The sequence below is a fragment of the Quercus lobata genome, chromosome 3, assembly GCF_001633185.2.
Source record: "Quercus lobata isolate SW786 chromosome 3, ValleyOak3.0 Primary Assembly, whole genome shotgun sequence".
Classification (NCBI taxonomy): Eukaryota; Viridiplantae; Streptophyta; class Magnoliopsida; order Fagales; family Fagaceae; genus Quercus; species Quercus lobata.
In genome coordinates, this window is record NC_044906.1 from 45,445,017 (window position 1) to 45,513,062 (window position 68,046).

The 68,046-nt window shown below is 34.8% G+C and overlaps 2 protein-coding genes across 7 annotated transcripts; both read right to left on the reverse strand.

Annotated features, from left to right (window-relative positions):
* Window positions 1–10,426: 10,426 nt before the first annotated feature.
* Window positions 10,427–15,739, reverse strand: LOC115981912 (transmembrane protein 53). Of its 3 annotated transcripts, none has more exons than XM_031104341.1 (5): window positions 15,494–15,739; window positions 12,387–13,542; window positions 12,173–12,278; window positions 11,142–11,347; window positions 10,427–10,771 (listed from the first exon to the last, which is right to left on the reverse strand). In XM_031104341.1, exons 2-5 carry the CDS (start codon window positions 13,136–13,138, stop codon window positions 10,501–10,503), a joined length of 1,335 nt encoding a protein of 444 aa, XP_030960201.1. In that variant the 5' UTR covers window positions 13,139–13,542; window positions 15,494–15,739; the 3' UTR covers window positions 10,427–10,500. The 3 variants fall into 3 exon arrangements, with proteins under 3 accessions (XP_030960201.1, XP_030960203.1, XP_030960202.1); XM_031104343.1 differs by lacking the exon at window positions 15,494–15,739 and adding an exon at window positions 14,038–14,134; XM_031104342.1 differs by lacking the exon at window positions 15,494–15,739 and having other exon boundaries at window positions 12,387–13,629.
* Window positions 15,740–21,154: 5,415 nt separating this feature from the next.
* On the reverse strand, window positions 21,155–52,566 carry LOC115981914 (myosin-1). 4 transcript variants are annotated; one of them, XM_031104347.1, is made up of 24 exons: window positions 52,220–52,566; window positions 51,116–51,495; window positions 49,273–49,374; window positions 49,053–49,196; window positions 48,794–48,944; window positions 48,641–48,668; window positions 46,029–46,194; window positions 45,826–45,889; window positions 45,690–45,703; window positions 45,526–45,610; window positions 44,395–44,498; window positions 44,151–44,289; window positions 39,521–39,639; window positions 37,289–37,441; window positions 37,101–37,190; window positions 31,968–32,045; window positions 30,053–30,211; window positions 29,503–29,709; window positions 28,967–29,172; window positions 28,686–28,821; window positions 24,556–24,685; window positions 24,311–24,457; window positions 23,072–23,139; window positions 21,155–22,228 (listed from the first exon to the last, which is right to left on the reverse strand). In XM_031104347.1, the coding sequence occupies exons 2-24, from the start codon at window positions 51,479–51,481 to the stop codon at window positions 21,575–21,577; spliced, it is 3,510 nt and encodes a 1,169-aa protein (XP_030960207.1). In that variant the 5' UTR covers window positions 51,482–51,495; window positions 52,220–52,566; the 3' UTR covers window positions 21,155–21,574. The 4 variants fall into 4 exon arrangements, with proteins under 4 accessions (XP_030960207.1, XP_030960205.1, XP_030960206.1 ...); XM_031104345.1 differs by having other exon boundaries at window positions 49,273–49,387; window positions 51,099–51,495; XM_031104346.1 differs by having other exon boundaries at window positions 51,116–51,546.
* Window positions 52,567–68,046: the final 15,480 nt, after the last annotated feature.

Below are 68,046 nucleotides of genomic sequence, written 5' to 3' on the forward strand. Positions count from 1 at the left end.
TTGGCATTCTTCATGAACTTTTTGAACTGCCTTGTGATATAGGGTTTCATCTTAGAATCTTCATCATCAGAAGACTCATCGATGTCACTGCTTTTGGCCTTCAGTGACATGCTTTTGCTCTTGCTCTTACTCGATTTCCCAATTCTAGTCAAACCCAATTCATAGGTCTGCAAGTTGCCAACTAGCTCTGTCAAAGGAATTTGATCAATATCCTTTGATTCTTCAATGGCAGTGATCTTGGTATGGAATCTCTTCGGAAGAGATTTGAGCACCTTTCTAACAATCTTGGATTCAGGAATGGTTTCCCCAAGATTAAAAACAGAGTTTACTATGTCCTTGAGCTTGGCATAGAACTCATCGAACGACTTATCCTCCTCCATTTTAATCCCTTCAAAGCTCATGGTAAGCCTCTGAAGCTTTGAATCCTTGATAGCCTTGGTTCCTTCATAGGTTGTCTAGAGGATGGTCCATGCTTCCTTTGCAGTTTCAATGGAGGATATCTTCTTGAATTTCTCATTTGTGACCACACTAAATAAAGCATTCATTGCCCTGCTATTGAAGTTTGTCACTTTGATCTTAGCATCATCCCAATTAGCCAGCACTTCCTTTGGCTTGGTCCAACCTATCTTCACAACCTGCCATGCTTTTTCATCTAATGATTGCAAGAAAGCTCTCATATGTACTTTCCAGTATGCATAGTTAGTGCCATCAAATAAAGGAGGTATAATTAAAGGTTATCCTCTATCCATGACAACAGGGGTCAATGGATCACATAGCAAAGATTAACCCTAATCAAAGTGTGTTTGCTCTGATACCACTTGGTAAGCCAAGAATGTATTGACCCCTTTAGTAACTGAATCAATTAATTTAGCCAAGTTAATTAATTAAGTCAATTAACATACAATAAGCGTGGTAACACAAACAAATCACCAAATAAACTAAATGCAGTGGAAATTAAATTTGACACGAGTGATTTGTTTACGAATGGGAAAAACTACCGTGACAAAACCCCACCGAGTAAATTTAAGATCACCACTCCCGAGAATCCACCATTATCAAAACAAGCGGTTACAAGTAAAGGAATCCCAGTACCTTATACCAACCTACAATTAAACCCTTAGCCTAATACACAATTGGACTTGTAATGTAATGACATTCTCTCCTTTTCAATGCATGGCTCCAAGTACGTGACTAACCAATTGATGCACGGATCCAAGTACGTGACTAACACACCAACTTGAGAACGATGTTGGCTACAAAGTTTTTCAGTTCATTCACACGATGAAGATCAAGAAGCTCCTTGGTTACAAAACCCTACGACGTACAAACACAGCAGCTTCTTCAAGAGAAAAATGTCTAGGGCAAATTGTCTCCAATCACAATATGTTTGCAACAACAAGTGCAACAACCTTATGACGGCCCTTAAAATAATCCTTATATATGTCTAGGGTTGTGAAAAAAGAAAACCTAAACACATCGCTTGGATATGAGTGAAAAACAGTTCTGAAAAACTGATTTTCATAATTCTCGATAGATACAGCTATCAAGCTTATCTATCGAGCTTCACCTTTTAAATCTCGATAGATACATCTGTCAAGATATATGTCAAACTTTAAAGAACAGCACTTCTTCCCTTGATTCTTAGACAGATTTGCATGGCTTCAATACTTGGACTTGAACTCTTATTCCTTGAAATATTAAACACATTCAAAGTCTACCCAATTACAAGTAAAGTGCGTTTGGTCAAAGGATTAGCCAATTCTAAATGACATATGTTCTTAACATGTTCCACATATGTGGTCCTCTGGAAAGCATAACCAAAATCCCCATTTTCTCTTGACCTTTGGTAAGCAAGTCTTGTACCCATTTTTTTAATCAAAAAAAAAGCTGCATGCATGAACTACATTTGGACCTGATCCTCTCACCAAGAAGTACGTAGGCAATCTCCCCAGAGATTCTGTTCACATTTTGATCCACTACTTGTCGGTCTACATTTTGATCTGCATTCATCATACATTCACCACGGTTAAATACTAATTGCAAAGTATGGTGTCTTTTTCAGACATTGATATTCGCTTTTCAAGCTCTGTTAATGATGAGCATTCTATTGACACCTCATTTTGAAACCCGCATTTTACCTCACATGGAGGGTAAAAGGGTAATTTCACCTTAGAAATAGGCATCTTAATTGTGGCCATTAGATCCTTAATTTCATTTCATCAAAATGATTTTGATGTTGTAATGACCAAATCGACTGGTCATAAGCCCTAATCAGACCATCAGATTGAAAGTTATCATCAAATCAAGATTTAATGGCCGAGATGCACTATCACAAATTGAGTCCTACTATATGTGATTGTGAACAATTGATTCCAATTAGTTATAATTATAATTAATTTGAAATTAATGATGTGTCCTAATTTGATTAGTTAGGAATACATCTTATGGTAAGGTTGCACACACATTAAATTCAACATGCAAATTGATTAATGAAATATTGGATGATATGATATGAATGTTGGCCACCATAGTCTAGAAGACCGATTTCACCGGGCAAGGTGCGTGCCTAACACCTTTCCACCTTATAACATAGCCTCCGAGATTAGATCAAGGATTGATAGATCAATGTTTATCCTTGTAATTTTCAATTTCTAGATTGTAACTAGGAAATAAAGCCGTGTATTTTATCTTAGATTGTATCTAGGACCAAAGCCATGTAATTTCTTATGATCAATGTAAATTCATTTGCAAATCAATAAAATGAGGAATTTTCCAATTTTGGATTTCTTATTTATTCCAATAATTAAATAAGTAGCGACTCCATTGTAAAACCCTTAATCTTAAGGGGATAATATAATCAGTCGAACCTCCATTTTGAAAGGCAATAACATGACTCCACCCATTCACGTAGGTTTGGCCCAATGCCAAAATGGGCCGGGGGCGCAGTCTCTCACATTGTGGGAGCCTCATTATGAGTGTAACCGTTGGTTACCTCTTAATAGCTCTCTTGGTTGTTTTGAGTAACGTCTGCCTGAGCTTAAATGGAGATTTGGTTGACTCATGATTGGCCTTTCTAACCATTGGAGCTCGTCGGTTACGAAACCATTAATGACTGCACCATAAATACTACATGGTCGTCCTCTCATGACGACCCTATTGGTTGTATGTTCATCATCTAATGAGACGAGCTTGTAGATGCAACATTTGTCTGCTGCAAGAACGAGCCTATAATTTTAGTACTCATCAAGATTCAATAATTTTATTTGACATTAAGGAGACTTAAAGTAGTTCCCAAGTTAGAATTGTCTCAAAAACTAATAAAAATCTGCATAAAAAATAAAAAAAAATAAAGAACCAATTAAGTTGGAAATCTCAAGTCAAAGTTCCATTTGACACTTTAGGAAGACTTTCATTCAGCATCTCGACTTCGAGTACTCAATTTCAGTTTTTAGTCATTTTCTTCAATTTACCAGCACTTAAGCAAACTTCATGGAAGATAAAAATATGAAAATTCTAACCTTGAGAAGCCTGTAATCACTCAAACTCATCAACCGAGATCTTCTCCTCAATAAATATAAGCTAAAATGCAAAATACACTCTCTAAGTATGATTGAAATTCATTTCAATGCTTTAACTTTACTTTCATTCAATTGACAAAATTTGACAAAAGGCTTGAGAATTGAATAAATTTGAAATTTAGAAGAGGCAATTGAACAAAAGTAAAGTTAGAGAACTGAAATGAACTTCAATCAAACTAAGAGGGTGCGATTTGCATGTTAGCCATAACTATAACAACCCTAAAAGAACTAGTTTAGTCACAATTGAAACTCCATATAGTTGTTAATAAAGCCCAAATCAACTCAATATATGTACGATTTCTCGAACTTATATCTCTGACATTCTCGTCAAGACCCACTTTATGGGGCAATGTCTTTGAGACCACATAGGGTTACCAGGCTAACTCTGATACCATTTGTAACAACATGAGGAATTTGCTAGCCACATTTGCGCTATTCCAAAAAAGAACTAGTCTAATCACAAAGAGTCTTAATTGTGATTAGACTAGTTCACACTTCCAAGAGTTTAATCACAATTAAGACTCTTTGTGATTATTAATAAAGTCTAGATTAACCCAATATATGTTCGATGTGGGACTCAAAACAGATCCACACAAACACACACTCAATCAATATCCAATCAAATATGGAGTGTCATAATAAATAGAGTGAAAGCTCGAAAATGTGTTAAAACACGAGCTATTTAGACCACAAAATCAAAGATACGGCTCGATTGATTTTACTCTAACTTAATACTAAGTGCGGAATAGAGTAAATGCGAGCGGATAAACAAACAAACTACTCTAACTCATAATCATTATAACACAGCAGTAAAATGAAAGGTAAAAGAGTATGGAAGAAGAATACAAACACAAGATAACACGCCGATGTGTTATCGAAGAGGAAATCAAAGAACTCAGCGAAAAACCTCTTCGTCGCCCTCCAAGCGGTAACCGATCCACTAGACAATCAGTTGGGATACACGAATAACAAAAGACCCTCCAAGCCTAGTCTACCCAATGCACCTAAGCCCTCTAAACTCCTACTCCAACAAGGCTTCTCGGAACCGTTTCTTTTCTAGCTCTTTGGATCCCGCAATACGCCCGATTGCATCCGTCAAAGCCTGGCTTCTTCCAATGCTTCCCAGCAGCACCAAAACCTCACTTGACACTCTGAAAAGGGTGTGGTAAGTGTTTGGGCTATCAACCTCTGAATGGTATGGAAATGGAGAGATAGGAGTTGAGGAAAATCCACAAATAATTATGTAGAGAATTATGGGTATAACAATCTCTAACTCTCAATGATTGTGGCTAGAGTTTTCTCTCAGAATCACTTCTCAACATATGTGGGTAATGGGGGTATATATAGTATGGGTAAGGATAGAGTGTATCAGAAATGACAATCTGGCAAAACAGAATGTTTCGCGAGTGTCTCGTGAGAAGGCCTTACCCACGAGACACTCGCGAAAACCAATTGTCTCCATCTTGTCTTAACTCTTCGCATTCCAGTCATGTGCAGGGCACATGCATCACTTCCCGAGAAGCTTACTCGCGAGCTACCCCTGAAAACAGATTCAGTCTTCAATTAGCCTTGACTCTTCACACTTTCTCTCTCTCACACACAACTCTTACAAATAAAAACCCACATGAAATACAGGGTACATAACATTGAACAAAATTACAATCAAATTTGGCACAGAATTAAAGCCAACAAAAACATAGTTGTAAATTACAACTTTACATAGAGGAAGAGTTCTCACTTCCAATGAGTAGCCAAGAGAAAATTTTTGAGAAAGATCATAAGGAGGCTCTAATCCTTTTAGTTAGTTCACAATTCAGTAATCTCATTAAATTCATTGCTCACCAACCTTATAATAGTCTCAAAATACTACCTAATTATTCATAAACACAAAACTTTAATGTAAGGATCTACCCTCCAATTCCTAGCTCATTAAGCCCTGTGCATACATTTAAATTTTCGCAAACCGATGTGTGTTAGATCTAAATTATTGTGTTTCAATTGATCAAAAACATGTTTTTTTTTTATGACATGGCCATAATTAGTACCAAACATGCTAGTTTAGAATTAGGGTTCATATGTTGTTATGCTGCTTAAAAAAAAAAAAAAAAATCAAAACCCTAGTTATTAGATCTTGTTTTCCTATTAACATGGTATCTTTGTTTATGATGTGTTTGGATGAATGCATTAGGCCAGATGGATGCTAACTGTAAGTTCCGTGATCCATACCCTATTTAGATGACATATCGGCATGTTGATTCCTTCTCACAAAGGCGAGGTGCATAGTACTTAACCTCCCTCAAAGCGGTTTTAGACTCAAAGTCAGTGCAAGCCTGGGAGTATGTAGTGCCTCTTAAAAAGAGACTTATGGAGTCACCACCTGGTTATAGGTTCAGGAACTAAAACATGACTTTATGAAGTTCTACCTACCAAACTGGGTCTGGAGTTAAGATACAAGATGGAAAGATATTAGGCACCCCAAGCCTGCCCAACCATAGTTGGCCTTCATATATTGTTACTGGATAGTGGATAAATGGTGTCTATCTAATGAGCCTATGTGAACGTGCGCATGCATCTAAGCCCTAGAGTTCGTCTACGGATCATGTGAACAGACAAAGTAGAAAGCAAGAAAAAATTATGTGAAAGGCAATCAATTGTGTGAATGTTATGAAGATATAGGCATACGATGTCTGATCATGTGAATATGGAAGCATGTAAAGATATGAACATCCAAGCATGTGTACATATGAGCACGTGAGCATCCAAACATGTGAGCATGTGAGCATCCAAGCATGAAAACATATCATCCAAGTGTGGCGCATGTGAGCAACCAAGTATGTGAATATGGAAGCATCTAGGCATGTAAGCATATGAGCACACAGTTATGTGAACATGTGATTATCAAAGCATCTAGACATATGAGCATAAGGATATACAAGCATACAAGCATGTGAGCTTGAGGGCATACTAGCATGTGAATATCAATACAAGTGAGCATATGATCGTCAAAGAAAGTGAGCATGTGATCATCAAAGCATATGAGCATGGGAGCATGTGATCATCAAAGCATGTAGACATGTGAGTATACAAGCATATGGACACGTGAGGATGTAAGCATACATGCATATGGGCACATACAAGCATGTAAGAATATATAAGCATTTGAACATCTAAACACGTACCTCTTACCACCCAATCACCTCAGAATTTAAGCACAATCATCAAAGCGCATGAGTGCATGAATGTCCATCTACATGATCACCTAAGCATCTAAACATATCATCATCCAAGTGTGTGCACACGTAAATACAAACAAAGGGTCGATGCTTAATGAGAATTAATGATTAAGTCTAATGTAGGAGTGACACTTAATTGGAATGGAGTCTTCATTATTTTTGAATGTCTTTCCTTTATTAAACTCAACATCAATTATTAAATATGTCCTTGATTTTTAAATGTGCTCTTGTCTTTTAATGCGCTCTTCAATCAATTGACTCTTATTGCCTTAGGTATCAAATTAGTTTATATTCATACATCCAAATCTATTAGAAAGGATCCTCATATTAAATTAACCATCAATTTTTTTTGTCATTTCTTAATTAACCTTTAAATTCAAATTTAACTATCTATAATATATTAGGCAATATGATCTTCTAATTGTCAACCATTAATGTTTGTCAACTATTTTGGAATTAAACCCTTAAGTCTTTTAGGAAAGATTAGCATTTAATACCTCATTAATCACTTGTCTTTTCCTTGATTAAATTTTAGGTTTAAATTCAAATTAGTCATCCTTTATCATTAAAGCTTGATCATCACCAATTTGGAAAGATTTTAATCTTAAATTAGACTATTAAGACTTTCCTTGTAAAAGAGAATCATATTTAAATATTGGCATTTAAATCTAATTGATTATAATCTTTTATAGGAAATCTTTTAGTCTTCCGTGCATATAAGACCATTATCTTTTAGGAAATATCTCAAAATTAATGTTTGATTAGCTTTAATGATTATCTTTCAAATTTTATGACCCTTGAACCATTGTTAGATATTTTTGGTATTTTGAACATATTACATGAGATACAAAAGGAAACAAAACAAGACAGAATATATACACTTAAAGCAGATTAGGCAAATTAAGGAAAGATAATAAAACAGCATTAAAAGCAAATAAAAATAAGAAGGAAAGAAATATGGGTTTTGTCCAGATTGGCGTATGCCATAAGAAAGATGTGTATGCATCCTTCTACCGATATACGCACCTAGGCTTCAAGCTAGATTTCTAGGAAAGCAGCCAAACAAGAACCCTGACCGTCTAAAACATGCAAACGCATACGCATCTTATCCCATGCATACACATCTCAAGGCAGATTAGGGCTATAAAATTTCTTTAGCACAATCAAGAAAATAAACCAAACCAAAGGCACAAAACAGATTATGTACACATAAAATAACATATTAAGACTTAAAAACAACAAGAAACATAAAGGAAACAAGAATTGAGGAGGAGAACATGGATCATGGTAAAGATCCATATCTCCTCCTAGTAGCACTTACAGTGATGCTATTTTATCGATCCCTCAGCTGAAATCAACTACCGTAGCTTTGTGTTTGAATCTACAATTTGAACAAATGTTGATTTTTTTGGGGTTTTGATGAAGAAACCCAAGACTAACAAAATGGTGGTTGAAGGATCTTAAAAATGATAAGTGTAATTAAGAAATCATAAGGAAAATATTAGTTTTCTAACAATAGAAAGTTAGAAAACTCAATCAAGTGCTCATAAAAACTGTCCTTGCACTATTTGAAACTCACTAAGTATTCTGGAGTGATTTTGAAAGAACTTCCGCTATGGGTGAAAAGTTGGGATCCTTTTGGTGGTGGAAAGTAGGGGTATTTTATAGGCTTGGTGGAGGATAGGGTTTGGTGGGACATTTTAATCAATCAAGGAGCTAGATTAATTGATCAAAAATCCCACCAAAAAGGGGGAAAAAAAAAATCAATTTTAGGCTTCTGAACAAAGAGTACATACGCATTCACATTGGGTGCATACACATCCGTACACACGCATGCACACTCTTTATAAGCCTTTTGGAAGTTGGGCTTAAAAATGGGTACTGGGCTTGAAAATGAAGTTTAGGCTTAAGCTTGGTTTCTTGGGCTACATTTTGGGCTCTATTAAGTCATTGGGCACCTCACTCAGATCATTTTGGTAGCGAATTAATTTCTCGTTATTGAGACTAGGGGGCTCAGATATAGGTGGGAATGAAATAGATAGTCTACACTAATAACTTCAGGCCTTCACCGCATATTGCCATGTATTTGTGTTAGACAGAACAACGATATCCTTTCGATCAGCACAACTTAAAGGGAGTGATGCCTGACAATAATGCCAACAATCAACTGCAATTTGTTTTTATATCAACTCTTCCCGATGTCAATGACATTACAAAGCTTTTTTTGCCATTGAACTTCCAAGTGGTTAGTGGATAGACGAGGTACATGAGTAGAACGTAGAAGGCGAGGTACATGAACAGAACATAGAAGGCTATGAATTAGATAACCTCTGTTTGCATATTTGAATAATATTAATAACTTATTATATCAGATGAACTCTGTCCAAGAATTACGAAAGTTATGTGTTAAGATTGTGTATTAGCTCACTGCATTGTGATCAGAGGCACTACAAAGAGAAGCAAGAGCTTCATTGGTTGCAGCAGTAGCATGACTCTCTGCCATGGCCAAGGAAATCCAAGCTCTAATACCAAATGCAATGGTTCAATTGAATTACCCTTGTGTTGTAGCTGAATTCGAGGACAGCTCGGCCTCCTTATAACAGAGAGAGGGAGGGAGAGATGTTGGGAGAGTAGAGTGAATGAGTAAGAGTAGTCTTTATTTCTTAGCTTTACAACAATACTACCAGACCCTTTATACAATCTGCAACGAACTGGTATAACCAACTAGCACAGCTGCATAACTAACTCTTGCACAGCTGGCCAACCCTCCTAACTACCCTTGTTAACTAACTCTAGCACAATGCAGTACAAGTATACAAATGTAAAGCTAATGCCACCAATAGCTAATAGAATCAGCAACCACAATGCACTCAAATGCCACAACAGCACACAATGCAGTGAGCTAATACACAATCCTAACAATTCCCTCTCCCTTAAAGCACCTTGCCCATAAGATGAGGAACGGAATTGTCACTCAGGTGTTGATGCAGTGGCAAGGTGAGAGCAAGGATGATGCCACTTGGAAAAATTTTGTTTGATATTCAACAAAAATTTCCATACCTTATGGGCAAGGTGCTTTAGGGGAGAGGGAATGGTTAGGACTGTGTATTAGCTCACTGCATTGTGTGCTGCTGTAGCATTGAGTGCATTGTGGTATTACTGATTCTATTAGCTGTTGATGGCATTAGCTTTACATTTGTATACTTGTACTGCATTGTGCTAGAGTTAGTTAACAAGGGTAGTTAGTAGGGTTGGCCAACTGTGCTAGTTGGTTATGGCAGTTAGTTGCAGATTGTCTAAAGGGTCTGGTAGTATTGTTGTAAAGCTAAGAAATAAAGACTACTCTTACTCATACACTCTACTCTCCCAACATCTCTCCCTCCCTCTCTCTGTTATAAGGAGGCCTAGCTGTCCTCGAATTCAGCTACAACAAAAGGGTAATTCAATTGAACCCTTGCATTATGCGACTTGTCACATAGATGATCATCTTTCATGTCTTCACTATCAATACCAGAACTGAATGAAAGACGTATTTGTTCTTTACACGTTTTTTATAATAATAATAATAATAATCCTTTTGATTTTATTAACAATAAATAAATTTTGAGCTGTATAAGTATAAACTGAAGTAATAATAAAAAATAAATAAATAAATATAAGGGATTAATGTTAGTGATTCAATAACTTGACTATTGAGAACGTTTGCAACAAGTAAGCACACAGTCCTCCAGAAACTGGGTCAGCTGCAGAGTATACAGTTTTGGATCATTTCTAAAATGATCAACATGAGGTGTGGATACAAAGTTGCATGCCCTGACCTCACGCCCAGCCCTCCGCTGCTCCTTTATGAAAGATTCCACAGAACCTGCAGGAATGACTCTGTCTGCAGAGCTATAGATGTACAATTGTGGACAGCTTGGTTGTCCTGATGATAGCAAGCCCAATACATCAGAAAGCCTCCTGTAATTCAATGAAAAGTTTACAGTAGTTTAGAGACCAGTCAAGTCCAGCTTATTGATTATGCTAAACTGCAACAAAACTCTTATAACAACTAAGTCACTGACAGCAGTTTGTAGCATAGATAAGCATTTTCACCATTGCTGTAATATTACACTAATAAAACTCAACCTCTGAGCAATTTCTCAGTCATAGATGTTTGCATTCACGGGAAAATTTCAATAAATGCTTAGCTGCACAGGTGCTATAAAAAAATAAAAAAGGGGGAGGGGGGGGGGGTGGAGAGGGGAGGGAGGGAATGATCACATTCTATCTAGAAAATACTTATAAATGAATCATAAACGATGTTAAAATTTTAGTATATAATAACTACCTGTTAACTTCAGGAAGATTCAAAACCACCTCAAAGAACTTCTCCAGAACTAATAGCAAAGCAGCTTCAGTCACTGCTGGTTTAGGTTCCACAACTTCTTTGCTGCCAACCAATACCTTCATGCCTGATTCATTTGAGCAAATAGTTCCCTTCGTTGCAACACTATGTTTTTTGAGAAAAGCTGCAGAGAAACCTGATGCCCAGACCTAAATAGAAAAAATGAAGAACTAAATAAACATTGTCCAGTACATTCATCCAAAATATAGTTGACACACACTTGAAAGACTCTGAATGATAACACAGACATCAAAATCTCCACAAACCATAGGGTCCTCTCTCTCTCTCTCTCTCTCTCTCTCTCTCTACACCTCCTCCCCCCCCAAAAACAAAAGGAAAAAAGAAATCCAAATGCTGATCTCTCAACTTACTGATAAAAAGGGTATTGTCTATCATAAAAGGCAGTGAGAATATACAATCAACACCAAAAGAAGCATGTAAAAACAATCAAAATTAACACAATGCACAAGACATGGAATATGTATTGAGTTCTTCTATAGACACATTTTGACACAACTTGTACATTTGTCAATGTGTGATTGGATTACATCACTTACACATGGAGCCCACCATTAGTTCTCGTGAAAATTAATCCAATCAACACTTGACATGTGGACTAGTTGCAATAAAGCGTGCAAGAATGCGTCTCTAGACTTTTTGATATTATATTGGAATTTAAGATCACACAAAATGTCAACACACAGCCTATAGTTTCACTTTTTTATGATTATTTTGGGCAGGATCTCCCAGATATATTTAGGTGTTCCAAAATTGATAATTAACTATAGGTCACCACTCATCAACAAAGCATGGATGAACATTTCTAATAGCCAACAGGACACAAAAATGCCATGTGTGATACACAATGGGATGTCAATGACAAAAGTCTACTCCTCCCTCCTCCCCAACATGAGAGTATTGTCTCATTAAACAAGTCAATAAAAACCTCCATAAAAACTGGCAGTATCATTTACCTGTGGATCAGGTGCTGCCACTGGTGCAGAATCTACAATGCAACCCCTTATCCTTCCCATCAAAGAAGGATCCTGCTTCTTAAACTTCTCCAAAATAACCCCATACCTGTTTGCAAGATCAATTCAAAAAAAAAAAAAAAAAAACAATTCTACTGAGAGCAGAAAATAAGAAAAGAGCATAAGGGTGGGTGTATTCAAAAGAGAGTGAACTCACGTTAACCATCCAGTGTTGCTAAAGGTATGAAAAACCAGATTCTTTCCATGCTCCTCTTCTAACCAATCAGCCAAATGGTTCACAAGCAAATCTATATGCTCTTCAGCTTTCCCACCAACCTGGTAACTGAGAATCTCAGCCATTGGGAAAGTAAAGGTAATGGCATGAAACCCCCTGGAAGTATACAACTCTGCATACGTATTAAGATGTTTTTGCTTTGCTCCCAACCATCCAAGCAAAACCACCACTGTCCTAGACTTTGCGGATGAACAATCAGAAGTACCCGAAACATCAATTGCATTCGGCTCTGGTAAATGCCATCTATACATAACCTCAGAAGAAGAAGGCGAGGAGGTAGTTATACAAGCAGTTGGCTTTAGAGGCTTAGCCAACTCTGCAGGATGAAACAAATTGAGAAGAGCCGGAGAAGAATACAACAAAGAGGGAACAAAATTGCGGCCCGAATCAGGAACCGGCGGGAAGTTAATGTTGGGAAGAGGTACTCGAATTCTGGTTACAAAAGAAAAGTTGGCAAGCTTAGAAACGGAGAAATGAGAAATCCATGATGGCTTGGGTTGTTGTTGCTGTTGTTGTAAGGAATTGGAAGTTGAGGAGTCGACGAAATCTGATGTAGAAGAAGAAGAAGTATCAGAGGATTTGTGAAGGGGCAGTTTTTCAGCAGAAACAAAAGCTACAGCAACTGTGGTAGCCGCAGCTAAAGGGCGTTGAAGGATTCCTGAGAAGGAACCCATATTGGAAATAAAGCTCAAAATCTCTCATAACAATAAATAAATACCAAGCAAGCAAATTGAGGATTAAAATAAAAATGGGAATGAACAAACTAAAAGAGACGTTGAGCGCAAGAGAAAGAAGAACAAAAATATATAGGAAAGCAGATTGAGTGAGTATATTCGATAGAAAAGAAGAAGAAGAAGAAGAATATAGGATAGAGGTGGGGAATATTCGTTAACCTGTGAGCGTGTTCAACAACAACAAAACAAAACAAAATTAATCAGGCTGCCAACCGTTGTCGACAGCCCGATTCTCACTGTATATTAACTATGCACACACCTACCGACCAAAGAGAATAATCAAATTTGTACTACTTCCCATTTCAACAACAAGTACCTTCCTCTTCCCCTTCCTCTTCCTCTTCCTGCAACAAACAAAGTTATTTTTACCATCAAATTAAATAAAGATAAAAGATTAATTTTCTTCATAATAAAAACATTGATGAATTAAAGGGGGAAAAAACATGTGCCAAAACTTCATCTTCTTAACGGTGGCTAGCCTAGGGCAATTCCATAAAATGTTTTTAAAAAATAGTTGTTAGTTGTTAAATGCATGCATTGGTTTTCCTATTTGTATTATTTAAATGGGTTTTACTAAGTAAATATTAAAAATTTATTTTAAGAAATTTTAAAAAAAAAAACGAAAGAAAAATAACAATAACAATAACTAACTGATTTGCCAGTTTTTTCAATTTTTTATAAAAAAATTTCTAAATTGTATGCCTTAATTAAAGAGAAAAGAAAATGGGCAACAGTAGAAGGAGGTGAGATGAGTAAGAAAGTAATAGGAATGGGTCTTTTTCTTTCTTTTCTTTTTTTTAAGATAAAAATTCTAATTTAGTCTAATATAAAGTATATACCGTAGGGATGAGTCATTTTCAAAGTGTCAGCGTAGAGATTGAGTGAATCGAGTTCTGCCTCCGATGATTTAGGAATAAGAGACCCACCCACATACACTTAGGGTCCGTTTGGATACAGTTGAAAATTGAAAACTGAAACTGAAAATTGAAAAATACTGTAGCGAAATAATTTTTAAATATGTGAATAGTATCATGGGACCCATTTTTAATGAAAAAGTTACTGAAAAGTGAAATTTGTGGGTCCGTAAACAGTACACGATGTGCTGTGATTGGTCAAAAAAATTTGAAAAGTCAAAGTTTGCGGCTACTGTTCATTAAACAGTGCATGAACAGTAGCCACAACACCCAAAACGCGTGAAAAAAAAAAAAAAAAAAAAAAAAAAACTGAAAAACGCAAACGCAGATTGGGCAGAAAACGCCCAATCCAAACGCACTCTTACTACTCCAACTCCAACTTAAACTAAACAAAAGAAAATGAATAACTTCTTCTTATCATCATCATCATCATCATCATCATCATCATCATCTATACTAATATTGTCCTGTTTCTAAAAATAACCATCATTAATTTATTAATATTCTTAATTTGATCCTACCTTATTTTTAAAACTATTTAAAAAAAATTAATAAATAATTAAAAAATCAATTTAATTAGAGCACCTTCTTAGTTGATAACTCTTATAAAAAATAAAAAATAAAAAGTTGATAAATTTATTTAAAGATAGTTTTGTAAACTTGTAGACAAAATAATAAATAATATTCCTTTAAAAAGTTTAACCTTTTAACAAATAAATTAAGACATAAAAAGTATACCATATTTCGGTAATACCAATTCAATATCTATTTTGCTATTTCCTACGTTTCAAAAATCACATCAAATTATTTTAATAAATGATTAATTTATCTTTTCGAGAATATAGAAAATTGTGATTAATTTATTAGAATAATTTGATGTGATTTTTTAAAACAGATGTCAATCATAGAAAACAAATAAACTGATGTTTAACAAAAACAAAAGTTTAGATATGGCCGGGAATATGGGATTCCCAATTCCGCTAACGTTACGTTATCAAGAAGAGTCAATGAACCAAACCCGCTAAGTACAGTTGTGACCGAGGAGGTTGAATGGAAAATCGAGTCAAACCCAAAACTCACCAAAATTTGTAATGAAAAGCCAAAACCCAATTCACAATTTCCGCTATTCTCTATCTCTCAAACCATTTTGTTGTTATTTCAAAAATACCTACTAGATCCGCAGCAGAAAATTAGGGAAACCCTAAAATTTGTATCATTCAAAATTATGTAGAATAGAATGGAATTGGATAAACTCGGCCAGATAAAGAAAATTAAAATTTATAATAAGAATATATATGAAATCCTTTGATAATGGAGAATAACACAAAAAGAGAGAGAGAGAGAGAGAGAGAGAGAGAGAGAGAGGAAAAAAAAAACCAACCTGTGATAGAAAGAGGAAAGGGTCTTCTTCTTCTTCTTCTTCTTCTTCTTATTGTTTGGTTTGATTTGGACAAAGAATGAATGAAGAATTAGAGGAGGAGCAATGTAAATGTATTATTATATATAAATATATCGGAGATGGAATTTTTTATTTTATTGTGTTTGCTTTCCTCCTAAATAGTATATAAAAAAAAATAAATAAATACAAGTGGTGTGGTGTGGTGTGGTTTTTTCACGGTCTGCGGTTGCGGATGGCGTGTCCTGTGTACCACCGAAAATCAAATTTTAAAAATAACTCTTCACCTTCCTTCTTTTCCCACTGCCTTTACTCGTTTTCCTGCCTTTTCTTTTTTCTTTTTCTTTTTTAACTTTAAAAAAAAAAATTATCTCTATTTTTTCATTATTTACTTCTTCGAGGTAGGAGTAGGAATATTATTGAAACCAAATAAGAATATAAATACCAAACCATGATTTTATTTTTGGGAACCAATACAAGAATTAATGTATCAACAAGGCAAGCATGTGTGGTCACCATACAAGCCAAAAGAATTGAAGTTGTACTCTCTGTTCTTTATAGATCTGTGATAATATATTATTGTTTACTCTCTCTTTTATGAGAGAGAAGAATTAGGAATTAGGGTCTATTTAGATACAACTGAAAACTGAAAAATACTGTAGTAAAATAATTTTTAAATATGTGAATAGTAACCCATTTTTAATAAAAAAAAGTTACTGAAAAGTGAGGTTTATGGATCCCGTTACTAAAAAGTTGAAAAGTCGATTAAAAGGTGCTGGAAAAATTGCTAGATGTGCACTGTTCACACCTTTCTAGTCAACAATCACGGCACAAAGAAATAAAATAAAAAAAAGGTGAAACACATTTTACGTCCAGACGTGGACACAAAACCCAGTACTCAAACGGAGGCTTAGATGACACTCTTTATCTCAATTGGCAGTTCAAGGCTTCAAAATGATTAACACCATGTGGAATTGACAATTTGATATCCCAGATCCCCTTGCACGTGAGGAGCCTCTAATCATTAGTCTTGTGTTTAATTTTGTAAAATGTAACACATGTTTTAATTTATTAGAGTACGATTTGTTGGCTACCAGATAGTTTGACATTGCATATTGAACACATCCTCACTACTAATTCTCCCTTTTCTCTCAATTTCTGAAGGAGGTTGTGAATGTAATCACCTTTAACCATTTCAAACCCAAATTCCCAAGTCCTATAGCATATTGTAATGTGCTATGTAAGTATATAACCAAAATCCTTGCTAATAGACTCAAGAGGCTACTTGAATGAAGTAAATAGTTCAAATCAGACTGCCATGGTTAAGACTTAAGAGGAGAAACAAATTTGTAAACATCCTACTTGCTCACGAGTTGGTGAAGGGCTATCATGGAAATAGATGGAAGGGTAGGTCTATCAAAGTTGATTTGAAGAAGGCCTAGGATTCCATCGAATGATTCTTGGTTAGTAGAGTATTTCAAGGGTGGGAAAGGTATTAGACATGGGGATCCTCTTTCCCTATCTTTTTGTTCTTGCAATGGAGGCTTTCACAAAAATAATGAGGTTTAGAGTTGAAGAATCCCATAATTTTAATTTCCATTCCAATTGTGCAGATCAAAGAATCACCCATTTTGAGTTTAATTTGCAGACCACCTTTTTATTATTTGAAGCTACTAGTGATGCCCTGAAGGAATTTAAGGGTCGTTCAACTAACTCTTGATCTTCAATTTCAAATTCTTTCTATTTTATAATTCAAAGCAAAAAGAAGACTTAAAATGGTGGAATATTGGAATAGGGCAGTGGTCACTCAAACTGGCTCCTTGTGGGTAGCATAAGGTGTTGTTGAAGGGTAGGTGCTTTTTAAATACTGAAACTTTTTAGGGAAGTGACTAGGCCATTCTTAAAACCATGACGCTGGTGATGGAAAGAAAATCTTTTTGTGTTTAGACAGATGGCGTCCAGTTGAATTTTAGTATCAAACTTATGGATATAGAATAGTCTACGTAGCAACAAGTTCTCTTGAAGCAAAAGTTGGCGTAGATAAAATGTGGTGTTACAAGCCAGCAAACTGAGTTTGGCGTAGATAAAATATAATAAATAAGGATAGTGTGGTCTAGTCAGAATCTTCTTCAGGTATATTCCACCGAGGAAAGAATTTAAAGCAAGAAAGAAGGGGGTGCCTTGGTGGAAACTTATCTGGTTTCCAATTGTAATCCCTAGCATAGATTTGTCATTTATTGGCTGGCTTGCTTTGAAGAATAGATTAGCAACAAGAGCAAGGATGTTGCAGTGGGGTTCACAGGGAATTGTGCATGCTCTTTTCTGTATAATAGTTACAGATAGCTGGAGTCATTTGTTCTTTGAATTCTTTTGTACAAAAATAATTTGAAAGAATATTATGGGGCTTTGCTTGGTGAATGATATTCCCTCCAAATGGGATGATATTTCATGTTGGGACACCAGAAAATTTAATTTAAAGGAAAAAGCGACCCTCCCATTGCCAGGTGGCATGGTGGACAACAATTTTTCATTTATGGATCCAACATAATTGTAGATTCAATGGATGAGAATTCAAGATAGAAGAGCAAATTGTTAAGAGTATTAACAGAGATGTCAAATCGAAGATGGAAGCTAAGGGCATATATTTGGTACGCAATAATAGATCCTATAATCAAATAATTGTTTGTATAATAACTATTTGATTACTTTTTTGTTGTATTTTCATTGCAAGAAATAGTTTTAAAATTGTTATAATAATTATTTCTTAGTAAGTATAACAACTTTTAAAATTGAATATATTTCCAAAATACAAACCTACCTTCCATATGCATTATCCTTTACAAATTTTCCACAAGTGACAACTAATTTCAGAACCACATATAAGGGTATTCACCAAACCGCTTAAACTACATAACCACACCCAAACCAACTAAAACCGCCCACAAAATGAAGTAACTGTACTGCACAACAAGTGGTATGAACCACACTACACGACAAGTGATAATAATACTCCCTCCGTTTCAATTTGTTTGTCCTGTTTGAAAAATCAAATTTTTTAAGAGAACATCATTTATTATCTTGTCTGCCTTATAAAAATGTATAAGTTTACAAAACTATCCTTAAATAAATTTATCAACCTCTTTTTAAAAAGAGTTATTTTTAATGAGGCAACTAAAAAGATGCTCCAATTAGATTGATTTTTTAAAATATTTGTTAGTTTTCTTTCCAAATAGTTTTGAAAATAAAGTAAGGGTGTAATAGGAACATTAGTAAATTAATGACTTTTATTTTTAGAAACAGGACATATTTTAGAACATCCCAAAATGGAATAAAGGACAAACAAATTGAGACGGAGGGAGTAGTAAATAATAATTTATTATTATTATTATTATTATTATTATTATTATTATTATTATTATTATTATTCTTTAGTTTACTATCAATTTATCATGGTTTTTTTTTTTTTTTTTGTCTTGTATATATTTTAGTTACTTTTTTTTATTACATGAGTTATATATATATATATATATATATTTTTTTTAAAACTTTTTGTCATATTGTCATAATTATTAATAGTAAATTAGAAATTGGTCATAACATCTTGAAAAATATTCCATCTCAAAACCGACTAAATTGCATCTTGTACACCGCACCGAATCGTACTACACTACACATGTGACTGCAAAATTGAGGAGCGGTGCGGCTATAGTTTTGGCAAACTACACCGCAAAGTACGATGTTTAAAATTGACTAAAATCACACTGAACCACACCGCAAACACCCCCTCCACAAGTATCACTGTGTATGAATAGGACTAGGACTAGTTGTTCCATTACAACATCTCTTAACCCAGTAAATAAGATTACTATTCCAAGGAATGATTGCACTAAGAGTAATTTAGACAAATCCAAGGATTGATTGCTAGAGAAAATTGAAGGATTGAAACATTCAATATCCAATTCAAATTTATGTATAATGTCTATTATGAATATGGATTCCATTGTAATTTACTATCAAAAAAAATTGTACGAAGCTATAGCCCTTTGGGCTCTTATTATGTGAATATAGGCCACAAAGCCAAATCACATAAACTCTTATCTTTTTCATCACAAATTTTTGTAGGGTTAACAGGCTCAAATCCAATTTTGTCAAGTCTATTAACCCCACTCCCAAGTAGGGAAGGAAACTACTAGAATTACATGATGGCTCCAAGCCAACTCGAAGGGACAAAGAAAAACATTAAATGCCCTAAAGATATTCTTCTAAATTACTCATGATCTTTGAGTTCTCTTATTTTCTAAAATAGCTTAAATCCTTCATTCTACATACATCTTTAGCTTACTCTTGCAATGTTCTTAATTATCTATCTGTCATATCATTATATATAAGGGAGAGGATTCGTTGCATACCCATATGCAGCAATTGTTGCATACAGGATTAGGTGGCAGTAGAATGAAGCAATGAATGTCTAAAGGTCATGTGGCCATCACTTCACTTATATATCAGTTTTATATCTCTAAGAGTAAAAACAATGGTTTTGTGTTCATGTCAAAAGAGAAGGATAATTGCGGGGTCTTATTTGTAACTAATTCTTTAGGTAGTTGATTTGGTGTTTAATTTTTGCTATCATTCAACTCCACAGCAGTACCATGAAATGGAAAAAGAAGTGTAGACTACTACATTCACAATTTCGAATTCTCATTGTTGCAGCTCTTGTGGTTTTGGCACACTGAAGATATAGAAGGTTAAAGGGAATGAAAACTATTTTTGAACTACGATATTGAGGTTTCATTGGCTCTAGTTTATAGGTTTCACCTTCAAATGTCAAATTAATATTATATTCTCTCTCAAAATTGAAATTGTTAGAATGATTTTTTGAGGTAAAATTGTTAAAACGATTGATAATGCAGGGAATTAGAATTCAGTAAGTCAATCATCCAAACTTATAGCATCAGAAAATATAGTGCCGGCCAAAGATCCCCAGTAATTAAGGTATTGTATTCCCCAAAAACTCCATAAAAGTGAGAGTTAGGAAATTTCACTCCATACTCTAAATTGAAGAAGCCTCGTATTTATAAAGTGGTTTAGGGTTAAGTAGGAGGATCTTAGCGTGCAAGTCCAGGGGTCTCATGTTATTCTGAGGAGCCAATTATCCTTGATTGTCTGCCAGACCTGGTCATCTGTCAGCCCTGGTCGCCTGCCACCATTGGGTGTTGGACGACCGGTGCTGAACAGGTTGTTTCACCGCCACCGGGCTGGTGTCAATCAATTGGACTGACTAACTGCTATAACGATCCACAGGCGCCAGACGAATGAAAGCATGTCAAACGCAATCTAAAAATTAGCTTATATTGTTTTATAACCGGGCAATGAATTTGTGACTTTAATCTGTTTGTTATCACAGAATTGAAAGTATTTATTTAGGTACAACTACGGTCTATGGAGTAACAAAAATTGTGTTCGACGATTTTATAAGCAAGACCCCACTTATTGTTCCGGTTTAAACAAACATTTTATTTGGGGGTCTTTCAGTCTTTGATATGTAAAATAAATAAATAAATAATAAGTTATAATAATTTTTAAAAAGCACATGAAGCATCTCAGCAATACAAACTTCCTGGAACGCTCACTGTAGATTTGCCCAAATTGCAAAAGGGTGAGAACAAGTTAGGAGCCCCAAAGTCAATGCGATACACAAAACAAATGGAATCAATCATTCACAAACCATATTGTCAGATATAAGTAGGTGAAAGCATCATTCAAGACCAGTAGTTCCTATGCCTACGGTAGACAACTCGCATTTCATACTGAAGTAACTCTAACTATATTTAAATTGATTTACATATTTGAATCACTAGGCTCTGTAGTGTTGTACCAAATCGTGTGTAACACCAAAAACTCTTCACAATTGCTCTATGCAACAAACTCGCAACCATAAATATAAAAGAGCTAACAACAAATGATGATGAGACAATTAACCTGCTACAGTGGGTTGTTCCTCCTTAAGAATTTCCAGAGACAGAAATAGAAAGGGGCTCAAAAAAATATTCAGACAATTATAACCTTCTAATTTATCCTTGAGCTGTTCCTCCTTCCCCACCATTTCCTTTTCACAGTGGAACCATCTTCATTTCCAAGTTTATGCAAAACCACCTTTGTCTCCCGCAGTCTTGCCCCATAATCCTTCTTCCATGCTTCAAACATCTGCTTCAACCTTCTAAGTTCCCGGTCTGGATTTAAACTTGCTTCGACTTGACCAGTTTTTACCTCCACCAAGAACTTAGCATCATCACCAAATACTTGACTCCTCTGCTCAAATTCTTCAGCCAATCGGCTAATTACACTCAAACCTGCACTCATTGGTCTCAACCCATTGCTCTCAACTGATCTAGGATTACTTCCTATATCTGAGCTATAGTCTCTGTCATCACTTGCATTTACAGATGCATCAGAGTTTCTTTCAGAATCATCAATGGCTAGGCTCTTCTTTGCAATGGAGAGGCTAGATTGTAGGGATCTCATTTGTTTCTGCCACACTTCTTCCATGGATTTCATTTTCAGCTCATATTCAGACCAACGACTCTCATACTGTTGGAGACGTTGGTGGAGAATGTCATTCTCCTCTTCTTTTTCTCTCAGAGCAGCCTCAGCCTTCAGAACTCGACGTTGTAATTCAGCAAGGAAAGAAGATTTTACCAGCACCTCATCTGACTCGTTAGCCTGTTTGGAATTCATAATTGTGAACTATGTCAAACCAAATGAAACAGTTGATAATTCGTGCAATACACAGGAAAATACTAGAAAGTTTAACAAAATATGATTTTTTTCCCCTCTTTTATTTTTTTGTCTAAATGTGAAATTTGATAATTATGATAATTAATAATAGGTATTTATTATGATTGTCTTTGTATATGGAATTTTCTACTCTATCATTTAAAGAAAATATGATATGGTAAGATTCTAAAGGAGTCATATAGGATAGAATTTAATCAATAAAAATATATATATATATATATATATATATATTATAATACTAATGTGTAAAATTGTGAGGCCTCAAAAACTTATATGGAACAATATGAAGAGGTCAACCAAAAGTCAAACGCTTCGGTTTTATATATATTATAGATTATAGATAATAGATAAGAGGGACCATTGCATGCAAAATATGTTATATTAAACTACAACACCATCAAAAGACAAGCTGTCCATACAAGATTAGCAAAGATACTTCTATGGACATTAGTATCTCCATTTGATTTTTTATTTTTATTTTTTGGGTCAAAAAATTGATCCACATGATTGGATCTTGATATGTAATATTTTTAGGAGATTTAACACAGTAGCATAGAGGAGAAAATGGCTCATAAATTTTCCAGCAATTATTTTTTGTAGGGCAAAAAAAATGTAAATAATTTGGGAATGAGACAGTATGCATAAACATTAATTACATACATGGAGATAATGTATTATTTGATTTGATAGCATCAAAATGAAGAGAAGCAAGCTGTTCAGAAAAGTTGAGAAGTTAGAAAAGGAGCATTATCAAGGAATATGGAGTACCTTTATGTCCCCAGATTTTAATAGTCCTATATCTCCTGAGCATCTTCTGACCAGCCAGCCACGAATGACTGCCAAAGAGCACCAAAAAAATATAATGTATGGTAACATTTGCCAAATGACTTTAATGTCGGCAATCTAGTTATAATTTCAAACTCAAGTAACCCATGTTAAACAGTTCCTACTTGGATTGATAGAATCAGTTATTCCAGCCCCATTCCAGTTATCAACTAAAAGGTAAAATTATAGATAACACCCTTCTGGTCGAACCAAGTGCACAAGTTCCCACTTTTGCAGGGTCTATGAGAGGATATTGATAGATAGCCTTACCCCCAATTTTTGTTTGGGAGAGGCTAATTCCCAGACTCAAACAGCAACCTATTGCATTTGGTGAACTTGGTGGAAGGCACTTGTCATAGCACCACCCTTGTGGTATACACTTAAAACACAGAATTACTTTATGCTTTATTTTGTGACACTGCCCCTGTGGTTAGCTCTGTGAGGCATCTCATCTATAGTCTTTGTGTTTTGTCAGTTTATACTTAGAAAGAATTGGATGAAAGACCACTTTGTCATAACACTTATGTTGTAGAAGTGATTGTCAGACTGGGATAAGTTCATGTCACCTTAGAAGTTTAATAATCTCTACTAGCCTTAGGCAGAATGGTCTTTTTCTTCATTTCTTTCTCAATAAGTGATGTTGGCACTTGCCACATCATCAAATTCTGTAAAAGCTAAAACAGAAATCCCTTATGGTTACCATGAGGGAGATTAGTGTCACAAAATAAAGCACAAGATAGATCCATGTTTTAAGGGTACCACAGGGGTTGTATATGTAATTTTCCTAATTTCAAATATAATTATGTACTTTCAACATTTCCATTTCAAATTATATTTGATTACGCATACCTTAAGGAATAAACCACAAGGGAGATAAGTGTCAGAAAATAAAGCACAGGATAGCTACATGTTTTAAGAATAGGGGTTGTATCTGTAATTTGCCCTAATTTCAAATAAAATCAAGTACTTTCAACATTTCCATTTCTTAATTATATTTTATTACGCACTTGCTCTGAATTTTCTTTCTTATAAACAAATTGGTGCATTGAATTTGGGCTGAAACTACCCATATTGAATCTATTAAATAGTTCTGTGCAAATCATATCTGAAGTGAATATAATAATAACACTATTACCATGCATCAGAGGATTTGATCTACAACTTACGAATTTAAATTTTTACCTGATTGTATCAGAATTGAGGCATCACAAAGATTCTTCAATTTCTTCCTAGAAATCCTGGCTTTCATCTGCTTTTGTATTACAATAGCAGCTCTATGTCTCTGCAGTAAGACTGCATATTCCTTTCTAGTTTTTTCTGACCGAACAACTGCATAAGTGGATGCAACAATATCAATTCTTGCAAGAAATTTCTTCTTAACAGAGTATGAAATATTTCAACAAAGTAGAGCTGTAAAAGGGAAATACATGACTGAAGGATGGAAATTCCTCTTCTAAGCTCCTTAAGGTAACAGCGTGCTTGGTGTCCTCTGAAGCAGCTTTGAACCCGTAGAATGCCGTGGAGCGTACGGTTTCTTGTATCCTCAAGTACTCCAATCTGCATCCATTGCCCTTGACACTTTTATATTGGTAATCAATGAAATTATATGGATTGCATTTTCACAACAGCATATCATCCATGCTGAACAAACTAAGACAATGTTGAAATAAGCCTTTCACTACCAAAAAAGTTGCAACTTAAATAAGTTTTAATACCATTTGATTGGGACTAGTTACATAAATCACTTTAAGCTACTTAGCCCTATCTAGAGCCACGTGCCCAGTTCTCATTCTAACAATCACGTTTTCTTTAAAGCCACATCATAATTAAGGAACAAAGTTCAAAAATACTCTCCACATAATTATACCCAACAGAAGATTGGCTAAAAAAGCTAACTCTGACCGAACCCATAAAAACTTGTTGACTAAAAACCACTTTGTTGGTTGATGGTTGAAGCCTTTTACATAAGGGTTTCTCTGGTTGATAACATGAGTTGCACCCTTTATGCTTCAAAAGATACCTGAACTTTTTTAGGAGAAAATAAAATAATAATAATAAATTCTTGCGCAGCATCAAATATTCTGAGTTGCGACTGCAAGACTGCAAATAAACCAAGCTGTTTGCAAAATTTTAAGCTTAGTTCATAAGGAGGCAAATGGCTTGGGTGTTATGCCATGGAAAAGGAGACATTGTGGAGAACAGTGGTACACACCAGGTATGATGCTGACTGGGGTGGTTGGGTGTCTGAGATGACCAATGAACATTATGGTGCAAGTCTTTGCAATCATGTCCGTAATGGGTGGGAGCATTTTTTACTTTCATCAAATTTGAAATTGGTGATGGCCAATATGATCGATTTTGCATGATTGGTGGTATAGAGAATAGAGAGGTGATTCTTCATGAGGCTTTTCCTGCACTATTTAATATTGCTCAAGATATAGAGGCTTTTGTAGGAGATTTTATGCGTGGGAATAATGGCACTATGCTTTGGTATATCACATTCATTAGGCCTATTAAGGACTGGGAATTGGAGACATTGAAATCATTTTTTTACCCTTCTTTACCCCTCCAAAGTTGGAAGGGATGAGAAGACCAGATAGGTTGGACTCCAGCTAAAAGAAATGTTTTCTAGTGAAGTCTTATTGTAAGGTTCTTTCTCATGGTAAACCCTGTGGAAAAGCATTTGGAGGGTGAAGGTTCATCCCAAAGTAGCCTTTTTCTAGTGGACAACAGGTCAACAACTAGAGGAAAGATGCTCCATTGTGAATATGCATCTCAGCTTTAGTTTTTGCATTTTGTCAGTTTGGACCTCTTTGGGCTATGCTCAAGAGGATTGTGAATTTGTTGGCCTGCTGGAAAGGGAATTTGGATGATGTGCTGCTTTTTGGGGTGCAATTCCTTCATGCATCATGTGGACCATTAGGAGAGAATGCACTTTGTTGGATTTAATATTGATTTTGTTACATACTATGCATGATTGGATGGCTGATCTTTTTCCAAGTTGAAAGAATTTCTAGATGTCTGAGATCAGTGATGGTTTCGTATTACCCTAGTACACTGCCTGTGTACAAGGGGTGCACTGTACTTTCTTTATTTCCAATAAAATCTTTCTTACTTTTCAAAAAAAAAAAGTTTCACTTAATTTTGTTTAGTAAATGAACAGGTTTAGCAACTTGTGTAACAGAAAAGCTGATTCCAAGCAAGGAAATGTCAGCTCCTTTAGCCTCATGAAAAATGACCTCATAAACAAACTCATATTGGCCAGGTAGTAAGCTGAATTAGGAATTTAGGATCAGGAACAGAGATATATAGATGTATTAAGAATCTAATTATCCTTCTAATCATTTTTCTTTTAGGGAAAAAGGATGAGGGCTGTGTCACTCCATTGCCGCCATCATCTCAAGAACACCACCCCCCCCCCCCCAACCACACCTTTTCATAGTGGGCTTTTTGGGATTAGGATTGATGTTTCTAAGCTATCTATGTGTTCCTAGAGTGTGTTTGGGAAGCGATGAAACTCACAGCTTATTAAGTCTTTAGCTTATTTTTGCTATTATTCATAGGTCTCATTACACTTTTTGGTACTATTTATGGATCTCACTGTACTATTCAGTTAGCTTTTAGCATTTTTTTACAGTACTTTCAACAAAAAATTTTCAGTTTCAACTAAATAAGCTGTTCCCAAACGGACCCTAGTCTCATTTTTTATCCTCCACTTAACGTTGCTGTTAAAAATTGATCTAACAATAGGAGGTATAATGGACTTAATGCTGATATTTGCAAAGGCACTTCAAGCTCAAGTCCAATATCAACCCAAAAAACAAACAAACTTGAGCTTAGACTCAATTTTCCAATCAAGCTGACATGAGCTCAAGCAAGCAAGCTTTTCTAATATGTTTTCCAACTGATCAAAAAGAGGTGTTTGTCCACACCCTAGATAAAATAAAATCACAATAAAGAGAGTATGCAAATCATAAGCATAAAAAACAAGATTTTATTGGTTCAGCACACCTTCTCTATGTTCACGGATGAGGAGAAAATCCATCATCACCAATAAGGCTTACAAAATTCTCAACCCCTCAATTCAACTCAAGTCAACTAAGCCCATATTAAATTGTGTTACAATCTATGGAAAATTATCAACGAATCCGGTAGGCCATAGCATTCTTTTGCACCATTTTCAAAAATTGTAGTCCACACTGCACAAAACTTTTAAAATAAAAGAGAAAGTCATGCCTCCTTTTTCTCTACTTAACTATGCAGTATCTTCATGTGGACTCCTGCTAGACCAAGATTTTCTTTTCCTTAACACAGTCACAAAGCTACTCTCCAACAACATATTCCTAAGCTTGACCCAAACAGCCCAAAGTTTTGTTCAGCTTGACTCAATGACAGTCCTATGGGCTACAATCACAGTCCTATGGGCTAAGACATTAAATCTTGGGAGCACTTCACAACATTCTCCAGAAATGTGATTGATCAATTACATGCACTCATAGTTATAAATAATTTGTCTTCCCAATTTATTTTATCATCCCAGTAGGAGGCAGGACTTGAATAACATTAAGAGCATTCACATTGGGCTACTCATATGGTTTTTAAACCAAATTCTAGCTAGCCCAGCCCAAAACACATGTTCCACCAAGCTAGCTAAGTTTTAAAAAATCTACATTCCCTTGGCACACCGAGTAGTATCATAGCAAATTAATTTCTCTGGCTAGTTAAAATGTAAAAAAGCTACAGTAGCTCACCACGCCTAGCATGATCATAGAAAATTAATTTCTCCTCTTTTTATTTATTACTTAACCTCCCTTTCTCTCTCTCCTCCCCAAAGGTAAACATCTTGGACATGGATTGTTGCAACAACAAGATTGTTGCATCTTTCTCATGTGAAACCCAAATCAATTGACAACTACAACCAAACCCCATCAAAACCAAAAATCACCACCAGCACCAATCACCAAAACACATAAATCCATCACCGGCCACCGCCCAAGGCCCATACACAAACCAAAAGCAACCTGATCACTTTCAATTGACTTTACTTGGAGTAACGACGCAGTGGGATGGCTTGGTGGAAGTGGAGAGCTTGCAATAATTGGAACCACTGGGTGAGTGGACAGCAAAAATGGGATCTGTTTGGTTCAACCACAACTGAAGGGTATCGAGTATATGTGTTTCAAGGGGGCGATGGGTTCTGCAGGTGAATTGGCTCAGTGTGGATTCAATTGGGTAAGGAGAGAGAGAGAGAGAGAGAGAGAGAGAGAGAGAGAGAGAGAGAGAGAGAGAAGATTTGTGAAGAGAAACAATTTTTTTTTAGATGTTAATGAAAATAGAAATTATTGATAAAGAGTTTGATGTAGGGTGTATGTAGCTACAATTTAGACAAAATTTTGGCTAAACCAATATGAATGCTCTAAGAACCTACACAATTTTATCTTCCATGAATAACCATATGCATAAATGCCCAGCACTACCATCCATTCCCTCTACCCTTCCAGAAAATTATCCTAAGAGAGGAAAAAAACCTTTGTCAAAAACCAATCTCAAATATTACCTGTCCAGTTCGGAAAAACAATTTTGTATAGCCAACTTGATACATCTCTGGCAAGATATTGAACTGATGAAGAATCGCAACTGAAACACTAAGTGGATCCTGTGATGTGACATTCTCCAGCAGAAGAAAACCATATCTGATGCAAGATTCACCCCCCCCCCCCCCCCCCCCCCAAAAAAAAAAAAAACAAAAAAAGGGGAAAAAGTTGAAATCAATTAGATAATTGGAAATGCGATAAATAATTTTAGAGCTGTAACTGAAGATAAAATATCTTTCTTTACCTTCTGGCAAACTTTTGGTGCGACATTCGGGTGGGAAAGCCAGATCTTGATATTCGAACTACTTCTAGGACTCCACAACATCTTAACTGCTGCAGTACAAGTGTTTGCTCGTACAATCCAGGAGATTGAAGGTTATTGGGCTTGATACAACGTATGAAATGTGGTGTGGTGCTTTCTAGGCGTTGCATCAGTTGGAATAGTTGACCCTAAATTACCAACAAAAGTAAATAAAAGCAATTCAATGGGCAGATGAACTAACCCTACTAAAAAAATGAATTGGTAAGCTACACAATGGATCATGAACCCACAACCTCACCCTCTACTTAAAATTATAAGTGGGTTGATATTGAGCTAGCCTTCCACAACAATAAATGAGCTAGCTCATTTGTAAGTGGGTCAAGAGTCTTGTGTCAATATCAATAAAAATGATCTAGTCTTCCACAACAATAAATTTCATAAAAAGTTAACACTAATTTGTTGCAAATGTCGAATGCAAGATCAAGTTGAGGAACAACCACAACTGGAAAGTAGTTTACCTTAAATTTTGTTGCGACACTTAGCTTTTGGGAATCTGCTCCACCTAATTTATATAAAGGACCTACTACAGGCTTCTCAGATTGTGTTAGCATACTGGAAGCAAATATCTGAGGAAGGTGGCAAGAGCATGAAGACAAAAGTTGAATGGAATCCAGATGCAACAAGTCCCTGTTCTTTTCCAGAAATCCAGTCGTGTCATACGTAACCTGAGTGGGCGAGCAATGTGAACTATCTAACAGTCAGGTAGCAAGAACAGAATAAACTAAAACAATTAAAGTTTTTCCTGTTAATTAGCATTTTTCTCAGTCAGAACAACGTTGTAGACAACATTTTGTAAACTTGACAATCTAACAAACAGCACTTATGGCATTGGTTCATTATAAGTTCCTAATACATATGGGATCAGACAAATGATTTATATCTCATACAATGAAACAGGATCAGATTGCTAGATCACCTCTAGATAAGAAGGTACCATGCACTTGAGACAAGACTGCCATGAACTATTAATGACAAGGTGAATACAACTATTAATGACAAGGTGAGTACCTCCCCTGCATAGTGACAGACAGAAAAGGCTTTTCCTCGTTCTCCTCTGAAATAAGAATTAGAATTGAGATGCTGCTTAAGCTTGTTTGCAAAGGTCAAATCCGTGCCATTCGGAAAAGTTGACTCCTCATCCAGCAGGGACAATAATCCCAATGGTTTCTGCATATAAAGGAAATGCAATTTATAAATCCAATTTGCAAATGATAGGCAGAATTAGCAGCTATGATAAGCATTAGAAATTTGGCTCTTATTTTCATTCTTTTACTTATGACCTTAACATCATCATTAAACAAGAGATTAGAAACGAAAGGAAAAACTCAAGCTATATGTTTCATCAAGCCAAGAACAAACAAGAAGCTCCCCCATATCAGTTCAATTGCAGCCGTAGTAGCCCTTTCTTTTGAATATTTCCAGTGTACTACTAGGGCACTGACCTATTCCATTTTTAGTAAATTCTTTTACTTATCAGAAAAATAAAAAGTACAAAAGCTCTTCTTTTTTTTCTTTTTCTTTTTTTGATAGGTAAGAAATAGTTTTATTAAAGGTCTACTTTATGCAAGAAAAACATAAAGCAGCCAAAAAATAGAAAAGAAACAAAAGCTATGCACAAGAAAGAAGAAAATCTACAAACATCAGGATGGCTTCACTAGATGTGAGTCCCCAAACCCGAAACCAATCAAACAAAGTGCCAACAAAGGAGCTAGAAGCTGATCCTTTGATTTCTCCACATCTTCAAAAGTAAGAAAATTGTGTTCCTTCCAAATACACTACATCAAACATAACAGAGTCAAATTCCAAAATCTTTAATATTTTCGAAAAAAGCTTCAACCTGCACTCTCAATAATGTTCTCAAGAGCTCCGAAAGCAAACTGAATCACAAAAATTCAATAGAATTGCTCTAGTTATGACAACTTGAGAATCTACAAGATCAAGATTTCACCAGTTTGACCAAAGCATTGTACTTGATGAAGGTATGTTAATTAGAAACGTGATTAATATAGCATATCAACTTAGGCATAGCAGATAAAGATATAGACAAATAATCTTTTTGCCCAGCCTGTTCAGCCCAGTATGCAGGCTTGGAGCTACATCATGCATATTGAACATGATCCTCCCTGTATTGATAAATAGCAACCTTTCTAAGAAAATTATTATTAAAACAGGAATAACCTGCAGAAGCAAGTACAACCCTTTTAATGACAACTGGCTAACTTTTGATACATGAGCTGGAAGAAAGTAATGACACTCCAAACACAAGACTCACCCATTAGTAACATAAAAAACCTAGACCCTAGCAAATGCCAAAAAAGTCCAGAATTTTAACCAATGTGTCATAAGAGGACACCGCCATAGGAAACACAACATTTTTTCCCTAGCAACTGAACTTTTTTTTCTCAACTCTACATGATTTTTTTTTTTTTATAGGTAAATGTTAATGAAAATGAAAAAGGAGATAATATATTTCTAAACAAGTCCTTTACTGCTATAAATTACCCAATCAAACAATATATTTCCCAAACATCCACTATCTACATTAGAGTGTCTATGTACACTTCATTATCATAGAACTAAAACCAAACTAACTGAATAACGACCAGTCCTCTACAATTGACATAAAACTGTCACAGGCAGTGACCATAATCTTTTTGTACAGAAGATAATAATGCAGATCTGTCTACTGCACAAGAAATATTTTGCAAACATCTACCGAAGATTTCATACATACGTAATATGAAGATTTAATAGATATCCACCTTTCCAAGTTGCCATCATAAATTTTTTAAGTATGGAAGACCATGCCATTCATAACAAAGATAACATCTACCGCACTGTAGTATAAAATTTAATAATTACTTTCAATACTAAAGATTGGGAAATAAGGCACACCCAGAATCTAATGCATAAAGTTCTGTACCTTTTCAAAAAGACTAAGACAATCCTGGTTGTCTTCAAAATCAACTTTTGCCCAGTCAATGCCATCTTGGATATATTCCTGAAAATGAACATGGACAGTCAATAGAAGTAACCATGTTTTCTGCGCTCTCTCAAGATAAAATAATACAAAACATTATTATCACTATTTCTTCATACCTCAGAGATTACTTATATTTATATTCAAAATTACACCAACACCCTAATTGACAAACACAAATTAGCCTCATATATGATAATTGATAAATTACTAGTTGTCCTAAAAGTTTAAACTAATATGAAATTGTGAACTAATCACTAAATCGTTATTCTAACCCCCCCCCCCTCTTTCATGACAATGCCTAAACTCACCCTCAATAAGTAGGGCCCAACACTGATTTTTTTAAGCAAAGACGAGCCCTGTAACACCTACTCTAATACTAGGATAAATTTTCATTTATTCTAGAAGCTTAAATTGATAAGAAAGAGTGAATTTAATCAATTAACCATTATCCTAATAATAAGCAAAGAATTTTATCGCTATTTGTAGATATCCAACATAAAATAATAGGGTCATTTGCAATGTCCACCCTAAGGTTGCATTTGACATTGGCTTAAAAAACTAGCTTTTTTTTACTATGTAGCTTATTTTTGCTATCATTCAACTTATTTTTACTACTATTCATAGGTCCCATTGCATTTTTTTGTACTATCCACGAGTCCCACTGAACTATTTCAGCTACCTTTTAGCTTTATCTATAGTACTTTCAACAAAAAGTTTTCAGTTTCAACTAAATAAGTTGTTCCCAAATGGACTCTAAATCATTACTTTTTGAAATTAACACTCTACTTCAAAATTAATTTATAATATCCACCCCACTACTTAAACTAAATATTAACATTAATATATAAGTGGGCTGTTAGGGGTAGATACTGTAACTTTTATAGGGTAAACTATACTTTTGTTCCCTAAAATTTGTAAGTTCGACAATTTTTGTCATTCACATTAAAAAATTTCTAATTCAATCATTTACATTTCAAAAATGGAACAAGTTCATCCCTCCTACTTTCTGTCCATTTCTTGCTTGAATTTTTGGTCCTTTAAATATTGGGGGCCACGTAAACAAAAAAATTAGATGACGGAACTAAATTGTTCCCATTTTGAAATTTGAGGAACCAAAATTGAACTTTCTAAATTTGAAGGACCAGAATCATAATTACCATATTTTTAACTGACCAAAAGTATTATTTACCCAATTTTTCATAAGTAATATCATTGAAAAAGCATAATAAGGGCGCAATTAATGTACATGTAAAGCATGGGTGGATATTGTAAATTAAAAGGAGCTATTCATTTTTTTTTTCCCATTTGAAATGGGAACTAATCTATTAATTTGACATATAAGTACACCACGCTATCCAACTAGCCGTCTCATTTGTTATTTTTGACAATAAATTTGGATGGTAAACTGGACATTGCAAACTAATATCAATTAGGTTGTTGATTGCAAAAGTTTATAGTTTATGGTTAACACTGCAAGATATCTCATAGCTTATGCTGAATAGCTATAATTGCCCCAGAAATTTATTAAAGAGCAAAGAAACAATACAGAGGAGCGTTCAAAAGGTCCTCCAAAAACTTTAAAATCTAAAATTTGAATGGGCAAGAAACTAAAAACAAAGAAACAATGGCACTACCTAAAACAGACATTACTTGTAGCAACAGGATACCACAAAAATTAGTGATACTTGGAAAGATATACTAAAAGATATCCCGAGTGAATAAAAACTATTGAAGGTCCAATTATCTATGTTGGGATTTTGGTTTATGAAAGTTGGAGAATCAATATCTTGGGGAGTTTTTTAGTGACTACTTGATATGGGACTCGGCCACTTAACCAACCATACCATTCAGACAGGGAACAAGCAAAACAATACTCCCATATCTTGCAGCTATCATGACAAAAAAAAATCATCACTTCCAAAAGGCAAGCATGTGACGACTGTCTTAGGCATCAATTTACAAATCCTCAAAAGCGAGAGCACCAGACATCATCCTGCATAGCAACAGATGGTCTACCATGTAGCCTCATCTGTATATTTCTTATAGCAATTTTTATACACCCGGGTACTGTGGCCATGATTAATTAAAAGCTAGGGTTTTGGAGCTCTTGTAATTCATCTTTTCTAATATTTTAAGACTAGTAAATTAGTTTTTTTTTTTTTTAATCATTTGTCTTGTATTCGTTACATTACTCTAGTGGCATCATGGCTCTACTAAATCACAAATGAGTATTGGTGGTAAACAATGTAGAAACCATTTAATTTGTTGTTCATCATTATATTAAAAGAGTGGTTGCAAAGATATCAAAATGGGAATATAATCAGTTTCCATGGATGCATGTCTCAGCATGAATATGGGGTCATTATTTATTAAGGCTAAAGAGCAAACTACACCCCTAAAGTTTGGGAGTCTTTGAATTTTGTACCCTGAAGTTTCAGAATTTGAAGTTTAGCCTCTTAAAGTTATATTCTGTTTGCATCAACGGACCCTCCATCCTTATTTTCCATCAAGTGCCACATAAACTTACTCCATGTGTATAGTTCATCCAATAAAATGATGCCACATCATTTTCTTTTCTTTTTTTGATAAGTAAAGGAAATTTTATTCAAAAACATAATAATGAGTCACCCAAGTATACAGCAGGGGAACACAATAATTAAATACATAAATTACAAGCATCCATCAAATCATAGACCAAAAAAATGATGCCACATCATTTTTTTTTTAACCTTATGTGGCACTTGACAGAAAATAAGGACGGAGGAGCCGCTGATGCAAACAGAAAATAACTTTAAGGAAGTAAAATCCAAATTCTAAAACTTCAGGGTGAAAAATCCAAAGACCCCCAAACTTTAGGGGTGTATTTTCACTTTAGCCATTTATTAGTGAAGCCTTTCTCATATAAACTTCTCATTTTATTTATTAAGGAGGATGCCAACAATCTGATCCAGTTCACATTACAGTAGAAGTTGAGAATTTATTCTTCTTTTTTAAAAATTAAAAAATAATCATAATAAAAATCTAAAAGAATTGTGCTTGACCATTGCACTCTGTGCAAGGCTTGCATTTATTGGAGCTGAGGGTTAAGGTTCTTAGTGTTCTCCGGCATCCATCCATACAGCCAAGGCAGGCTAGTCCAGCAATCAATAATAAAAAAATAAACAAATTCACAGCCAGAGTTAAAATACAGGTTTATGCTGTATATAAGTGCATCTATATTGTGAAGCAACATTGACTGAGCACAAAAATGATGAAGAGCTCAAATTAAAACTTTACTAACACAATGGATGTAATTCGCAAGCAGATTCAGGTTAGAATACAAATGACTTCAGAATTTGAAAATTCAAACAAAACAGACAATGTGAAATTTGAATTCTAACAAGAAATTAGAAACTTTTCCTTATAAATGCAGGTCAATAAGCTTTAGTTATCATTCTAGCTGGTTCCAGCATGTGGTTTAATAAATTCAATATTGCCAAGAGCCTTGTGGCACACTGGCACTCTCCAGTATCCCATGTGGGGAGAGCTTGGGTTCGAATCCCTCTTCCCCCCACTTGTTGTAAGCCAAAAAGAAGAAGAAGAAGAAGAAAGAATGAATGAATGAAACATATTTTCTAATCAACATAGCAGTGGCCTTTTTGTAAACACAAAAGTAAGAAAATTTCAGCACTGCACTTTCAGATTCCAAAGCTCATAAAGTTTTTATTCCGTTTCTCTCCTACCTTTTCTGAATAGTTGTCAAAAACAAGCAAGAAAAAAAACAAAACAAAAAGCTTTGTCCTCTTTTTTTTTTAATAAAGTACTATACAGAATCAGGATGATAGTTTGGTTCTAAAATAGGGTATGTTTGGTATACTAAACGAAAATCAAGCAGGATATAGGAATCAATGGGAACAGGAGCTGTTGTAATAGAATAACCATTTTCTTTCATTTCTTTGGTTGTAATATTGAAAGAGAATCTCAAATTTGTTTCCACAATTTATTTATTACTTTAGATCTGTCTCTGATATATATAAAAATAAATGCTTTTTATATATAAACAAAAAAAAATAATTCCAACCAGCATTTTTTTTTCAAAGATTTTATTATCAATATCCTCAATAATGCCAAGCATACACAATTTACCTCTACTGTAATCTAGGCGAGGAGAATTAGATGAGGCAGGCCTGAGTAAGAATATCGACAATGGTGGAGGCTGTCCCTCCTTGTTTGATGTGGTGCATTTGGTAGGAAGAGAAACAACCGGTGTTATGAGGATTCTGAAATTCATTTTTAGAATGATACCAGATTGGATGTCTATCATAGGAAGCCATTCTATTTCTTCGATTTATGATTTGATGGATGCTTATAATTTGTGTTCTTGATTGTATTGATCCACAGCCGTATACATTGGGTATAGGGTGACTGTTTTTTTTAATGTTTGAATAAAATTTCCATTACTTATCAAAAAGAAGAAGAATATCGACAATGGTGGAGTAGTGGTTGCAGTTGCAAAAGGGACTTGTGTTGGGTCCAGCAGAAGAGACTAAGGGCAAGGAGGAGGGTACTTGAGGAAAATTCGTCAAGATGGAAGCTTTTACAGTAGAGAGAGTGAAGGTGGCTCCAATGGGACTTAAAATGGTGCTAGTGAGGATCAAATGACAGTTGAGATTAATGTTTTGGATGATGATAGTGTTTGATCAGACAATGGAGAGTGAGAAGAGAAGGCAATTTAGGATTGGAATGGAAATTAAGTAGTAAAGAGAGAATGCCCAAGGAGCAAAGCAGCAATTGCTTAATTATTTCGTACATCAAGGAATAGTTATTCTATTTCATGCATCAAGGAATAGTTCCTCACTTTAGGGTAATTATTATTCCCCGAAATGAAAGTGCAACCAAATGACCAAATAGATATTCTAATAAAAGGTCCATTCCATGTACCTTATTATTCCCCAGACTTTAACAATATGGATTCCATTTTCTTTTTGCAAATAATTGAAAGAGTTCACTCTATGAAAACCAAGGATTGCTCAAATCTGTTTGGTTTTATACTCACATTTTTCATATTTATACAAAGAAAATACAAGATAATACCTCTTGTTCTAACTTGAATAGATGGCGATTAAAGTGTTGCTGCAATCTCTCATTTGCATAATTTATGCAGAATTGTTCAAAGCTATTCCTCTGCAGAAACAAATTAAATCTGTATAAATAATTATTAAATAAAAGGGGAGAGAGAGAGAGAGAGAGAGAGAGAGAGAGAGAACATAAATGAAACATACATCAAATGATTCAAAGCCATAGATATCAAGAATGCTGATGGATCTGCCGGTACGCCGTTTGCCTACTGCAAGTGATTTGTTAATTTGTTCAACCAGCCACTCAAACAAACAAGCATATATTGACTTCGCTAATGCATCTCTTGTGTCAATGGCCTGAAAGAAAAAAGAAAAAAGAAAAAACATAATTTTTTCAATCATCAAGGAGGCTAGAATTGGTCAGACTCAAAGACAGTCTACCATATTCATATATTTTGACATGTAAAGAAAACTTCTACAATTCCGCAAACTTCAAAATTAGATCCAATACTAGAATGACGAGATTGTCACCCCATTTTCTAAGTACCTTGAAAACCTTGACTATAATTCTAGGGTAGCCAAAGACTAAATCTAAAAACATTTGAAAAAGATGAATAGATGAAGAAAGGCATTAAAATAATCAGTTGCTGAATCATAAGCCTTCATGATGCGGGAGATGAAAGAGAATTATTATTTAATATTATTTATGTTTGCAAGTCAATTGTATTTTTATGTTTTAGGTCCTAGTAGTTTATTGGGCTTTTAGTATTTTAATTTAGTAAGGTTATTTTTGTAATAAGGCAATTAGGGTTTCCTAGCCAGCAAGGGTATTTTTGTAATAAGGCAATTAGGGTTTCCTAGCCAATTAGAACTAGGGTTTAGTAATCCTTTATAAGCAACCTATTGTACTCCTTGAGGAGACAGTTGATATTTTGATGAATGAAAACAATGGCCGTTTGGTCTTTCTTTGGTCTGGTGCTGACTCCAGGTCTACCCTAGGTGCTGACTCCTAGTGGTTTTCCCGCTTGGTGCTGACTCCAAGCAAGGCCTAGGTGCTGACTCCTAGGTCATATCTTTTATTTTTCCGTTATTTCAATTTTGTTCTGGTTGTCCTGCGTCACTTCACTTATGGAGCTTACATGCTCTTAAAATGAAAAGATTAAAATTGAGAATAACCTTGTGTAAGAATGTAAAAAACTAAACTAAGACACAAAAAATGAAGTTATATAAGAGTATATTTCAAAGCATCTAATAAGCCATAAGACAACCATCTTTGTTTTACTTTTTTCTTTTTTCTTTTTTTAAATGTTTTTATAGGTAAATGTTAGAATAATGGTTTAAGTGATTAAATTCACCATTTTCTAACATGTTAAGCTTTGGGGGCAATCAATAATTCATCATGATATTAAAGCAGGTGGTCTTCAATTCAAATCTAGTCTCCACTCTACCCCCCATTTAAAAAGTTAAAAATCCAAGGTGTTGAGTCTACCTATTAAGAGGGAGTTTGGACTCACATGTGAGGGGGAGTATTAGAATAATGGTTGAGTGATTAAACTCACAATTTCCTAACAGTTTAAGCCTTTGGGACAAATGGTAATTTAACAATAAATATAACAAGCGTGCTTATGTAGGATTTAACCAATGAGATCACCTTCCACTCATTAAAGAGGGAGCAGGTGCCATTTGGTCAAAGACCATTGGCTATCGCTGTATAAATGGATCAATCTGATATGATCATTTAATACTTGAATTTCAAGTTCAAATTTATATGCCTTGACTAATACATGCTAACACCTAATGAGCCACCACTAAGGGAAATGACCCAGTAATATATGCCAACACCCATGCCTCAAGTCATGTCAAATTAAGAAACAAGGAAATGCAGCAATCACAACTATATTATGTTCCCACTATAGGATATCCTTAAAGAGAGAGAGAGAGAGAGACTAAAACCGCACAATTGCAACTCAACATCCTTTTTAGCATGAGCTTCAATACTAAAGAAAGGCTTAAAATATGTTACATGCACCTCATGTGAGCCACAAAGCAGTTGGGTCAGAAAGGAGGAACCAGATATCTGACAGAAGACTCAACCTAAGGGAAGCCCAATGCATAAGTCTCACACACATTTCATAACATGACACCACTCCAACATGATATTCAGATATGCAAATGGGTAATAAAACTCAACAGCTAATCTTTCAAGTAAAAGTTTAGCCTGATCAAGTAGCTGACATCCATTTTGAGCAGTATTTACATGATAAGAGAGAGCTATAAAGTGATGTCAAAAGTCCAACAAAAAGAGAATTACAAAAGAATGAAAGTATTGATATTCATTAATAACAAATATTGGGGAGATGAGTCATCTCTGCCTATTATCTTAGTACCAAATTTACATTGTGCACGATTTAAGTTTTACCATGAAAGTCTCCTTACCTGTGATAGAGTTAGCTTTTGGACAATATTTTCATTCCCAACTCTCATCTTGCGAGTTGACAAAGCTAACTTAAGCTCCCCAGCATCACATCCAATTAAATTAGCAACATTAAGCAGACCTGAAAGTAAAACAAGTCACTTCACATTAAGAACATGTGAGCACTGATTAAACAAAAAAATAAAACCTAGGAAGATCAGATTCATAGAATATTTTTTAAAAATAAGTAAATGCATGAGATTTAATGTATAATTTGTATATAACTCATATGATAGAGCAAGAGGAAAGAGATGACTAAAAAATCACTAGATAATATAAAATGTCAACTGCAAGCATATGCTTTGCACTGCCAAGACAACTACAAAGGATTGTTGACAGAAGAAGCCAGCCCAAATGCAACAGCTACTGAGAAATCAATTTAGAATCACCATGTTTTCTCAATAAGATTATAAACAGTTCAAATCAGCTTCAGACAACACATTGATAGCAGAGAAATTGTTTCGACTCCCAGATTTTAGAGGTGTCACCTCACTCTGAGCCTTGTACAGAAAACAAATTAGATGGTTAGAAATTCTTGCACTGGATGAGATTTAGACCAACTACGCTATTTGCAAAGCCAGACAAGAGGAACAAAGAGAAAACATAGGAGTTTATATTATCTTCCAAAACCAATTCTTACTAAATTTTTCAGAAATTTAGGACCATGAGAAACAAAGATTTATTAACAAAATGGCCTCTTCAACTAAAGTATTTTGGTTAAATGCAACTACAGACCGGTATTTACCGTACTAGTACAAAACACTCCAATGTTCTGTATCACTACGAAACACTCCCCCTAATTAAGGTTTTTTCTCATTTTTTCCTTCTCATGCCAGCACTCCCCCTTAATTAGGGATGTGTCTCTCAGCCTTCCACCCTTCCCAAAGTTTTTAACACTATTTCGTACTAGCCAGTATGGTCAGTATTTACCATACCAGTACAAAACACTCCCATGTTCTGTATCACTAATAGATCACGACGTGTTTGAAGCGCTTTGGCAAGTTTTGGTCATTTCAGTCAAAATATGTGTTTCAACCGGCTTGAAACAGTTGCTTTTGTCCTCAAAAACTACAGACAGTTTTGTAATCCCCCAACCCAATCAGACCCTAAATTTCCAATTACACATTTCTTCAGTTCTTCATCATGACTCTCTCGCCTCTCATCTCTCATCTCTCTTGCAGTCTTGCTCTTGCCTTTCATCTCAACAGTCAGCGGCACCCCACTCCTAGCTCACAGTGGCACCTAGCTACTAGCAACAAATATCCAAATTTAAAAATGGAATCTAAGCTTTATAGAGAGAGAGTCTGAATCTATGTTTTGGATATTTGTGCACGTGGTTGTTGTTATGACCATTGGATTCGGAGATATAGGTTGATCATGACCGTTGGATTCATAAATGGGGGATTATACAGATTGCAATTATTGGGCTCTCCGCATTCTCTAAGCTTGGTTCTGCAGGTTAGACCCAGTTTGGGAAAAATTGGCAAGCTGAGTTTGCAGTTGCTCACAGTGGCGTCTCCACTGGGGGTTTTAAGGGCTAGATTCTAGTTTAGGTTATAGTGGCCAACCCCTATCATTGTTTGTTTTATTGCTTTAATAAAACGTCATTTTTGCTTGTCATAACATTATTTGCATGATTGAAATTGTGATATGAATTGTGTATGCTGCCCGGAAACCTCGGTAGTAGTAGCCACAGATCGCAGTCCTCCTAGATTTGTGTACCCAATTGTGAACCTACCACCCCACCGCCTAAGACTCTTGATCTTTCTTGCGTTTCGTAGAGGACAAACTCTACCACTTGGACCAACGTGGCGCTCATGCTTTTTCCCCCACCTTGAGATTTTTTTTTTTATTTCAGAATAACTTTTAATTGTTTCTAGCATTTATGTTAGGCAGTTTTTACATTTAACTTCACATCATTTCTTTTCACTTTACTATGACAGTCAATGATAGTAAATCTAAGGAGTACTTTGTTCTGAAGCAAAGGGAAAATTTTCCTGTGAATGGGTTTTGATATATCCTATTAAGAAAATACAACTACAAGCTAGTGTTGTTTTATGAAAAAAAAAGAACAAAAAAACAAACAAACAAGCATAACAGTTACATGCAGTTATGTTATTATATTATTTTGTTTTGTCAAATGTTATTTAATTTGGTTTGAATTTGTTTTTATTTTTTGGATAGATAACGAAAAATTGTATTAATAAAAAAACAGCCAACCCGAGTACATTGGGGATGTACTATGGGGGCAAAAATCAAGAACCAAAATTACAATGATCAAGCAAAACAGGAAGGAAAAAATAAAAAAAATAAAATGCAACAAAGCTATATTCCAATCAAGGAGAATATGTAAGAAAAAGGACTTAATCTTTAGCAATAACCGTTCACATCCCTCAAAGCATCTAGAATTCCTTTTGCTCCAAATACAACACATCAAACAATGCGGCACAAGTCTCCAAAAATCTATATTGTGATGTCGCCTAAATTTACCTTGCCAAGACTCAAACAACTCAATTACCTTAAGGGGCATAATCCACTAAAGTCCAAACAAACACAACACCAAGGACCACATCTCAAAAGCTATAGGGCAATGAAGAAGAAGATGATCCACCGACTCCCCACACCTCTTACACATGTAATTATTATGAAATTTTATTTCTATTTTTCTTTCTAATGCTACCTTTTATGGTATTATGTTAGTTAATGAGATGGTATAAACTACTATGAACTTCTTATAAGTTGTTGTTATTGACGTTATATACTAGAAATCCCAAAACGGTATTCTAGTACATATCGGAACCAAAATATTCCGTTCCAGTGACCAAATTGAAAGAGTCACCGGAACAGAATTATTGTTATGAAGTGCAAACCAGACTAATGTGTTCCAATTTGTGGTACTTACAAATTCCAATTTCCCAAAACTGTCAATCCTAACATGCGGTGTTTGTTCATCATTGTTGAATAAACCATTGCGTTCTACAAAATCTGCTAAATCACAATTCATCCCCTATTGAAAAGATTCAATCCCTTAACTTCAAATCAACTAAAATCAAGGAATCATATATCTAATATCAAAACCTTAACCCCTAAAATATTATTTTGTAGACTTTTAGGTTAAGTTCTATCTATTGGAATTGACAGAAAATTCATAGTGTAAAGGAAAAACAGATTTGAGGCTGTTGTAGTTCGAATAATTGGTGCTGATATGAATTTTGAGGGTGTTATAAGCAATTGATTTGAATATTGGTGACTCTTATGTTTGGCTGGAGAAATTGGATGAGTTAACTTTTTTCTGACATTTAGAATTCGGCCACATTGTGCTTGATGCGGACCATATGGTGGGAATGAAATAGAAGTTTCTTTGAGGATGTGGAGAGTACAGGGAATGAACTAATAGCCACATTCTGGCTCTCTATTTTATTGGTCTCTTGCTTGGGGTTTTACAGATAGGGATTTAATTCCATTGCTTCTCACGTCTTTGTCCTTTGTATGTAATTCTTTAGGCTACTTTGTGTCCATTTTGCATGAAGTAGTCTTTTTTTAATGAAATTATTCTTATCTATCAAAAAAAGGGATATTAATAGGCTAAGACTTTATAAAGAATTAATTGGAAAGACAAAGGGGAAAACAAGACAAGGACTTGTCAATGATTAATTTCATATGTTTAATGCATACATACATATACTCATACATGAGTGTGCATTTATGTTTATATACGCATAACATCATATCAAAGCAACCCAGCTCAGCAATTTGATGAGAACCACAATCTCAAATAGCAAACCAACTAAGCCTAGACCCAGTAACCTGTACAGGATAAAGGAGTGTATCACATTCCCATACCTGTACCATGAACCCAAATGTACCACATTCCAGATAACTTTTCCCAAGCCCTTATTATACCCCCCAGGATTTGGTTTTTTCCCATTTTTGACTCTGCATTCTCTGTCCTCTAACCTCCAAGGTTCTTTAAAACTTAGTTGGTTTTATTTTTGAGATTGGGTTCATATCCCCATAACTAGTGGAGTGTCTCACGTTCCCATACCTTTACCATGAACCCAAATAGCTCTATACAAACCTGCTTTGCCTCAATGAGCTTCTCATCTCTCCACTAGTTACAATCTCTCAGCATAATTGCCATCTACAACCTCTTATCCTTTTTGGACTCTTCTGAATTTAGAAGTTGATAGTATACTAAGAACAACTTCTGTGAATTCACAGCTCAAGTCTTATGGCAAAGTGACACTTGAGGGGACCATGCCAGTTCTATAACTATCTTGCACTCTCTTTTTTTCAATGAGTAAAACTATCTTGCACTCTTGATGTTATTCTGTAAACTATTGATATGTTCGTTTATTATCTAGGAATCCAATTGGTTCCAAATGTGTTTTAACATAAAGTACGTCTGCTTATAGATGTATTGACTTTCCTAGTTATATTATATCCTAGGCTTCCTAGCTTTCCAAGAACTGTCATGGTGGCATATCCAATCAGTCTCCCGAGTCAAAAACCATGATTCACTGTACATCCACATTGAGAATACATCACCATCCTGAAATTGTTTTTTGCTTTTAACTTTCAGAAAATTCTTACCTTCATCTGTCACAGCTTCAACATGGTTTTCATTATCAATCACAGAAAATGAGATGTCTCCTAGCCACAAGACAGCAGCAAGCATTGCAAATACACTATGTTGGTCTTCTTTGCTGATATGGACCACATCCAGAGCTTCCTAGAAAACATTAACAGCCATATAACAAAATTCATTTGCAAATGAAAAAAGTACAATAAATCTTGAACGTACGCAGGAGATATAATTCACAATAAGAGAAAGTACCACAACAATGCGAAATTGTTCAGCATCATTAACCCCAGAAATTGAATAACAATTGCTCTGCATCAGATAATTATACTCATCTGCACTCTTCAAATTTAGTTTCTCTGTGTTTCAAAGTCAAAAGGAACCAAAATATAAATAAGGCAAAAGAATAAAAACTGATTAAGCATAAAATATAGGTCAAACAAAATTAAGCAGAAGGCCAATCCAAGGCAACTAACACAGTAAATGGATCAAAAGACTGACATTTAGCTATAATGTTTACCACTTGCTGACCTCAAAACAAATTTAAACATAAGGCCAATCAGGAGAAATCAATTTAATGAGTACTAGGCCAAAACCGTAACAGCAGTGGTGCAAGCACGGCATTTACAAGGATAAGTCATTGTTTTCTTTTTTATAAGTAAGGATAAGTCATTGTCAATACTTGTCATCAGTCCATTAAAAAATATCAGTATACATTCAGGAGAAATCAATTTAATGTGTACTAGGCCAAAACCGTAACAGCACAGTGGTGCAAGCACGGCATTTACAAGGATAAGTCTTTTTTTTTTTTTTTTATATGGATAAGTCATTGTCAATACTTGTCATCAGTCCATTAAAAAATATAAGTATACATCTTACAACATTCACACTTCCTGAAGTCCTACACAACCAGTTTTTCATTAAAGACCATCAGAAATATAAATGTAAGATTGCCTTCACTCCATTATTCAGAATTTGGTCAGTAGTAGAGATAAACATCAGTTTCTTTGTAAAAGTCAAAAAGTTGTACTAAAATCTAAAACAGAGTACAACAGATCCCGAAAGCAATTATCTATGCTGGATACATACTCAATCATCCCCCAAGAAAGACTCCAAAGTACAATAAATCTATAAAATCTACAAGATTATATGGCCTACACTCATCTAATAATAACCAACAGAACAAAGAGCTGACAAAGATTGATTTTATTCTCTCAATTGACAACTCCTATAACACAAAAGTTCTTCCATGTCTCTCCCTCCACAAGGTTGACGTGAGATCTATATCAATTTATTGAATGCTTATATTAGCATATTAAACCATTTCCCATATCATATGAGAAAATTTCTTGAAAATGACATAATGAAATAACTGACAATAATTACCTCTAAGAGCAGATGGAGCCCCAGCACAAAGCTGATAAAATATATGATATGACCTCTCTCCCTCTGTGCATTGGACCACTCGAGACTGTTGATTTAGTAGTATGAATAAGTGACTTGAATAAAAATCAAATGGGTCCATACAAAAGGCCAGAGAAAAGAATTACCTTTTCAAGCAAAACTATGAACAATAAACAGAAAGAAACAAACATTCAAAGTATGGTCAGTTCCAATTTTTTCAGAAAAAATAAATTAATGAGCTAAGACTTTATCCCATGACCTCAGTAATATAAGGGAACTCACAAGTTTGAATATTGGCACCAGATATTTTTCCAGTTTCACTAAAGTGAATTTCTATCAGCTTTCCCTGTGACATTTCAATAAGATTATCAACACTCATAGTATTAAAGGAAATAACCTCAACACTTTTACTTCCAGAGGTCATTACTATTGCCACCTCATTACATGTATGTTAAGGTAATTCATGGGAAGAACAGGGAACTTACAAAGCGACTTGAGTTGTCATTTCTCAATGTTTTTGCATTACCAAAAGCTTCTAAGATCGGATTAGTCTTCAATATTTCATATTCTATCCCACTTCCACCACCAAGAGCAGCCAAATATTGCATCGCGATCTTTGCTGTCTCAGTTTTCCCGGCTCCACTTTCACCACTGTACAAGTAAATGTAGTCAATTATAAGTATGGTAGTTGATTAAAACAGCACAAATTCATTGTATCCCTACAAGCATATTCCATTCCTCATATTTCATGATAGATAGAAGCAGTTCCTAAATTGTTAAGTTTTTTCATCAAGGACTAAGCACAAAAACAACAAAATACCCATTGATCAAAAATGTTTGATGGCTCAAGTTATGATTACACATTCAATTTCTTGAATGGTAAAAAAGTACAATTCAAAGGAAATTAGAGCTCAGTCCAATATCAAAAGATGTCCCAAGCTGAACTTCAATAGAGAAGATGCAGAAAATACATAAATAAGTTGGTTGTATGTATATAACTATTACATGCAGGATTTTTAGCAACCAAATGGACTGCAATTTTTAGAATTAAGAATTTAAATGTAGACATGCAATCAGAAAATCCAATCTTTTAGCATACATAAAAGAAAGTCCCAATTTACATGGTTATAAGATTTTTCAAAATAAAATTTGCATCAAATACTCCTGGGATGCCCATTTTAATCTACCATCAAAGCACCCAATTACAACAGGTTCTGAATCTAAAATCCATCCCCTTGGATAAATGCATTCTACATATTAGATAACAGCTTCCCCAACAAAGGTCTCCACCAACTGGTTCACAATACAATTGTTGTAGATCTGTACAATTTCCTCTAGTCACCCCTTGGTCAGATACGATTCCCCCCACCCCAACCAATAGATCACCAAAAAAATACTCCAATGAGGATTCACCCATTAGTGGAAGAATATAGTATTTTTGCGTCCTTCCCATAGCCAAATAGCCCTCAAATTTTTGTCACAAACAAATCTCCTCCATGAGCATAATTATTTCTAATTCAGCTTTAGTATCTTCTCTTTATTCTCCAAAGTGGATAAGGACCCCTCCTCATCCCTAGTATCCAACACCCAAATCTCCCCAATAAAAGATTGTTTACAAATCCTTATATCTCCAAATGCCTCCTTATTCCACCACATTAAATCTGCTTATAGAGCTTTAAGTTCATTTACCAATGTGAAGCTTGGTGTGCCATAGAAGAAATTTTTTGATTAGTAAGTTACAAACCTAATGAGGTGTGAACCCACAACCTCACCCTCTACCCATTCTTATGGGATAAAATGTCATTAGAGAGCTCATTGGTGCAATTGAAGAATAAATTCAAATGCCAAGTTAGTACTGGCAGCATCAATGATGACAAATTTAAGCAGCCATCCAGTAAATAACTCCATGGATCTTATAACAAGGACATTGATATGGGTTTTGGCATCTAGTGCAAATAGGACATGTCTGACAAATGATTTGCACTTAATACAAGAATGAAAGTGATTCTACATGGGCATCAACCTCTCATTTTGTCTTCTTCTTTTATCCTGCATTGAAGATTTCCTCTTGATTGCACAATTTATCAATGCAGCAAACATGTTGACACCCATATGCACAATATTCTAAATATCCAAATTGAAAAATACCATAAATTTGATAGACTCTCCCTGTAACATAGTCAAAGATCTTTGCATTGGGAAAAATGGAAATTTCAATTGCATAATATTTTTAGCCTTTAAAGCAGAAACCTCCCCTTGAGGTCTTTATTGTGACAATGGCAACCTTATGATTAGAGAGAAGGAATAAACACTTTCTAGTACTGAATTGAAAGCTTTTAGAAAATTATAATAATATCCTCACCAAACGTATCATATCATGAAATTTGACTCTCTCTCTCTCTCTCAATGGGATCTCCAATTTTTGGCTAGATCATTTCCAACAAGATCTCCAATTTTTGTAGCCAGTCAGATCTCACTACTGAAGCATAATGTACTCTTTGGTTCTAAAGTCATCTTCTCTTCTCCAAGAACTTTCAAACCCACTAATATGGTTTAATTAGCAAATCTCTTCCAAGAGTGTAATGGAATTTACCAGAAGGTGTGCAACCACGCAAGTTTTACCAAAAAAAATTAAAAAATAAAAATAAAAGGCCCCTGTTTTAAGGTGCTACTGTAATCATACCCCCCACCCCAAACCAAGGAAAACAAATTCAACCAAAAGTGAAACTGAATGGAGCAGATGTTCAAAACTGTAATATTCGTTGATTTGTTCCTAAAGCAGATCCATGAAATCCTTTTCCCATGCAATTTTCTTCAAATTCTACAAAAATACATTGCCAACAACAGCTAAATGGGAGATAAACAGGAGTGGTGGATTGCATAAAGCAGCAACTTAGAACACATACACAACAGTTATAATAAAAATAAAAAATAATATAGAAGCCTATATCTATAAGAAAAACAACTTTGAGCAGACATACAAAATATAATCAATGTGACAATTCAACTGTTAAAAGCTGTAGACAAAGGATGCACTCATCCATACAATAATAATGACTGAAAGGAATTGCAAAAGGATAGTCAAAAATCTACTGACCTTATTATGATAGATTGATTTACTTCATCTGGAAGAAAAAGAACCAAAATAAGAATTTCAGACGCTAAAGACAATTTGTAGAGAGACAAGTTGTAGAGAATATCTTAACTTTTGAAAACTCAATCTTTCGATGTAATTAATAGGCGAAATTACCTCGTCTCATTTCTCGTATGGCCGTATCCGTAATGGCATATACATGTGGGCTCTCAACAGATTTACGCTTATATGCTTCAATGTAACCATTTCCATATAAGGGAACTTTCTTAAAGGGATTTATAGCTACCAAAATAGGCCCTGCTTTTGTCTGAAAGCACAGAATTCCACCCATAAACCCATTAGGTAAAAAGTAGAATACTATAAGCAGAAAAACAAAATATAAACACATTCAAAACTAAATTATATAAATACTTACATATATCATATCTTGATTGTATCTATACTGAAGATTGTATAACACTGATGGTTCATTTAAATAACTTAGCTGCATCAAATCATCTACGCCATCAAGTATATCAGGATTTGCTGGTATCAAGCTTTCTGTTTTAACATTTAAAACCTACAATAGATATGAATTAACCATCTGAATGCAATCCAGAACAATTACAATTCACAGTTCCCAAAAGTTCTCTTACTTTCCCATCAGGCAGTGAAATAATAGACTCAGATGATGAAGTTGATAAATTCTTCCCCAGCACCCAATCCCCGTTTGGAAGTTGAATCCAAGATTGAAGTTTCTGTAATAGTAAACTTCAACAAGTAGGTAATAAATACTAAATAGTATGTTAAAAATGTCAACTCAAACTGATCATAATTTGTAAAAAACTTACAGATTATGGTATCTACCATGCAGGTTTTTTTTTTTTTTTTTTTTTTTTTTTTTTTTTTTTTTTCTAATTGCAGTATTTTTAATCTATCACGCAAAATGTAAGAAAACAAACCAACAGAGCAAAAGCACAAATGCATTAAAGCAATACTGAGAAATGCACTAGTAGTAAGCAACAAAGCATTAGTGAGCCGGAATTACCTAGCATGACATATTGTTGCATATGAGATATACAAGCCATATCAACATGTAAAAATTTTATAAATAACTAAATACATGATATCCTTCCAAGTTAAAGAGCATAATCATAACCCTTCAAACTGCCCCATGAGATAAATAAGAGAAACAAGGGCTAATGAAGCCAATACTGGAAAAACATTTGTAGACCAAGGAGCTCTAACATTGGATGTATCAAATTTTTGATATCTTGAGAAACTGTAAAAATATAAGTTGTATTTTTCTCCAATTCTTAACTTCCAAAATATGGCCTTGACCCAGTAATAACTCATGAGCAACAAATAATAGAAGATATATGGCAGCACCTCAACCAGTTGAGGGAGTTGAACAAAAACACATAATATAAAAAATAAAATGCAAACATAAACAAATAAACAAGAGAAAAATTAAGATTTTAAGTTGCAATAGCCATAGAGAACTGTTTTACTAACAAACCACTGGTCCAAAATGGAAGAATAGACACTACCACTGGTCTTATTACCATCTTTTTTGATAAATACAAACTAAGAGTCATTGGATTCAAAAGTTATTTACCTAAAACTTGACGTTAGTGCTCAATCTAATCATGTCTTTGCGTAAAAAAATTACTTAGAAAATGTCGTACCCAGTGCACAAAACTCCCACTTCTGCAGAATCTAAGAGAAGTAATTGGTTGGCAACCTTACCCACATTTTTAATTTTTGAGAGGTTGATTCCGGGAACTCTAACCAACAACATATCACTTTTTAAATTGTACATATGTATATAATGAATTAAATGAGAAGCTAAATACAAAAAACAAATTTGTGGTACAACCTAATGGGCTTTTAGTACAACGTAATAAATTCAGTCAAACATTAGTCTAGATGTGCTAGCTACTATTTTACAGCACTTTATTCAGTACTCATGAGTGTATGTGTTAGATACAAATATACAAATAGATTCTTGAAATTGTGCAACAACCCAGCAGTTGATTAGTTCCATTGGTATTAATGGGCAAGTAACCTTTGTTCAACAGGTGAGGAAATTCAATCTTTTCCTACCAAGGAAAAGTTCTAAAATCCTGCCTTCAATCACAGAAGAGTCACTATCCCTAAAAAAGATGGCCAAAATTATTAATTATCTCGAGCCAAGAATGCATCTCATTCTCTTATACATTTAATCTGTTCGCCCGTTTTTGCATGTCAAATGCCAAGTATCGTAAACATGTACATAATTCAAAAATACATTAGTAATAAAAATGTACCGCACAACACTAAAAAAAAATTGCAACAAGGACAATCAATAATAACAAGGATTTCTATGACATCCTTATAGACAAATTAAATTAAGCAATTCAATTGATCAAGAAAATAAACCACAATAATACCATGTATCCTTAACAGATATCAGAGCTTGGCAGTAAAAGAAAATTTTAACCTGAAGCCACAAAATACCTTCTTGGCAGCATAAGGAGTGGTGTCACCCCACCTACGCTCACTACGAGATGTTGAGATTGAAGGCAATTGTGAAGCCACAGAATCCAACTCTTCATCACCAATTGAGGGCCTGTCTTCAACTAATAGTGCATTCCCACAATACGGCGAATCCTCAATAACCTGATGATCCATGTTGCCAACTGTATCCTCAACAACCGCATCCCCTAACTCACCATTTTCAGGAATACTAGATGACATCACATCAGTGTTTCCCGAATTCCCAACATCTGATTTTTCGAGATGATCAGAAGTACCTGCAAAGCGAAAATCCCCAGGCAACGATCTGATGGACTGGAAAGAAGGCTGGACCCGAGAACGTGACATCTTCCCTGAAATGTCTTTACAACCCAAAAGCCTGCGACTTTGAGTGTATGGGCAGATGCAATGTGCTAAAAATAGAGAGAAAAAAGCCTACTTTAAAACCAAAAAGGCCAATCAAACTTTATCAAGGTCCCACTCAATGAGTTATCTGATGAACTTAATGGCGGGGACCATCGTTTAAGATACAGACTCTAGTGCTATTTACTGATCAGTCACCATTGACATGTTCCAAACCCAAAAGATTGCTAAAATTTGCAATTATCTCAGACCCATATTCCACTCAAATTTGGGAGTCCCAAACAACTTTCAAATGGCTAATACAACTTAAAATTATCATTGGAATTTAATTTTTCAATACAACATGTATGTATCAGACTTCAATTAATTGACAATGCCCCTTTCAAGAATAACAGATCTTTCACTTGGACGCATTGTTTGGTTGATAAGAAAAGGTAGGAAAATCAAAGAAAATTAAAATTTTTGAGTTGAGAACAAGCAGAATAAACTAGAAAATTTATAATTAAAAAGCTTTAAAAATTTTATAAAAAAAAACTAAATAAATTTTAGTTTTCTCAGTAGTCAAACTAGGAGGTGAAAAATGAACTAGCAGTACTTAAAACGAAAACACCACTGAGAATCCAGATGAGCATTTTTGTTTTTTTTCTCAGCAACCAAACAGAAAGTTCAACTTAAAAAGAGAAGACAAAATTCAGAGAAAACTAAAACCGATCTCTTACTTACCTCAGAAAAGAACTCACTTCAGAAACTTTCACTCAAAGCAGATGACCACCATAACTCCGATCGATCAACAAAACAAGCTTATTTCTCAGAACTCAACTCAATGAGAAAAATGTAAGTGGAATTGAAGGCTTTAAAGTGAAATATTGAAAGAACAATCAAGATGGCCACGGTGTGAGTCTGACACACAGCTCTGTTTGGATTCCGAGAAAAAAAAAAAAATTTTACTATATTCTGAGGCGTGTTGAGACGATTCAGCTTTTCTTTTCTTTTTTTTTTTGTTTTGGTTTTTTGGTTGGTTTTGCTTTTTTCTTTCTTTCTCTGCTAAATCTGCTTCACAGACAGTGATACACATATAATAAATTCACTAATATCACTTTTTTCATACGTTAAATCTTATATTAATTTATTGGTGCTTTTCAAATTTTCTTTATTTTACTATATTACCCTTGCTGGTTTTGCATAATGACGGAAGTATCCATATATTAGGTAGTACTGGTTATTCAGCTAACCGAAGTTGTGGCCCTGTGTTTTTTGGAATAATACCTAAAAAAGAGAATTAAATAATATATTAAAATAATTTTTTTGAGAAAAATATATTAAAATAGTTATTCGCCATTGTTTCCCTCCAACTAAAATATATTATATTATATTATATATTTAAAAGTTTACGTGGCAAAGAAAAAAAGGAAAGGCCTTTTGGTCAAGAAAAGGACAAACCGAAATTAATTAATATAAAACCTTGACCATGAGTTGTTTGATCCATGATCCAAATTAACCATTCATTGCAAAAAATTTTGTTTTGTTCTTTATCCATTTTGTTTTTGATCAAAATGAAGATAATCATAATCTATAGGCATCTTGATTTCATAATATAATTCCGATTTACTCAAAAAGTAATTTACTAAATATCTTATCAATATTTTAAACTATATTTGTTCAAGAGTAAGACTTAACTACAATACTTAAATGCTGTTTCTCCTGTTAAGATTCTACCATATAGATTTTTTCTCATGAGATGGAAGTGTATTTTTTAATTAAGTAGTTACATGGTTGAATTTTAAAAAGAAAACCTAAAGAATAACACCTAAGATAATGTACCTAAATTTTATATTTTATTCAATTATTTAGCATCGGTAATCTGTAAAGCATTGTCATAATATTACTAGTTATGTAATTCAATAAAATATGAAATCTAGCCATTAAAAAATCTTTATCAACAAAAACAAAATACAATTAGAAAATGCTAATTATTGTTACACATTGTTATGTACACTTCATAACTAAAATTATGTTTCAATAACACAATTTTATACTAAGGTGCAATTTGGATAGCTGAAACGCGTTCAACGTTTTCATTTTTTTTTTTTTTTTAAACCAGCGCCTGTTGTACTGTTCATAGGACATGAACAATGCAATTAGGCAAATAAACAGTATCTGGCCAATGAACAGTAATTTTTTTGTTGTTTTCAGTTTTCAGCAAAATAAACTGTATTCAAACGGACCCTAAGTGTTTCATACACAGCATGTATAAATATACTGCTTAATATTGAAAATTACAAATAATAGCTTATTCTAAACATTGAAGTGATTGTAGAAGATTTATTTTAAAGACCAATATCATCATTTTGATAAAGTGTATAAAATTATGATGCATACTTGTTTTTATCGTTAAAAAAAGTATGGACATAATATAAAACAAATTGAAGGCATCAAAAAAAAAAAAAAAAATACTATCATTTATGCCTTTCTCTTTCATGGCAATCTCTTGTAAAATGAAGGGGAAAAAGGAGGGGGGGAGGGGATTTGGAGTTTGAAAAGTGAAAAGAAGGGCAAATTAGACATTCTCAAAAGCAATTATAATGATTACGTAAACAAAATGAGAGAGAGAGAGAGAGAGACTGCAAAAGGTGTGGAGGGAGGGAGTCAAAACTCAAAACTCAAAAGTAGTTTTAAAAAATAGAGATCGGACAGCCACAGATGGCATACAAAAGTGAGACTGGCAGCATGTGATTTCGGCACCATCACTAATATCATATTCTAACTTCCAATTTAATAATGATAAGTTCTAACTTATTTAAAAAATAAAGAGGGTCGGCAAGGCAAATGTTTGTTTCCGTAAGGTGTAATGCAGGGATATGGGAACCATTTGATACATGTATTTAAATACATGTTTTTAATTTTTAAATAACATTATATGTATTTTTACACACTTTTTCACCTATATATATTTTCAAAAAATACAAATAACATTATCAAACGGGCCCATTGTCTCCCTCTAATAGTCGTATTGAGCATAATGCGATCGGATAGGATGTTTTCCATCTTACTATTACCAACCTTTGACTTGCCATGTGTCTTTGTGTCAATCAATAACAAGTATTTCACCCTTTGCCCTCCAAAATATGAGATGATACTCGTATGCCCAGCATATGAGTCTTATATATCATTGACATGTGAGCCCATACATTGGATGCATACAAAACTTTCATCCAAAATACACCCCTTTCTCTTTTCCTTTAGTATTGATACACTCAAATCAAGTTTTGAGACAAGATGTTAGTTAAAATTATGAAATTATTTTTTTAAATCATGATTTTATTATTTTAAATTAGTTTCTCAAAACTATAGTGTACATAGTCATGTATAAATCAATGTTTTTTTTTTTTTTTAAATGTTGAAAAACACACCCTTTTTTACAATACAAAGACACAACTTTTTCCCACCATATGAAATCAACAACAGTTTGGCTTCTTCTAAAAATAATATTTTAAAAAAAAGTTTGGCCTACTTAGAAATTTCAACTATTTAAGAAAATATCATTAAATTTTTTATCTCTTTAAAAAAATTCAGAAGTTTCCTAAATTTCCCTAAAACAAATTTATCAAAAATTTAAACAGTTGTGCATATATAAAAAAAAACTTTTGACAAAGTTTACCTACAAAACTAGTTGTAGTCTAAAACTATAACCTTACTCAATATCATTAATATTACTAAATATTTCAAAAATCTAACTGCTAGATTGCATGTTCCTTACACTCTTAATACATATGTTAAATTTTGTATCAATCAGATATTATCAATCAGATATTATTTACTATATGATCTATAAGATTATATTTTATGTATAATTTTAAATTACAGAAACTTGCCATTTAAACAATTTATTGATGACATAGTTATTGATTTTTAATTTTCTATCAATTTTGTAAGCATAAGAAGAAAATGTAATCCAATAGTTGATTTATCAAAAGTCACCTCCAATAAAAAAAATTTGAGTAAGGTTATAGATTTAGATTACAATCAATTTTCTTTTTACTTTTTATGTTACCTTATTGCTTTTCTTTTTATTTAAGAAACATTCCAGTCATGCTATTTATTCAAGTTGCTGGTAAATCAGCTCGAAGGACATAAGCAATGTCTAGTGGAACATACTCTAGAATTTTCGATTGTTATATTTGATTTTTTATTGGTTGTTTTACGGTTGTTCCTTTATTTGGGTGGATGAGTGCTACGGTATCTTGTTGGAAACAATGGAATGTTGAGAAAGACAATAAAACCAGAAGATATTATGGAGAAGTAAATATGATACTTAGTTGGCTTCCAAGTATCAATGTTGCCTCCGTTTTAGGTAAGGAATTTAGCACATTATTTACTTCAAAACAATCTCTGCATTGCTGGCGATAAGATTGACATTAAATATTTTAATTTATCTATAAAAATAATAATGAATTAAAAATTTTATATTATTTTATGACTTGTTATATAAATATAATAAATTGTCACAACATTTTTACAATAATTGAGGTATCAATCCCTCATAAGTCAAAATAAAATCAAATCAAATATTACACCAGGACCTACAAGAATTGAAAATAAAAGTATTATAAAAATGTTGTGATATTTTATTGTGTCTTTAGACTTTCTTTTATTTTATAGAATCACACAATTGCGACCTCATTAAAAAATTAAAAATTCAATATTTGGAGTAGCAGAATTTGAATCTTAAATACCTCCATTAGAAATACCAAGAAGTACCAACAATTATTAAAAAACTATTGCCTCCTTCATAATAAAAAATTATTAATACTAAACATCTATTTTATAATTAATAATAATTAATCCACTTAAGCAACAAACTCATAACAATTTCTTTTGGTGAAACAATTTAGGGGTTTTAACTTTCAATTGGGTTGTATTTCTATTGACACAATATTTTGGGGGGCTTTCTTAGAGGTGTGAGAAAGAATGCAAAACTTACATATATTTTTTCTTAAGAAAAAAAACTTAACTATCATTTTATGATTAACTTACTTTTTGTACAATTTTGGGGGCTTTTTTTTTTCAACAAGGTGGCCTTGGGACCCTTTTATAACTTTTTGGGGGGCCAAGGGAGCCTTAGGCCTAGGCCTTAAGCCAGCACTGCCCACAACCCACCCACACCTCGCTAATCTTGGGACCAAACCCTCCTTCTTCTTTTTTGAGAATGAGGACCAAACCCTCCTTGGTGGCAAAGTTAAGCTTTAATTCAAATGATGAGATTAAAACAAAAATAATTAAATATATATATATATATATATATATTAATCAGTGTCAATAACAAAATAAATAAGCAATAAAATATAAAAATATAATTAGCATTCAAAACAGAATATAAATGCAAACTGTAATTTATTTTTTCAAACATATATATATATATATAGAGAGAGAGAGAGAAGTATATGTTTCATATAATGAAAATAAATTTACAAAAATAGTCTATATATAATTAATAAAAAAAAAATTAGCACAAGATATATATGGATGTATATATTAAAAAGGTTTTTTTTTTTGGATGAGATTAAAACAAAATTAATTAAAAATATATATTAATAAGTGTCAATAACAAAATAAATAAGTAAAAAAATATAAAAAAATATAATTAGCATCCAAAGCATAATATAAATGCAAACTGTAATTTATTTTTCCAAACATATATATAGAAGTATATGTATATATGAAAATAAATTTACAAAAATAGTCAATATATAATTAACAACAAATTAGCACAAGATATACATGGATGTATATATTAAAAAGTTTTTTTTTTTTTTTTTAAAAACTGTTAAACACACACACACTTTTTTTTTTTTTTATCTCAACACACAAACACTTAATTACACTCTCTCACCAAGCTCAAATACATTACTTAACCCAAAGTACCACTACAAAAGGGCCTAACTTTTGTAGTAGTAGGGTGGTTTTAAATATATAATTTGATCTCTCCTTTTTTTTAGAGAATTTCAACCTATAGTATCCACTCTCAATAATAACTTTTATATTATCTGACCAAAACACCAATTGGTTTTTGGTGTAGGCAGATATTGAACCTCAAATTTCTTATTCAATCATCAAAAACTTTACCAGTCAGTTTTTGTTTACTTAACCTACTTTAGCATTAGGTTTTTGCATGGAAGGACCTAAGATTTTAAACTAGCGGGGGCAGGAGTACAAAAGAAAAAAAACTCCAAATAGGCATCATATAGTATTAAAAAATTATAAATACTCAAAATCGTTGTTTCTAAATACATTAAGATGCAATAATTTACCAACAAAGACAAAAACAAAAACAAAATAATGTTTTTTTTTTTTTTTTAATACTAGGTAGGCTAGGATTTTTTTTTTTTTTTGTTGAAGTTAGAGCATTCACAGTGGTGGTGCTAATTTTAGCTTTTAACACTTCAAAAGCTACTTTATTTATTTTACTACCTCACTTTACAATAAACCTAATATCAAATGTTCTATTTTTATCACTTCATTTAAAATAATATAAACAACTCATTAAAATAATAAAGGAAGAGAAAAAAATTGAGTTTTTTAATTGAATGAAGAGATATAATCTTAATAAAATATTGTATTTTATTTTATTTTTAACAACTTGCTACAGTCAACTAATTTATATTAGTTTAGTGTAGTTGCAAAAAACTTAGTTTTAGCGTCTCCAATAACACAATTTTTTTTTTGGTTTTTTAGTAGTAAAATAGTTTTTTTTTTTGCTAAAATACAATCACAATTGTGAATGGTTTTATTATTTTTGTTAAGTTTTTGGATTGGATAGTTGCTATTTAAGTGAAGCTAGTTAGGTTTATTAAGAAGAACGCAAACCTAAGGTTTTGAAAGTGGAGCCAACTATAAAAAGTAACATGAAAAATAAAAAAATTGGACCCAAGGGGGTTCGGGCCCTCACCTAAGTCCATCCTTGGGATTTTGGTTTAGAAGGTTCTTGCAACTCATTATGAGAGTTGCACGATGAAAAACTATTTTAGCAACTACTTCAATTTAGACAGTTGCCAAGTTTAGCTCTAAGCATAACCGTAAGCCATCTTTTAGAGCCCACAACTCCACCACAGTAGGAGTCGATACATTATGAAATAGGTGAAACCTCTAATCCAAACCATTATGGTCTTGAAAAATTCTCCACCTTCAGCTAGTCTGTATTCCCCCATAGAAGAGCCATTCGAATTGAGTTTAACCAACTGTTTACATTGACTTTTACGAATAGGAGTAGAAGAATAGAAAATTTTTGTGGCAATATACAAATATATTTTCTATAAGAGAGATGTTACGTCCACAATATTTTTACAACATTTTCACAACAAATCACAGGTGGTTTGTTGTTATTGGTTCAAATTTGAACCTAATACTAAGATTACTTTTTTACCTCAACAATAACAACCAGTAATAACCTAGCACTTAGAATTTGTTGTAAAAATGTTGTGAAAATGTTGTGGACATATCATTTCTCTTTCTATAAAGATCTATCCTATGGAGCCAAAGTCTCCAAATATCAAAAGTGAAGAAAATCTTCCAAGGGATTACGCATACAGGCCTCCTGGCAAACGGCAAGGGAGGTTGCATTTTTTATTTATTTTCATGCAATTACATAAATCCATTTAGTAAAACCTTAGAAGCAGCCCAGAAACTTGAGAGTTAACCAAATATGACTGTGTTCAATTAAAGTTTTGGAGTTCAACTCTTTGATAGGTTTGTTAAATTATATTTTACTAACTGTAGATACCGTATTTTGTTTGCCCTTGATATGCATGTCAATTCCCGAAAATCCCAAAAATATTAACTTTTCTCTAAGGGGCCGCAGAAACATCTAAATTGACGTGGTGCAACCCACTCGGGCATCGGAGCACTCAAAGTGTCATTTCAAGTCAAATTAGCCAAAATGCCCCTAATCAACCCTTGTTTGACTGAAAGTCAAAGTTGGTCAAAATCATTCCAAAATAACATTTTTTATGTTTCTACATCAAACCCGAGCTATTTGGTGATTTTCGTCAATTTTGACCAAGTTTGACTTGGAGTTGACTCTCGAGGGCCCCAAAAACCCTAATTTTGATTTGACCATCAGAACATGTTGAAACTAGCATCATCGCAAAGATTATTGAATTCCTTTTCCAACAACTATTCATAGGTCGAAATCGAAGTCAAATTGGTTGAGCTATCTTCAAAACCGTGCAAGGCGCATTAGCTCGCTTCCCGAGGCCATAACTTTTGATCTAGCCATTGGATTTCAATGTTCTTTATCTTTCAAAAAAACTACACATCTAGACCTTTCCAGGGACACTAAGATCAACCCAATCCAAGCCTGGGAAGGCCTCCATCAAGCCATTACAAGGCGGTGGCCACTTAGCTGAAAAGTCACAAAATCGTTATAAATACCCCTAACCCCTCAAATCAAAAAAAAAAAGGGTGTTTTGGAGCTGAGTTCTGCATAGATTCTCTCTCTTTTCTCTATGTTTGTCTCCTAAAAACTCATAAAAAATCCTTTGATTTCTCTCTTTTCTCAACAATCAAGAGGTAGTGTTCTTGTACTCTTTATCCTCTCCCTGGTCTTAGGACCTTGAATTTGAGGTCTAAAGGGTGTAGATGTAGCTTTTTAGTTACAATCTACACCTTTTGCTTTATCTTTGTTCATAATATGCTTTATTAATTTTCCTAGCTTGTTTCTTGCTTTATCTTGCTTACTAGCATGTTCTATAGCTTTTCTAGCATGTCTACTTGCTTTTTATCATGTTTTAATGCTTTGATGATGTTGGCCTTGTCTTCTTGGGCTAGGATATGCCTAAATATTGTGTTTGTGCTTAGATCCATGTGCCTAGGTGCCTTTTTAGCATGCTTATGCTTAGATCCATGTGTTTATGTGCTTTTTGCCATGTTTATGCCTAGATCTACTTGTTTAAGTGTTCATTTTCATGCTTGTGGTCAGATACATATCTTTGAGTGCTTTATGCCTTGTTCATGTGTCTAGATTTACATGTTGGTTGCTATGCCATGTGCTTCTAAAACCTTTCTATCTCTTGTTATCTCATTTTTCTTGTGTTTTGGCCCTTTTGGTAGGGTGTAGATCTAGATATTGTGGACTAGGCCTATATCCATACACCTAAGCCTATATCAAAGGGTTTGGATCATTTCCTTTACGCGTGTCTATACTTGCTTGCTTGCTTTTATGCTATATATCCATGTTTGTTTGTCTAGATCCAGGCTTTGCCATGCTTTTGTGCCCTCCGTGGGCTTGTGCTTGTCAATCTTTGGAACCATTTGCTTATGTGGTTGCATTCGTCCCTCTTAGAGTTTGTTTAGATGTAACCACTTGTGAGATACACTTTCGTAGTGTTAGTGTGCTTGATTCACACCTTTCTTCGCTCTATGCAATGTTCATATACTTGCCTTGCTTGCTATGTGCCACCCATTTGGCTTTCTCTGCTTCTTTGCATCTTTGCACGCTTGCCTACATGTTCATACATAAGTTTGTGTGTCATCCCTACTCCAATCCAATGGAATTATGGACACTCGATCCAAACCTACACTTGTTCTCCTAGGACACCTTCTTTTGTTTGATAACATGTTCGTTTGCCCCTTCATGTGCTCAACATGTTTGATCACCCTCATTTGGCATCTTTTGTTAGCTTATCTTTTAACACGCTTTCCTTCTATTTGTTTCTTTGCTTGTCTGTTGGCTTGTTTCTTTTGTCATTGCATGTACACACATGGAGCATGGACACTTAGAGCAAGGGTGCGACCTCCTAAGTGCAAGCAAAAATGGCAAAGATGTAAGCAAGAAGATACAAGCCCATAAATGGCAATGCTCAGTAGATTAAGGGGCCTAGCCCCTCTGAGTGGTTTTCTCTTTCTCTCTCTCTCTCTCTCTCTAAACCTCTTCTTTAAAGCATGTATTAGGGTTCCCCCTCTCCTTGTACCCTTTATTTTTCCTGCTCCTTGCTCGGGCTGCGTTCCCTAAGTATGACAATGTTTATTTTACATTTTCAGTACCTTGCTGGGGCATACCCTTGGAACGTTGGCAATGTCTGTTTTATTTTTCTACTTTGTGTGATAGCATTGTGCATGATGTATGTGTGTGTGTGTGTGTGTGTGTGTGTGTGTGTTTGCGTGTGTGTGGGTGATTGTGCACTTTGTATGATGGATTCTCATGGCTATGTGAGTAACCCTCTCTAGCCATGAGTGCTCTTGACCTTGTGACATGAGTATGTGCCCAAGACATTTGCTATGGGTGCATATTCATGTCATACTGTGTGCATAGTCACTGCGGTATGACCGTCCTGATCCATGTCACCAAGTGACATTGGTTTTCCCATGTATGCGTCACATATCAACGTGCTAAATGCTTTGAGGGGCTCCGGCTTGTCCTAGCATGAGCATGTTGGCACGTGCCATATACACAGGCATGAAACCCTATCGGTGCGCCATAGCATAACAAACGCGAAACTCTACTGGATTTTTGCCGTGAAAATGGGGCATGCTAATTGTCGTATTCTCACGTCGTAAGCTTGGTGAGAATAGCGTTTTGTGTGCTATGACGTATCTGAGGCAAAGCTCTACTGGATTTCTACCACAAAAATAAGGCGAAATGCTGTCGGCTTTTCACGGCAGAAATTTGGCAATGATTCCAAACACAATTAGGAAGCATTGATCGAGACTGCACCCTTTCTGAATCCAAACCTCAAAGCCTAATTCGCTTAAATCCCCGAAAACTAATGCCAATAGCTCATTTTCAACTGCTAATGTCCGAAAATTATAATTTTACCAAAACAAAGGACTCTATACAGATAAGTTTTGTGGGGTGCCTAACACCTTTCCCTCACGTAACTAGACTTCCGAACTCAAGAATCAAGATTTTTTACCTAACGCCGTTTTTCTTAGCCTAGGATCGATAATAAAATCAAATAAAGTCAGATGACCAATCACACCTTAGAAAAACCCAATGATTAGTGGTGACTTCACTTACCCTTGGTAATTTCCTTAAAATTGACTCATATTCCAGTCACACACCCGAGATACAATATTCCTTCACAACACCCGAGCTTCGAGCTTCGTATGCATATGCATACCCTTCCTCTCTCTTCCTGAAAGGAGGCAAAGTGTGAGTGTCGTCGCAATGAGTGGTCGAGCAGGCACGAGGCATTGACAGACTGGCAACTCTGGGGACATTTAAAGAGTTTAGCCTTTAGAGCTTTTGATAAGATCCTAATCTTTGGACATTGGCTTTCAAAGACATTGAAATTCGCATTAGCCTCCAGGGCTTTCCTTTTGAAAAATGCTTTTACTATATCCTAGTAAACTATTTTCAAAAAATAAAACAAAATATTTTCCAAAATTTTTTTTCAAATGGTTTTCCAAAAACCAGCTTTGAGGTATTTTTCGTATATGTGAAGCTTTACTACTTTCCTAAAGCATTCTTTATACCTTTCCTTCACATGTACGAATCTAGGGTAGTAAGATTTAATTTCTACTACACCTTTATCTGTGCATATATCTGTTATTCTTGGAAAGTCTTTCCCCTTTCATTTCAAAATACATGACATCACCCTTCATATTGGGTCAAACCCGGACTCAGCGTTGAAGGCAAATGCTGGATGCCCTTAGATAGTTACTGGACACTGAATTGTAGGCTTTCCTAGGTCCATGGGTGGACAGGGTTATGCTGAAAAGGCCCCCTTGATTTGATCTATCCCACAACTTCTATGAAGGGAAGGATTAGATGATCGAGGTCCCCCCCTAAGAATAGGACCAACTTACCAGTTAAGCCGTGTCTCATATAGTTGGCCTAGGCTAACTCAAAACCCGTGAGAACTAGGAAGAGCCAAAAACAAGTGAACATCCTAGACTAGGGTAGGATATCCTTCAATTGATTGTTTTCAAAATGAGTCAAGGGGAAAGTGTCCAGTTTCAGTTTGTAGGTTTGCCCTTTTACTTGTGTCGAAACGTTGTGCTTTACTCCAGGTTCTATCGATCCTGTCTACACAGCATCTATGATCAACCCCTAAGGTAAAGCAACCCCGTTGCTTACACATTAGATCATACCTAATCCCTAAGGGTTTCCAACCCTACAAGGGCATGCATGTATACACTAATGGCTCCGTTATGTAAATGTGTACATATAAAATTTGTGGCAAGTAGCCGGAACTCTGCACCAAGGAGGACATTGCCAAGAGCTCAAGATCTTCTCCAAGAAGGCAAGACCATACAGAATGAAGCCTCTTCATTGTAAATCTGAATTTCCTTGTATTGAAAAAGGCCCACTATTGGAGCCATTGTCTATAGCCCATGATTTGGGGGCATTGTAAAAAACCAAAATTTTGTAAAAGAATTGCTTTCCATGTAATCAAAAAAGAATGGTTCATCCCGCAAATTCAAGCATGATATGGAAGTTTCGGTTACTTGCCAAGCTTATGCATTAAGTGCCCGTTTGTTTGGGCGTTTTGAGCCCAAAATTTGGCTTTTTAAAAAAGCCAACCCAAGTTTAGTGTTTGGTGAGTATAAAACGCAACTTTTTGCTTAAAGTTGCGTTTTACATCTGTGAAGAAACGCGCGTTTGAAAAATGGACGTGTTTCGGTCCATAATTGTAAAAGCTGGTGTGAGCGTTTGATATATATCCGTTGGGTGACTTCAATTACCAAAATTGTCCTTCAATAAAGGACAAGGTGTCTTCTTCAAATCACGCATAGCCTCAGCAAATTCATCTCACCTGAAGCTCACTCACGCAATAAAATTAATCAAACCACAACAATAAAAGCAAAAAAAATTCTTGTTCTCATAAAACTGATATAATTTAAACAACAAATCTAAAATCAAAACAAATAGAAAGAGTGAGGAGCTTCTAGAAAAAAAAAAAAAAAAACAACTCAAGCCGATAGAAGAAAAGAGAGTTGGAGAAAGAAAGAGTGAAAAATATAGAAAGAGTGAGGAGCTTCTGGAAAAAAAAAAATAGAAGCCGATAGAAGAAAAAAAAAAGAGTAGAAAGACCTCAGAGAGCTGGAGAAAGAAAGAGTGAGGAGCTTCTGGAATCAAGTGAAAGTAAAGGAAAAAAAAAGGAGAGGATGTACTAATATGGGTATACGTGTGTGGTTGACAAAATGCAAGAGAAAAAGAAAAAGAAAAAAAAAAAAGAGGAAACGTATGGATGAAATAAAAGGCAAAGAAGAAGAAATCACAATTTAAAAATAATACCACAATATTTTCACAATATTTGTGCAATAAATTTTAAGTAATTAATTAATATTGGTGAGTAAAAATATAATTTCAGTAATGAGTTCAAATTAGAACTATAAACAACTTTCCATATAAGATTTTGTTATGATTCTTGTGAAAGTATTGCAAAAAATATTGTGGATATAACATTTTTTGTTGAAAAATATAATTGTTGAGAATGAATAGAAAAAGAATAAATAAAGATTAAAAAAGAATAAATTTAATTAAAAAATAAAGATTAAAAAAGTGGGTAGGCAAAAGATAAATGTCACTGTTGATTGTCCAAACAGTACAAAAATTTGTCTAACCTGCTGGAGATGCTCTTATATATACATTGTCCTTTTTGGTAATTTATCCCTCAAACTACCACTTTTATAAGTGCTAGCCAAACACTTAACTTTTTCAAAAAACACTTTTTAACAGTTTTTACCAAATACTCAGTTTTTTGAAAATGCACTTTTTCATTATGCACTTTTACAAAAAGCTTAACCAAACTCACCCTAATTCTACATCACTATAGAAATTCACCATGATAGAAAAACCCGCTCAAGGGTTGAAGCCAATATTTTCAAAAATGATAGGTGCATTTTAAATGAGCAAGAACCTAAACTAACCACCTATTTATTTTGTTTTTTCACTCTGTCAAATTTTCAAATGTACCCCATTCCTTTCCCATCCCATTCTTTTCTTCTCTAGGATTATAAAGAGAAAAGATTGCTTAAAGGAAACAGTCCAAGTTACCATCACGTCATGATCCCATCATCACTAGGTCTCGTGATAGAGAGATGTCTACTAGTGATCCTTTAGCTTTTAAAGTAAGTGTTGCCGAATTCATACAAATGAAAGAATAGATGGCAGAGATGATGCGCATGATGCTACAATTGGTTGAAGGAGGGAACCGGGATTCATCTGGTCCCACTCCAGAGGACTCTACACCCCTGTCTAAAAATGAGACCCGGCCGCCACCAAATCCAAATCAAGGCCAAACCACTCCGCTATTCATCCCACAAGGGGGTGACCAAAAATTGAATCCTCCTAAGGATAAGACCTTAGAGTTTGGTTACAGTTAGGTCAAAAGTCAATTGGAGACCCTGATTGAGAAAATCTATATCATAGAGGGCTTCGATGCCCGAGGAAATGTCGACTTGGACAGCCTCCCAAGTTCAAGGCACCCGAGTTTGCCCTTATGCCTCCCAAGTTCACGGCACCCGAGTTTGTCATTATGCCTCCTAGGTTCAAGGCACCCGAGTTTGTCAAGTACGATGGCATTAGAGATCCTTACACCCATCTTTGCATGTTTTGTAGGAAGATGGCACCCTATGGAGACAATCATCCTTTACTCTACCAGGTTTTCCCTAATAGCTTGAATGTGAGATTGGAAAAGAGCTCCAGCTGGAGAGAGAAGGCCAATGCCTTCTTGGAGTATTATCGGTTCAATATTGAGATAGCTGCTGACCGCATAGTTCTTCAGAGGACAGAAAAGAAAAGTGGGGAATCTTTCCGCAAGTATGTCTAAAGGTGGTGCAAGCTAGCCGCCCAAGTGCTTCTTCCCATGATGGAAGATGAAATGAACAAGTGGTTCATCGATAACCTTAAGCCTCCTTACTATAAGAAGATGATTAGTGCCCAAGTCACTCACTTCGCAAGCTTGATTCCTATTGGGGAGCGCATTGATGTGCGTATTAGGAGTAAGAAAATAGTCGATCTTGGGGCTCTAAATTCTACGATAGAACAAAAGGTGGAAAAGGCAACCGACCATAAAGGGAAGGAAACTGATGTTCATATGATCAACAAAGCACCTGAAGGACTAAAGGTTGTTGTTTCTACTTATACAGCCCCAAATGCTCGGCCTTATTAGCAACAGGTTTAGCCAATCTAGGCACCTTTCCAAGCATTCAATCAAAGGAGAAGTCCTGGTCCACCTTAATATCCCAAGGTGGAGTCACGGAAATTCCCTCAATTACCTATGCCTATGGCAGAGCTTTATGCTTATCTATTGGAGAAAAAACTAGTGACTTCAAAATTCACGAAACCCAAAGACGGTCCTCCTCTGCCCGATTTTGACCCATTTAAGAAATATAAGCACCATTTTGGGGCCGAAGGGCACACTTTGGAAGAATGCATACATTGGAGACATCGAATCCAAGATCTCCATCGACAACAAGTTAGTACAGTTTGACAACACAACTAGGCTGAATGTCATTATTAATCCCTTGCCTTCTCATTCGGAAGGGAATGTGAATGCTATCTCTACAGTGGAGGAAAGGATCCTAGATTTCTTATCCCTTCATTCCCTTGGAAAGCTATGTTGCAGAGCTAAAGTCACATTGTTTTGAAGAACATAGGAGCCCTAGGTTTCAACTGGGAAGTCTGCTCATTCTGTGATAGTGGGGATAAGAATACCCTATTCGATTATAGAGTGCTAAGGGCACAAGTTCAGAATTTAGCTGACCATGGCATTATTTGGATCGAAAGAGAGGTCGTGTGGAAGAGTGACTACATGGCAGCTAGCCTATGCCCTCCAAGTACCTAAGCGGGAACTAGCCACAGTACTATGTTAATAGGGTCAAGGAAAGATGGGATGAGTACTTATAAAAGTGCCTTTGTAAGATTCCTCTAGGGATGAGGATGCTAGCTTCTTTGACTTTAGTCGTTATCGAAGAGATTATAGAAGTACCTGTGGATTCAAGAGTGCCAGCTCTAAAGAAGGAATAAACCCTACCAGCCATTGAGGGTTTTGCTCCTTTGATCTTATCTTTGCTTGGGATCGCCGAGCTAGCTCCAGGATTTGTCCAGAAGGAAACCCCTATTATCCTCGCCATTTGAGGTTTCGATCCTTTAGTTCTGTCAAAGCCTATCCAAGGAATCTTTAGGGCTCTTGGCCCAAAAGCTTTATAAGTTGCTCTGCCCAGCCCAATCATCATCAGTCCAAAGAAGTTCTCCTTGTTGCCAAATTTGCAAACTCAAGAAGGTGTTGTCATCCATATGCCGAAGCCCTTCCCTTACAAAGATAGCCATCGTGTACCATGGAAGTACAATGTGACTTTGATCTCCTCCCGAATTGGAAGGGAAGAGGTTTGCTTAAATATCTCTTCAGGCCTCGCTGGACTTACCAGGAGTGGTTGATGTTATACTCCTGAGGAACTAGAAAAAATGAGGAAAGAAATTGGCAAAGGCATTGCCGAGCCAGTTTGGAATAGGGTCACCACTGAAGAAGCCGAGGAATATCTGAAAACCATCCGAAAGGTCGATTACAGTGTGATTTAGTAGTTGAAGAAATCTCCAGTTCAGACTT

What these genes read in the sequence shown, in the direction of transcription:
- LOC115981912 (XM_031104341.1), bottom strand. Translation starts at nt 13,138, where the DNA reads ATGGGTTCCTTCTCAGGAATCCTTCAACGCCCTTTAGCTGCGGCTACC. An exon ending in TGGCAGCACCTGATCCACAG is followed by an intron (nt 11,348 to 12,172) that starts GTAAATGATACT and finishes TTTTCTATTTAG; the next exon opens with GTCTGGGCATCAGGTTTCTC. An exon ending in AATCTTCCTGAAGTTAACAG is followed by an intron (nt 10,772 to 11,141) that starts GTAGTTATTATA and finishes ATTGAATTACAG; the next exon opens with GAGGCTTTCTGATGTATTGG.
- LOC115981914 (XM_031104345.1), bottom strand. Translation starts at nt 51,481, where the DNA reads ATGTCACGTTCTCGGGTCCAGCCTTCTTTCCAGTCCATCAGATCGTTG. An exon ending in TTTCACTGCCTGATGGGAAA is followed by an intron (nt 49,197 to 49,272) that starts GTAAGAGAACTT and finishes TATCTATTGTAG; the next exon opens with GTTTTAAATGTTAAAACAGA. An exon ending in ATGACAACTCAAGTCGCTTT is followed by an intron (nt 45,890 to 46,028) that starts GTAAGTTCCCTG and finishes GAAATGTCACAG; the next exon opens with GGAAAGCTGATAGAAATTCA.